General features: G+C 41.2%; 1 protein-coding gene, 1 long non-coding RNA gene and 1 other non-coding gene across 3 annotated transcripts; 2 read left to right on the top strand and 1 right to left on the bottom strand.

Moving 5' to 3' along the window:
- Positions 1-25,244: 25,244 nt before the first annotated feature.
- On the bottom strand, positions 25,245-27,418 carry LOC143888686 (uncharacterized). The gene is made up of 2 exons (XM_077393116.1): positions 27,181-27,418; positions 25,245-26,350 (listed from the first exon to the last, which is right to left on the bottom strand). Exons 1-2 carry the CDS (start codon positions 27,416-27,418, stop codon positions 25,245-25,247), a joined length of 1,344 nt encoding a protein of 447 aa, XP_077249231.1.
- Positions 27,419-37,817: 10,399 nt separating this feature from the next.
- LOC143887774 (uncharacterized) lies at positions 37,818-67,886 on the top strand. Its single transcript, XR_013254368.1, has 2 exons — positions 37,818-39,099; positions 67,571-67,886. It is a non-coding gene; the product is annotated as an uncharacterized LOC143887774 (long non-coding RNA).
- LOC143889029 (small nucleolar RNA R71) lies at positions 54,457-54,563 on the top strand. Its single transcript, XR_013254654.1, has one exon. It is a non-coding gene; the product is annotated as a small nucleolar RNA R71 (small nucleolar RNA).
- Positions 67,887-72,089: the final 4,203 nt, after the last annotated feature.

Here is a 72,089-nt window from a genome sequence, read left to right as displayed (position 1 = left end):
GGACTGACTCCCTAGACTAAGGACAGATTCCTATGCTAGTGGACTATCAAACTAAGATAAAGCTCACAAATAATAAGGAAAAAGAGACCTTGTGCATATTTGGCAAAGGTAAAACACCCAGCCGGGCCGGACAGCTACCTAGCCCTAGGGTGCAACAAATGTGCAACCCAATACCCATAAGGGTCGGGGTATGATGCCAAGCCGAGTAGGATGTTCTTCCAAAACCAAATGATGCACAAAGAGGAGGATGCTAATAGAATGAGACTGGGTAAGTCTCTTAGACACATAGGTAGGATAGAGAAAAAATGTGAACAAAGAAAAAGAGACCTTGTGCATATTTGGCAAAGGTAAAACACCCAGCCGGGCCGGACAACTACCTAGCCCTAGGGTGCAACAAATGTGCAACCCAATACCCATAAGGGTCGGGGTATGATGCCAAGCCGAGTAAGGTGTTCTCCCAAAACCAAAAGACGCACAAAGAGGAGGATGCTAATGAGACAAAGCATGTCTCCTAAAAGAAAGGGAGGACAATTATGACAAATGAGACAAAGCCTGTCTCCAAAGGGGTTGAATTTTATCATATGAGACATAGCCCGTCTCCCTGAGGATAAGCTTTTCTACGAGACAAAGCATGTCTCTCTAAAAGAATGCGACTTTGCTCACCTGAGACATAGCTTGTCTCCCTAAATTGAGGCTCTAAATGACAATGTTTAAGGGTATCCCAAAAGACCGGGCAAGTCTTAAAAACAAACGAGGGGAAAGCTACTCGGACTAAGAGAGTCCCCTAAAGATGGGCTTGGGCTAGCGCCTTCATCGCCCTTACTATTAGCATGGTTACCAAGCACCCTAAAGCTTACATATATCACAAGGAAATATAGACAAGCATATGGAATATGAACTTTTGGTTTAATTCATACCAACCCAACCTAGATTTCTAATGCAATTTTCTATTTATGATTCCACAATAATACTTAAATATTTATCACATATATAACTGATTCAGAAAGAATATCTTGATTTGAATTAAAAGAAATTATTCAAAGGATATGATATGGAACCTACTGTTCTTATCATGATGCTTAGGTGTATCCAATATAAAGACCCAAATCTGCTATGAAAACATTCTTAAAAATAAAATAATTAATTGAATAACCATCCATTATAATTGTGTGTCAAAACTAATGAACAACCATCCATTATAATTACACAATAATATCAAAACTAATGGCCTTTATTATTCCCTATCATAAAACATAACAGGTGGTTGAGATTGAATTTATGTGTTTGCCTCAAATCACTCACATTACCACTGAACTTTAACAACACATGATTTAGGATAAAAATGAATTTTCCAACTAATAGACTACCATCACCTGTAACCACATCCATTCATCCTATCATCTTTATCATGGCCTGATCCAACAAAAGCCCACTCTCAAAGAGGCGACACCAAACTATCATTGCATTTTAAACTATCCTAAGGAGTAAGCCTGATGAACAAAATAAACCTATTCATGCGATATAGGCCGATAGCAATAATATCCCCCTGTTCAGATATAAACACTTATCATGGTAATTCTTGAAAAGATAATAACTCTACAGAACATAGCAATTTTTGCAAATTGATACAATTCTACGGAACTTGAAAATGATGCATCATGGCAATTCTACCGATCAAAACAATTCTATGAACCATGTAAATTGTGGATGATGGTTGAGATAATGTCAGTATACTAATTTCAAGAATAGTCATTTCTTTGGCAATTTAAAGATTTATTCTAAATTTAAATTCCAACGGAAGATAAGCTACTATTATGAAAGATCCAAATCAGCAGCTTGACACAAAAGTATATCACAGCTTAAACATAAGCTGCATTTGTATAAGAAATTTCTACCACAAAATTCGATCCAAGCCTAAATTAGAGAATTCCTGGCTAAAAAGATGAAAGATCTAAATCGAGTACTTTAATCAAAATTATAAATCACAAAACTAATTAACCTGTGTATACCAGAAATCTGGTTCAAAGACTTCGATTAAGAGGCAAAACAAGTCACAATTTGTGATACAGCCAAATCGAGATCTTTACACGATTTTAACCCCTTTTATAGTGCGATTTGAACTTAAATTAAGTCCCTGAACTCCCAGTCAACGACTAACAATGAAATGAAGCTTGATTTTTTTTTTATCAAAACTCACAGATCTGGCGATTTCTTCAAAAATTGATGGACAATCAAAATACACATCAAAACATTCAATCAAGCTCTTGTAATAATGCAATTTCCATTCAGGTTATAATCTATAGAGGTGATGAGAAAATTACCTGAAATGAAACAACGATTGCAACCTCACTTTCTTCTTTATTAAATTGGACACAGAAAATGTGATTTCTCGATGGCGATTTGAGATCGATCAATTAAATGCCGGTGCCTGTTAAATACTTGGGATCAAATTGTAGAACTCCAGCAAGATGGCCCGAGAAAATGGAAGATCCGGCGGGAATCTTCTTCCTTCTCTCGTGAATTCTCTCTCTCTCTATCTCTGCTCACAACTTCTTAGATCAAATTAGATCGGATCTAATAAGTGAGGCTGAAGGGAAAAATGAAAGATTGTGATGAAATGATGTTGGATCTATGATTTCAACCGGATGTGATGAAGATCCGCCGGATTCCATGGAGCTTTGCCGGAGGAAAAAAAAAAAGTTTGGTCAAAAGCAATGGGTTAGGGTTTGAGTTCACAAGGCTAAGAACATGGTAGAGATGAAGGGATTTGAGATGATAAAAGATGATTGAGGCAAAGAAAGACAATCCGGCCGGAGCTCCGGTAAGCTTGCCGGAGAAGATGATGCTAGATCGGAAAGGGGAAAAAAAAAATTAAGGCTTGAAGGAGATTTTTCTTCTTTCCTCTCTCTCAGCTCCCTCTAAAAGATTTCATGAAAAAAAAGAGAAGCCCCCCTTTTCAAATCCTTGCTCGGTTGAGCATTTTATAGGTGAGGAGTGTGCTGATTTCAGCACACCCTGATTTTGGTAATGGCACCCCCCTCATTGCATCCCCCTTCTCTCTCTACTCTCGCTTTCACTCACGCCCCCCTCTGTTTTCTGAAAAAAAAAATGAGATCCCCTTACCAACAGAGTTTAATTTGATGGTATATAGATGAGGGGTGTGTTGATTTTGACACCCCCTTGCCTTAGTAAATGTACACCCCCCACTTGGCTTCTTCTCTTTAGACATCTTGCATACACAAATTGGTCTTTGTACCCCAGGTTCTGCTAAACTACCCCCCTTTATATAGAAAATGATATACTTAGACCCTCTTTTTTTTCGTCCCCTGAACATGCCCTCCACGGTGTATTTTTTAACTACTCTTTTGCGCTACAAGGGGTAGCTCGGGTAAAGCTAATTCTAAAGAAAAAAGATATATTTTCCCTCTTTATCTTTCCCCGGTCAGCCCCTTCTAAGTATTCATGAATTTTCTTACAACCAAAGAGGGTGGCCTGGGTAGGAAATGGAAATGCTATAGCTAAACTTCTCTTTGCCTTTGGACAACCCTTTTATGTATGACTCACCTCTCTTCTATAAAGGGAAAATGACATTAGCACACCTATGTGTTTGATAAGCACACTCCCTTAACTTGTCTTTTCTCTCTTATTGGATTTTTGTGAGAAACAATGATATTTGCACACCCTCTCCCTTCCTTGGACAGCACCTCTTATAGAGTACTTTGACTACTCTTTTCACCCAACATGGGTAGAATTTCATTGCAAAATATGGGCAGCTTGAGGGCTGAAATATGCTCAGGTTGTTCATGTAGCTTTTATACATTGGCATGCAACCGAGAATATACATTTTACTACAACGGCAACTTGAATTTACTAAGCTCCATTAGTTGGCTATCTACTGACACTCATTGGAGATTCTTTGTCACCGAGAATTTATACAAACTCAGAGTTGCATAAGCTAATAAGAGATTGAAAACCCACATTCCAAATGAAATTGGAGCTGGAGCTCAGACAATTGTTCTAGGTCTAAATTTGCCCTCATTCTTTACTACCATTTGGAGGCAAATTCAAGGGATATCAAGCTCCAAAACCATCCAATTCATTTCCTAAGTAAATTCAAACCCAAAATGGAAATTCCTTATATCAAATTCTGTTGAAACTTGGGCCCTTCATCAGCCTTTTGCCAGAGATCAGAGCCCTACAGGACATCCACTAGTGAGACAATCTTGTCTACAATTACACCTATGGAGTCACCATTTGCTCCCCACATATATGGCTAGGAGTGCCATTGTCAAAACTCAAGGGTAATCTGTGATTTTTGCAAATTTCGAGAAAATAGGGGAAAGAACTTAGGCCACTTGATGAGGGTCCAATAAGGGTTCAGGGATCATTTGCGGTCCACAAAGGCTTCAACAATGGTCTGCAAATTAGCACTTTCGCGTTCTTTTGCATTTTTGAGCTCAATTCTTCAGAAATTTTGGGCTTCCGTTTCAAAACTTTATTCGATTTTGGGGAATTTGGTTCAATTTTGGGGAATTAGGGTCCGGTCAAAATGGGGTGTCTACACCATCTTATCTAGTGATCACAAAAGAATAGATAAGACGACAAGGATAGGACAATTAACGAAATAATAGTAAACATATTGAGACGGCCGTGAGCATTGTTGATCTATCTGTGTTGAGCTGACGGAACACTCCCACATCCAAGTATTCCAACCCCCCATTCCTGCATTGGCCCACAAATCTCACTATTATCTAAGCTTTAGTCGCCATATTTATCACCTGCATGCATCATTAGAAGTTTATTTAGCTCTAAGCCCTCTTCTTGTATCCTACATGCATATAGGGATTCTTATCTATATGGTCTTTTCCACGCAAACACCCCTCGTATAGCCATTTCTTATGCATACGGCCCCATTAATCAATACCATTTATTTTAGTATTTTTAAGTGTTTTTTTTAATTTTTTGGTGACAACTTTCTTGGGAATATAATATTAAACACTTCACTTTCACATTTGCATTTCTTTCTTTTAGGTAAGTGATTTTGGAACCACCATATTTTGATAATTGCACAAACAAAGTCAGTCCATTAAAAATTAAAACTTAACAGACAACTAGACAAGATGAGTTAGGGGAAGATATCAAAACATGGGAGTGCCAACATCATCTTAGGGCTTTTTAACTTCACCTTTTAAGTTTTATACCTAACAAATAACAAGGGATTGGGTTTTTACATTTTAGCTCTTGAGACAAAAAAGAGAGAGACCAAGTTAGGGTTGGAAACGACAGCCTCCTATCGTGAAGAAGAAGGGGATTTCTCGGTTTGAAGTTGAAGAAAACGGCAGCCTCATCTCTCACCTTCACCTAATCACCTCTCTATCTCATTTTTGGGTGGTATGCTCTCTCTCTCTCTCTCAATCTATCTCCCTCTCTTTCCATCTCTCTATCTCATTCTCTTCATCTCTATTTTAGGATTTCATGAACTTTGTTCTTCCTTTTCTCTCAATCAAGGGTTACATCTTTGAATGGAAAAACATCCTTAGTCTCTTATATCAAAAAGGCTTTAAAGCCCCTTTCTTTGTACAATACTGTGGACCCCGATCTGAGAACGAAGGGCCGAGGGACGAGTCCCCCTGCAATCCTCAAAGATCTCCACATGTGAAGGAGAGCTCTACCAAGGAACTCTCAAAATAAGTGCCACTCTCACATCATAGCATGAGTGGCGATACATAACGAATGAGATACATCTTGATCCGGAGCCAAGGCTCGAAACCAAGATATACCTAAAAATAACTCAGAGTTGCCATCCATGGATAGGCCATGGAACCCCAAAAATGAATCCTTTGTGTAATGGATAACTAGAAATATATATGGGCTCGTGCCTGATTACGAATGGGGAAGGTCCGAAGAGCACCCCTAGTGGATGTCTACCTACACATGCATGATCTGGGGATAAAATAATAAGAATGCACAGAATAAAAGGAAGAAGTGTCGCCTAATCACCACTAGGTTATGAGTGACATACCTAATTGGTGTCTAAGTTCTGGTGGATAAACACATGCATGCTACAACTATAGGTATTAGGTCTGCACAAGATATATCAAACACAATAAAACAAGATAAATGAGATATAACTAAATATATGATCAAAGTAAACAAACAGGTAAATATTACAGCTAAACATGTAAGTAATCAAAGAAATGAACGCACACTATCAAGATCCTATGCAAAAATCATCATCAAAATACAAACACAATCCCTAAAGTGCTAACAACAGGCCCTAAGACTCTAATGCTTAAGCCCGAGTCTTTAGATGATCTGACGTTCATCCAAAGAAGCCTACGTATCCCCGCCTCCACGAGAATCAAGGCAACGTGGTTCTTCGCACCAATTCTAAGCTATGATACCTAAGACATCTAGACCTCTATCCTAGACTCGACCTAAAAGACCGGACTAGCTATTAAAGCTTCTTGTGCGATTATTTTAAATTTCAGTGGATTGTGAATTTTAGGACACCCTATATGCCCTAACTAAATGCATGTTAGCCCTAATCTAATGCAGGTGGTTCCTAAAACCTGTGTGTAACTAGGCTGTGTGTCCTAAGAAAAATAATGGGATCGCTAATGCATCCTAGACCTAGTCATCACTCGGTGATGTGAATCGCCAACTGACCGGACAGAGGCGTACAAACTCCTAACTCTAACACAAACATACAACAACCACAACAATCAAACAACATACCAAAGAGAAACTCCTAACTCCAAAACTCTCTATCTAGGACAAACTCCTAACTCTAGAGGAAGATCCTTTCGAAAACAACATTTTAAAGATTTGTTTATTCAAAAAGGTTTAAAATGCTATTTACAAAAGTTTGGCTGGACTTGGGATAATGATCCCAAGATGCACTACGTACCTCGTGGAAGAGGATCAAGCCAACGTAGTTCGAAATCAAACTCTCCTAACTACGCTCCTAAAAATCTTTAAAGCATTTCAAATGACTTAAGGATTTTGATATTTTTCAACTGTTTTTGAATTTTAAGATATTTCAATATTTATGGGTTTCAAATTTCTAATATTTTTTTGGATTTTTAAATGTTTTAAGTATTTTTTGGATTTTTGAAAAGATTTCGAAGCTTTTTTATTTTTAAATGTTTTAAGTATGTTTTGGATTTTTTAAAAAAGATTTCAAAGCTTTTTGATTTTTAAATGCTTTCACCCTTTTGGTCAAAGACCTAAGGGAACACAAAGCAACACCCTAGGGCCAAACCCTAGGGCTAATAGGGGAAACCCCTAAACCAAGTAAGCTAGCGTCAAAGACGAGGAAATGATCTAAGATCAGAAACAAGCAAAGCACTACTAAGACTGTACCAGTCTCTAATAAAGAAGAAAAATGATGACAACACTAAGGAGAAACTCCTAACTAAAAATACTAAAGAAAGGGGGAAAAATGAGTCAAAGACTCTAATATCGTCATCAAAGGATGAATGAGTCAAAGACTCCCTAATAACCATTAAAATATGAATGAGTCAAAGACTCTCTAATAGTACCGCTAAAGAAGACAAATGAGTCAAAGACACTCTAATAATGCCACCTGAAGGACGAGTGAGTCAAAGATTCGCTCTAGAAAAAGGGGGGACTCTAACATGAGGCTGTGTAAGTGTCCTAAAAGAGGAACTCACTAACGAGACAAAACCTGTCTCCTTAAGAAGGGCTCTATAAATGAGGCAAGGCATGCCTACTATACACAAAGGTGGGCTATCACAAAAAGATGCGAGCATCAAGATAATAACACCAAGGAACATGAGAAGAAACATGTTAACCAAATAAACCACCATGGGCGAGAAAATAATATCAACATCACCACACTCTATGATATACACGACCCTACTTTAGCTTTTATTGCTAAACTAACTGCCAAGGGAGTCAATATAGTTTTCACAAAGAAACTCTAAACAACCAATTAGAAGGACAAAGCAAACTAGAGCCATATGACTGAACTAATACCATTCTCTGATCAAATAAATGAGCTAGAGAAACTTCCCCTTAGAGCCAAGTAAAAATGTACTCCATTCTTCAAGTAAATATTATTTGAGACCAAAATATTCAATACACACAAAATACATCGTAGTTATCAAAAGAAAGAAAACCGATTCATTACTTCTGCCAAATGAATGAACCAATAAGAGAGATAGTACAAATTGGAGAATATAGCACACTTGCATGGAGAATATAACGTGCCTATTTGCTATTGCAATCATACAGTTTCATCTGAAAATTTGCAAATAACAAATTGATAATTATGTTCAGGGATTCATCTGAAAATTTAAAAATAGCACACTTGCATTTATTCAACCTTAATGACCATGACAGGCTATAGAAGTTGCACTGAATACAACTTGGGTTTAAGAGATTCCATTAAAGTCATTTAAAAGACCTTCGAACTTTTCACTTATGATAACAAAATAAAGCATCTGAAAAGAAACGACTTCACATTCACATATTCCTGCGGACGGGGTAAGGGATAAAGTCATCTAGGGCCCTATGAAATGGCTCACAATGTTCTAGAGTGAATATTAAAATGGCAATTCCAACATCAATATCCAAGCATACAAATTATACCAATGATCATGCACCCTCGAACGAACAATAATGAGGAACAACTATCTTATGAATGAATTTCTGTGAGTTCAACATGTATCACTGAGTGCTCATTGAGAGAGAATTACTACTAGTTATGAAGAATCACTACAGACTTCAAACAAAACTGTAATCTCATATTCCATCAAGGTAATGCCTAAGAAAATCACCATAAATCATAAAAGAATTTCCACAAATTCCAAGCTAATTCATAATCCTACTCTCTGAATGAACAACAATGAAAGGGTTATCAGCTTTTAAATGAATTATCTCAACTCCTTAAATGAAATCACATTCATTATATCACCAAATAAATATTAAAAACAACAGCATGAATGCAAATAATAAAATTATGGCCATATTTCCACAAATTATGAAGGGAGAATAGCATATTCCAGGTAATACATGACCGTAGATCACTGAATGAAACTCAAAGAACAACAATTCCAGACCATGGAATAACAACCCTAGATCTAGCAGAAATAGTAACTACATATCATTGAGCAGATCCAAAACTCAATCAGACTCGCACAACATGAATAGAAGAGAATATCCACAAATTAAAAGAAAAAAAAACAATAAAATTCAGTAGGGTTTCAATGAATATTACCTTCTTCTATCTTTACCTTCTTTAAAATTTAGCTCCAGCCGAGCTCTAAATTGGCGATAAGATTGAGCAACTCTTCTTTCCCTCTCTCAGATTCTCTCTTTCAATCTCTCTTCACAGCTTTTTTAGATGAAAATAGATCAGATTTAATGATGAAAAGGGTAATAAGTGAGGCTAAAGGGATAAATGAGAGATTATGGAGAAAATAATGAGGGATCTATGATTTTAGCCGGATTTGATGAAGATCCGCCGGAATCCATGGAGTTTTGCCGGAGAAAAAGGGTTTGTAAAGAAGAGGGCGATTGAGATGGTAGTAATAGGGGTAGTGGCTGTAAATAGGGGGTTAAGAAGAGGGTTTCGAATTCTTTTGGGGGGAGGGATTGGTCGGATTGCAGAAATGGGTGGAGATGGTCGGATAAAATGGGTTTCGGCTGTGGGTTACAGAGGTAGATGATGGTGGTGTTGGTGGTGTTGGTGGCGGCTTGAAGGGATGGTGATGGTTGAGGTGGAGGTAGTGGTTGGGTCTATCGGAGGGAATATCTTGGCCGGAGCATGGTGGTGGTGGTGTTGATCGGAGATTAGGTGATGAAAAACAGAGAAATGGGGGATGCGGCTGGAGGTATAAGATGAAGAAGAAGAAGAAGAAGGTGGTGGTCGGAGGTGGGTGGGTTGTTGGATCTTAGTTTAGAAAATAGGTTTAGGGTGGAGATGAGAGGTGGCTGAGAGAGGGGGTTTGATGAAGGTGGCCTGTGGTGGGTTTGGGGAGAGAGAGATGGTGATGGTGGCTCCGATGGCTTCGTCGGATTCCGGCAAAGATTGGTCGGAGAAGATGGGTAGGTGGAGGAGGAAGAAGAAGAAGAAGAAGAAGATTAAGAAGAAGAAGAAGAAGAAGAGGATTAAGAAGAAGAAGAAGAAGAAGAAGAAGAAGAAGAAGAGTGGTGGTGGCCCCCTTTCCCTTCTCTGCAATTTCTCCTCTCCCTCTCTCTGTGATTTCTCTTGAAAAAAATTGGAAAAACCCCTTTTCTCTCCACCCTGTAGAAAAGAATTCGATTGGTATTTAAACAGGGAAATAATAAATTCGCACCCTCCCTTTATTTACCTGGACAGCCCTCTTAATGCATTTAAAATTCTCTTTTTACTCATAACAGGGGTGACTCGGGTAAAACAAAGGCATAGAAAATTGTGAGAAATATCTTCCTTTCCTTTTGATCCTAACCCTTCACATCACCTTTTTGTTCAAGGGTTGGGATTAAAGGAAGCTTAACTACCTAGGAAGCTTCCAAGGAAGCTTCCTAAGATGCCTCCTAACTAATCCTAGTCCTAAGTCTCTCACTAACCTAGCTTAAGGCCTAATGGTGACTTTGAAGGGAAGAAAAGTATCTTCGCTATTTAGAAAATTGCCTTGGCCTTGGATAATGCACCCCGCAATTATGTAACACACTAATCTGCATGCCTGCACATCTTCCTAGACAGCCCACCGCAGTAAATTTGAACTGGTTTTTTAGGTTCAAGGTCACTCCATTTTCTAGCTAAATCGTCACCCTTATTCCTACACTTCACTACACTACAAACTTCGCTCGTTTGCTAGGCAAACCGCGACGGATTCAGATAAAATTTTATGGGGACCTAAATGAGACCCTAATGTACTCTAGGAACAAATTGGGGACGCTAAAATACTACTTTGATATGGTTTCTATCCTAACGGCGCTATTAGGGTTCGATCAAAATGGGGTGTCTACAAATGCCCCTCTTTGCTGAGCATGTGCAACTCGCGAATGCCAAAGCTGAACAGACAACACATTTTGGCTGACCTGAAAGCAAAATGGAGATAACCTCTCACTGACCCTTAACTCAGTAATCATGACATCTCAATGAGATAGTCTCTCTCTAATACTCATGACTTAACTATCTAGACCCATACGCAAGGACTCTATTAAAGTAAGCAGACCCAAAACACAAACATACTCTTTTATTTTTGGGATAATTACATTTACACCCCCTCTAGTTTCTGACATATCCACTTCCACCCCTATAGTTTAAAATGTGACAAATACACCCCTGTAGTTTCAATTTGTTTAAGGTTTGCCCCCTCAGTTGAAGGTTCGTCCATAGATTGAAGGGTTAGGATGATCCGATGGAGCTGATTTTTTGGGCACACCCTATCTATGTCAGGACCCATCAAATGAACGCTTTGGATCATCCAAATAATGTGGGCCCATACCCGAATCCAAACACTACAAAAAAATCATCCAAATAATGTGGGCCCACATTGTTTCGATGATCCAAAGCATTCATTTGATGGGCCCTGACATAGATAGGGTGTGCCCAAAAAATCAGCTCCATCGGATCATCCTAACCCTTCAATCTATGGACGAACCTTTAGCTGAGGGGGCCTACCTTAAACAAATTGAAACTACAGGGGTGTATTTGTCACATTTTAAACTATAGGGGTGGAAGTGGATGTGTCAGAAACTAGAGGGGGTGTAAATGTAATTTTCCCTTTATTTTTAAAACAAAGTTTTATGAAAATGAACACAATGAAATTACTTAGAGAATGTAAACCATTATTCACGCAAATATAAATCAATCACGCAAACCAATGTCAAATCAATCACTCAAAGAATTTGCAACACTCAGAGAGTCCAAAACAAAACAATCACTCAAAAAGTCTATAACACTCAGAGAGTCTCAAAACAATCACTCAAAGAGTCTGTAACACTCAGGGAGTCTCAAAATAATCACTCAAAGAGTCTGTAACACTCAGAGAGTCTCAAAACAAATACTCGAAGAGTCTATAACACTCAGAGAGTCCAAAACAATCGCTCAAAGAGTCTGTAACACTCAAAGAGTCTAAAACAATCACTCAAAGAGTCTGTAACACTCTGAGAGTCCCAAACAATCACTCAAAGAGTCTGTAACACTCTGAGAGTCCCAAACAAATCACTCAAAGAGTCTGTAACACTCTAAGAGTCCAAAATAATCACTCAAAGAGTCTGTAACACTCTGAGAGTCCAAAACAATCACTCAAAGAGTCTGTAACACTCAGAGAGTCAAAATAATCACTCAGAGAGTTTGTAACACTCAATGAGTCTCTAGCACTCCATGAGTCTGCAACACTCAAAGAGTTTCCTCTCTTCTTTTCTTTTAGAAAATTGAAGCTTTACTAAAGCAACACTAACCAAATACTCAAAGAGTAAGAATCAAACAAGTACACTAATCAGTTTCACCGATGGAAATACCATTTCTCAAAGAGAAAAATGAGAATGCATGATCTTTACCAAAGACCAGACTCAAGCAACTTTAACAGAATTTTCCAGGTTGTAACCCATTTTCAAAAGATGTAAAGCACTCTATAGAATTTTGAAGATGGCAGAAGTGAGTTTTGGACTCCGCCGGGGATAAGATTTTTGAAAACCTTACTCCAACTGAAAACAATTTGACGGGGGAGCTTGAACTAAAAAAGTGTGTTCAAACTTCTCGAGTCTCTATTTGAGGAGAATGTCCATTTCAAATATCATTGTGTATTTGACATCTTTTATGACGCAAGTCATAAAAGATGCCCCTAGTATGATTACTTCCAAAACAAAATTCATTGGAGAGTAACACAAGAAAAACAGGCCAAAGGCTTTCATTAATGCACACTTGGGGTTACAAAGTTTTCTGATGAACACTTAGGCTTATAAAGCTTTTTAAAAGTACAAGGATATGGTTCTGCTCAAAATCTTTTGCTTCATCACTGCCATCTGCTAATGTTGGAACCGGGCTAGAAGCCTGTCACATTCTGAATTTTGCTAGGTTTCACATAATTCACAGGAGCCACAAATTTTCTACTTCTGAGAGTTTTTTTTTTCTCGTTATCACCCCAGCTTTTGGAGAGATATTAACTAAACAGGACTCTGAAAGCGGACCTCGACTCGACAAAGGAAAGACTTTGACGAACAATAAACGAGGACATTGATGGCCATCTGACTCAAATTTCAAGATGGACTGAAATCTGCTTCTTAGTCTGATAAATGTTTTTAAAATGGTAAAAGTTAGCCACCCATAGAGTCTTTTGGATACTGTGATTAAAGGTGATTCATTCCCCTTTTTGGTTTTCTGTCATGGTTATTATCCCTTTGGATTGTTTAGTTTTAACCTTCCTAACTCAAAGAGTATCGAAGAAAGCTTTACTGGCACTTACTCAGACTTCAAGAAGGTGCCAAATAAACTGAAAGTTTATCTGGCTCTCTAAAGCTCTGTCCTCTCTTCATGAAGTCACTACCATGACCAAATCGCCTCTTCAGGTTTTCGATTCGATGGACCGCATGCCTTAATTTTTGCCTGGACAGTCTGCCCTTGCAGATTTTCTATCCAGCAGGCTCAACACCCTGATTTTTGCCTAAGCCGCCCTTTCGGATTTTTAGCTTAGCAGGTGAATGACCCTAACTTTTGCCTAGATCGCTCTTTCGGGTTTTTAGTCTGGCGGGTCTAAGACTCCATCATTTTTTCCTTTCTTTTTGTTTCTCTACAAACCGGGGCCCAAAATACACCAGAAGAACTTTCAGGTAGGCTTGGGTTCAAACAGGTTAGAATTTGGTATGTTTGCATGCATTTGGACCGAATCTGGACCCGCCAGATTGCTTATGTATCCCCAAAGAAATTGGGAATCAGGTCAAGCGTAGTTCGCCCTCTTGGGTTTAAAAAATTACTGGTTTCAAAATGCTGCAAAAGATGTGACCGAACTTGAATTGATCAAGCTACCTACGTACCTTGTAGAAAGGGATCAGGTCATAACGTAGTTCAAAAATAAAGAATAAAGAATAAAAATGCCCCTAGTTTGTGGGTATCAAAGAAAACAAGGTTCTCTTCTCTCTTTTTTTAGGCCCAAAGGGTTTGCAACTGATTCAAAAATATTTAGGTTGTTGGCTTGAAATCTCAAATCGTCCAAGGATGGCCTTCTGGTGTACTTAAGTATAATATTTCTTTAACTGATCCAGGTTTGTAGGTTCATTTAATTTTTCTCCATTTTCATTGAGGAGTCTTACGACTTTTCCAGTCAGGACCTCATCGACAATGAAAGGACCAGACCAGTTTGGCCTGAACTTTCCTCTTAGGTCAAATACCGGTGCCCTGTAGGACTTCAAAACAAGATCTCCAGGCTTCAAATCTCGGACACGAACTTTCTTGTTGAAAGCTCTTTCAATCCGTCTCTGATATCCCTAGATATGGTACAAGGCTCTCAGCCTCTTCTCATCTATCATCTGTAGCTCATCATGTCTGGCCTTTGCCCATTTTGACTCTGGCAGGTTAGCCTCCATCATCACTCTTAAAGAGGGAATTCTTAACTCAACAGGGAGGACGGCTTCCATTCCGTACACCAAAGAATACGGAGTCACACCTGTTGAAGACCTGATCGATGTCCTATAAGCCCACAAGGCATATTGACGTTTGTTCGACCAGTCCTTATAAGTCTCAGTCATCTTACTGATAATGACTTTAATATTCTTATTCGCAGCTAGGACTGTCAATCATGCCAAGCTTGGGCGGGCCTGAGGTGCTCAAGCTCAGCCCATGCTTATACAACGGGCTTCGGGCCGAGTTCGGGCCTGACTAAATTAAAAATTTGCTTGCCCAAACTCAGCCCAAACTCCACAACGGGCTTCGGGTCGAGTTCGGGCTTGCCCATCACCTCTTATTTTCTGCACGAGAAAAGACTAAGCCAAGCACAGAAAAGCCAATTTCATAGAAAGCCATTAAACTTGTTGGCTTTGGCATGTGAGAAAAGTCACACCGATTGATTTTTTGCCAGATTTTGTCTTATTCATTTAATAAATCTGAGGACGAACTATAGCCTATAGGATATGATGATCCAAACCGTTCATATGGAGTCGGCTGAAGAGGGGCAAAATAAAGAAAGAAAAAAAACCTATTTAATGTCGAACTGTAGCCTATAGGATATTAATGTTTAAGTAACCTATTTAATTAATATCTACTGATTTTTAAGGGCATAAAAAATCTTGAAAAATTATATAGTAAATATATTATTGGGCCCGGGCCTATAACGGGCTGGACAACCCTTGATCAAGCTCAGCCCAAATTAGAGTTCGGGCTTCAACTTTTGACCAAGCTTGGTTTGGCTTGTTCTCATTTTAATTATGGGCGGGCTTTTAGCGGGCCGAACGGGCGGGCTTCGAGCTTGCCCATCCCGATTGACAGTCCTATTCGTAGCATCTACAGCCCCGTTTGTTTGAGGTCTGTAAGGAGATGACTTATGGTGCTTGATTTTAAATTCTTCACACAGGTGTAACACCTCTTTCTTGAAAGGTGATCCATTATCTGAAATCAACTAGTGAGGTACTCCGTATCTGCAAATTATATTGGTACGGATGAACTTCGCAACTGTGTTCGAAGTGATGGAAGTATAAGATGCAGCCTCTATCCACTTCGTAAAGTAGTCAATGGCAACCAAAATATACTCATGTCCGCTGGATGACTTTGGAAATACTTTCCCAATGATATCTATTCCCCATACTGAAAACGGCCATGGCGAAGTCAAGGAGTGCAATTCTGAAAGAGGAACATGAATAAGATTAGCATAAACTTGGCACTTTTTCACGAAAGCAAAGCAATCGGCTTCCATAGTAGGCCAATAGAACCCAAGTCTTAAAATCTTTCTGGATAACATTTTACCATTCATATGAGGCCCACAAACTCCTTCGTGGGTCTGTTCAATGAGTTCTGCGACTTTATCTTCATCAACACAAAGGAGTTGTATGCCATCAAATGACCTTCTGTACAGCTCTTCACCGCAAATGATGAAGTTAGCAGCTAACTTCTGAAGAGTCTTCCTTTCTTTGCTCGAAGCTTCTGGAGGATGTCCCTTGCTTGAAATGAGGTTTCTGATATCTGTGTACCAAGGCTTCCCATCTGGACACCTAGCTGAAATCTCTACAGCATTCACGTGCGCAGGAGCCCATTGCAGTCTGATGGCCAGCGGTTGAACTTCCATTGTAGCAGAAATATCTAACATCGAGGCCAGAGTAGCCAAAGCATTAGCAAAATAATTTCTGGTCCTTGACAAGTGAGTAAATGTGACGCTTCTAAATTTCTGGACCAGAGATTCCAAATGATCAGAGTTTTCCATTGTCCATTAATTTGACAAATGATCAGAATGGAATCTCCAAACACATCAATGTCTTGAATCTGTGAAGCCAAGGTTGCTTCGAGTCCGGCAATACAAGCTTCATACTCTGCCATGTTGTTGGTGCACTCAAACTGCAACTTGATAGAGATATGAATATACTACTTTCGAGGGGATACAAGCACAACTCCTACTCCTTGTCCTCGATTATTGACAGCTCCATCAAAGTACATAAGCCACCTAGTACTCAGAGTTTCTTCTTCGATATCCATTATCTCTTCGTCAGGAAAATCTGCCTTCAAGAATGCATTTTCTTCTACAAGAGCATCAACCAACTGCTCAGCAATAACCCGTCCCTTTACCGATTTATGAGTGACATAGATGATATCAAACTAAGATAATAACATTAACCACCTTGCAGTCCTTCCTGTAAGGGCAGGTTTCTCTAACAAGTACTTTACAGGATCCATTCGCGAAAGCAGAAGAACCTTGTTTGACAGCAAATAATGTCTAAGCCTTTGGGTGGCCCAAACTAATGCCAGACAAGTCTTCTCCAAAACAGTGTACTTTAATTTATACTCTAGCATTTTCTTGCCGATGTAGTAAATAGGCTTCTCCTTTTTAGTTTCTGGATCCTGTTGAGCAAGCATGCAACCCATCGCTGTATCCGTGATAGACAAATACAACAACAACGGATGGCCTGGAATGACAGGTGATAGAACAGGGGGTAAGGATAGGCACTGCTTAACTTTTTCAAAGGCCTCATGACATTCTGCATTCCACTTCTTCGAGGAATTTTTCTTCAGAAGCTTGAAAATGGGCTCACAGGTCATTGTCAGATGTGCTATGAACCGTCTCAGATACTGGAATTTTCCAAGGAAACCTCAGATCTGCTTTTCTGTCTTAGGCGACTGCATTTCTTGGATCGCCCTGATCTTTTGTGGGTCCACCTCTATTCCTCTTTTGCTGACCATAAACCCCAAGAGTTTTTCGGATGTAACGCCAAATACACATTTACTCGGGTTCAGGCGAAGCTGATACTTCCTGATTCGCTCAAAAAACTTTCTTAGGGCAACAGTGTGTCCAGACTGAGCTTTCCCCTTTACGATCATGTCATCTACGTAAACCTCAACCTCTTTGTGAATCATATCATGAAGAAGAGTCGTAGCGGCTCTCTGATATGTAGCACCAGCATTTTTCAAACCAAACGGCATCATCCTGTAGCAATAAGTACCCCACTGAGTAATGAACACTGTCTTCATCATGTCTTCAGGTGCCATCTTAATCTAATTGTAACCTGAGAACCCATCCATAAAGGATAAAAGAGCATGCTCGGCAGTGTTATCCACCAAGAGATCAATGTTTGGAAGAGGAAAGTCATCTTTAGGACTTGCCTTATTCAGGTCTCGAAAGTTGACACACATTCAAACGTTTTCGTCCTTTTTGGGCACCGGTACAATATTTGCAAGCCACTCGGGATATTCGACCACTTGAATAAATTTTACTTCTAACAGCTTCTTTACTTCATACACTTTCAATTCCCACTCCGTTTTGAGTTTTCGGAGTTTTTGTTTCTTTGGTTTAACACCAGGGATTAAGGGTAAGCGATGCTAAACAATTTCCTCGCTTAATCCTGGCATGTCATCATATGACCAAGCAAAAACTTCCTTGAACTCTTTAAGCAGGGTGATCAATTCATCGCGCTCCTCAGGAGATAAAGTTTTGTCGATCCGAATCTCCCGAGCCGATGATTCATCACCGATATTTACGATCTCAATTTCCTCTTCAAGCGGTTTTGCCCGGCGACTCTCCTCCTGTTGAATCATATGTCTGATTTCAGGGGGAGTTTTGTCAGCATCCTCGTCAGAGGGGGAGTCTTGATTGTTATCCTTAAGATTATCAGATTTTAAAGCAGATTCAGTAGATGAAATAGAAATAGAGACATGAATGTACACAGAAGAAGAATCCTTTATTTCAATGAAATTTGAATCAAATACATCAAAAGATGAATTACCCTCATCGGGGTTTACAATGAACTTTGGACTCGTTTTTACAGACTCGATGGATATGTTGACACCAGTGTCAACTGACTCAGAACTATGTGAGAAAACAACATCAGATGCTTTATTATGAACAGTCCCCAGCTCAATATTGCCAAAAAAAGAAGAACCGCCACCGACCTCAGGAGAATAGTCCTCTATGGTACATGCATTAAAAGACTCATTAGAAGAAATAGACTCTGAATCAAACTCAGAGATTGACACATACTTACGGACAACTGACTCCTTTGAAGGGTTGTGATTGTACTGGAAAATAACCTGAGGGAGAACTTGAGAAGTCCAGTTGGTCAGAGGTTCCTCAGCCGGGGTGATAAGGCGGGTTGGGTCTAGTACCAGCGAGCTCCTACCAATCATGGCCACAGTCTGTGACCCTTCTTGAAAAAGTGAATTCAGATGGCTTGGCTCCATGTGGTCAGCCCAGTCAACCTCAGACTCTATCTCTGTAATCTGCGCACCCATCGGCTCATCTTCTAGCTCAAGATCAAAGAAAATCTCAAACCCCGGAAGCACTTGCCCTGTACTCTCATCCAACCAAAACTTAGTAAAGCCACAGAAAGGAAAGGCTGTGCCTTCTTTCCGGAATCAGCCATTCATTTTCAAATCAATAGGTGCTGTTAGGCCCGAAATCGGTTAACAGATATGACAGTGACGTAAGAGCCGAGCTGGAGGGCCCGAGGAGCCGAAGTGACGGAAATAGAGTCCGAATGAACTGTGCTCTGCACAGAAGCAAACGAGGTCAGAATGACCGACCCGGAGTGTACTCCGAACAGGCCCTTCGACACTCAAGTCAGTATGAGCCGGAGTGAAGAGGGAGTTTTAAGAGTGGTGGGTGAGAATTCAATACCCTGATTTGTGAGCTCTGGAAGCCCTTTTATAGGGGGAATTTGGGGTAGATGGGGAGTTAATGCTCCAAGGCAGGTGTCCACCAGCTATAGGTTCAGGCTCACCTACTCTGTGGTAATTATCGAACTACCCCTGCTGACGCGGGGTCTGTAGTGGGCCTCCCCCCTCGAGACATGTGTCGGCAGCTGATAGGTTGGTCTGTGGTGGGCCCCCCTCTAGCCACGTGTCGGAAGCTGATAGGCTACTGCGCTTTTACACCCCATCAGTTGCCCCCCCAGTTCTCCAAGTTATTATGGTGACTTGGGGAAATGTGGTAGAGTACATCTCTGATTGATGGTGGTCGAGGGGCCTGCGAGGCAGTCCGGATCTTGGAGCAGTCCGGAGACAGGAGCAGTCCGGATTTTGGAGCAGTCCGGAGTTTACTAGTCCGGATTTTGGAGCAATCCGGAGAGTGGAGCAGTCCGGATCTTGGAGCCGTCCGGAGATAGGAGCAGTCCGGATTTTAGAGCAGTCCGGAATTTACCAGTCCGGATTTTGGAGCAGTCCGGAGACAGGAGTAGTCTGGAGTTTACCAGTCCGGATTTTGGAGCAATCCGGAGAATGGAGCAGTTCGGATCTTGGAGCAGTCCGGAGACAGGAGCAGTCCGGATTTTGGAGCAGTTCGGAATTTACCAGTCCGGATTTTGGAGCAGTCCGGAGACAGGATCAGTCCGGAGTTTACCAGTCCGGATTTTGGAGCAATCCGGAGAGTGGAGCAGTCCGGAGACTGGAGCGGTCCGGATCTTGGAGCAGTCCGGAGACAGGAGCAGTCCGGAGTTTACCAGTTCGGATTTTGGAGCAATCTGGACAGTGGAGCAGTCCAGATCTTGGAGCAGTCCGGAGACAGGAGCAGTCCAGATTTTGGAGAAGTCCGAAATTTACCAGTCCGAATTTTGGAGCAGTCCGGAATTTACCAGTCCGGCTCGACGTTTAACGAGACGCGTCATACCCAGTCCGGCTTGGGCCGGATTGTTTTTTGTCATTCAGCTATCCAGTCCGGCTTGGGCCGGACTGCTTTTTGTCGTTTGCGAGACGCGTCATATCCAGTCCGGCTTGGGCCGGACTGTTTTTTGTCGTCTAGCTATTTAGTCTGGCTTGGGCCGGACTGCTTTTTGTCGTTTTGCGAGACGCGTCATATCCAGCCCGGCTTGGGCCGGACTGTTTTTTGTCGTCTAGCTATTTAGTCCGGCTTGGGCCGGACTGCTTTTTGTCGTTTTGCGAGACGCGTCATAGCCGGACTGTTTTTTGTCGTCTAGCTATTTAGTCCGGCTTGGGCCGGACTGTTTACGAGTACGGCCCGGACCGGACTGATGCACGAGCACTTGACGGATGCCCTTAATTCCTTGGGGATACGCGCGTCTTCATTCGCACCTTTGCCTCGATGCATGTGTCCATCATAAATTATAGGACACGTGGTACCAGTAAAAAGCCCTCGAAATGCGTGCCCCTCATTAAATGCACACCGCCTCAGGTAAAACTTATAAAAGGAGGTTTTTACCTTCTCATTTTTTACTTTTTACTTCTCCTCCTCTTCCTTTCTCTGCCAGTTCGGCGAAGGCCAGTTCGGCTTGTGTATTTCTGTGGTTGTGAACGGCGGTGGATCTGGGAGCTTCCAGCTCGATACCCGGAGGTTTCAGTTCGGACCGGTAATTTTCTTGAGCGCGTCTCATTCGTTTCTTTTCCTGCTTTCATGTCTAGTAGCTCTAGTTCTGAGTCCGGTTCGGGGGAATCGTCTTCTAGTAGTTCGGGGTCTAGATCGTCGATTAGGACCGAGGATAGGCCTACCTGGTCACCGGCCCCGAAAATGGCAAGTCCCAACATAAGTGTGAATATTATAGGTAGTGATGAGGAGGTGGAGGACGAAGTAATATTGGACTTGAACATCATTCCGCTTCTGACAGATAGTTACGTCCCACTAGAGGGGAGTGTTGGTAGTGACGCCGGCGAGGCGTCCACAACGTTAGTCCCTGGCCGGGCCGTTGAGTTCGTGACGAGGGCCCGGATGGATGTCAATCCCAAATATAACATACAGGCTCTCAACGAGGAGAATCACCTGGATGAGTCCGCGTTGGCGGTGATTAGGGATAGATACTGTATCCCGTCCAGGTTCGGGCTGAGGGAGGCGACGGAGGGAGATAGGGCTTGTAACGAAAGCTCTGACGTTTGCATATACGACGAGTCGTTGAGGGCCGGACTCAGATTTCCTATGCACCCATTCTTCGCCTCTGTGCTTCAATACTACGGGCTGGCCCCGGCTCAAGTAGCGGCGAACTCATGGAGGTTACTGACAGGGTTCGTATACCTCGTTCAGGGCCGGCTCCAGAGGAACTTGTCATTGCCGTTGTTCCATGTGTGTGCGCAATTGAAAAGGCACAAGGGCGGGGGTTGGATTTACATTAGCCAGCGCCCAGAGGTGAAAATGATCACTGGCATTCCCTCCTCGATACACTTGTGGAGGAACAGGTTCTTTTATGTGGAGGACAGGGAGTCCAGCGAGCCCTGGCCGGTTCCTTTGAAATGGGGCACCCCGGATACAGCCGCGATGAGTCGCAAGCCGCTTCTCGAGGGTGAAGATGTGAGGACGCTTGCTTTGCTTCGAGAGGTGCTGGACCGCGAGGGACCTACTGATTGTTCGGACTTCCAAGGGGAAGAGGTTCAGGTCGGGTTGGGCCTTAGTACTGCGACCCGGGCATGTACGTGGCTAGTCTCGTTTAAAACTTATCTTTCCTCTTTTTCCTTGCTTCTGACTGGTTTTGTTTGTGTGTCGATTTTCAGAGATGCAGCAACAGTCTTTGGTAGACAAAATGAGGAAGGGAGCGTTTGGGAAGGCCCAACAGGGCCAGAAAAGGAAGACCGTAGAAATGGTGAGTTCGGCGCCATCCCAGGCCACGGCACTGCCCACTAAGGCACCGCCTGCGAAGGCCAAGACAGTGGTCAAGTTGGTGGGCGCTCATAGCCGTGGCCTGGAATCTTCCAAGTCCGGAGGAGCATCAGAGGGAGCCCGTCCTCCCGCGGCGAGGACTGGGGACAATGTTTTTCGGCCGAACTAGGCCGTCCAGAAGAACGACACCGGCCTGGGTGAGACCCGGGTGGCTAAGGAGCTTCTTAGCAAAGTCCTCCTTAGTAGTGACAAGCAGCAGGTTCTCCACGAACCTCCTGCCGCGGCTGAAGAGGCCATTTTTTCGTCAACTTACCAGGTGAAGTGGCTTTCAAGTGTTTATTTATTTTTGCTCAATCCTTCACTCTTCTGTGCTTAACATTGGTCGATCTGCTTGCAGATTTTGTTGTACTTTAATGATCTCAATCAGAAGAGTCAGAAGTTCGCTGAGGCGATAACGAAATCCGAGGAGGAGAACGGCAAGCTGATCCAAGAGGCGAAAGAGCTTCAGAAGACCATTGAAAACTCGACTGAGGAAAACAAGCGGCTCAAAGAAGACTTCGCCGCTCAGCTCACTACGCAGAAGGAGAAAGCAGTGGAAGCCCTCAACGTCCAGAGGGAGAGAGCCCGAGAGAGGCAAGAAGCGGCCGTTCAAAGAAAGGAGGATGAACTCGTCGCCCTATCTAGCGAGGGGTACAAAATTGGGTTCTATGACTGCCTCGAGCAGGTCAAGGAATCCGACTCGGGTGTTGATTTGTCCAGGGTGGTTATGCCTGACCCACCGACGATTACCGGCGATGAGCCCGCCACAACGGACACACTGCTGCCCCCGGGATCAGATCCAGCACAGGATGATGGCAACGAGGCATCTTGAGCTCTCCTTCTACCCTTTTGGTGACTTTTTGACTTCTTTTTGTAATGGCCCTTTAGAGGCCCAACTTTTTGTAACAGCCCGTTGAGGCATTTTTTTTGTAATGGACCTCTGAGGCCCTCACATATGATGGAAAGCAAATTTTTACTATCTACTTCTTCTCCGCTTGTCCGTCTCTAGTTTATACTGCTTGGCCGTATACTGTGTAGCGATTGCTCTAGGCGGTTATCATGGGCTTAGGTTGACCCTAATGTGCTTGGTTTCTCAGGATACTGGGTCTTCGCCTCCGGGCTGGTTCCGGACCAGGAGTGGGCTCCCAGTCTTTGCGGAGACGAGCCGTGGCGAACCAAGCGTCGAGTACCCTAGTTTTAGTGATCTGGGTTTCCAAGGAGCTTTGGTTTTTGCATCCGGGCTGGTTCCGAACCAGGAGTGGGATCCCAGTCTTTGCGGAGACGAGCCGTGACGAACCAAGCGTCGAGTACCCTACTTTTAGTGAACTGGGTTTCCAAGGAGCTTTGGTTTTTGCATCCGGGCTGGTTCAGGACCAGGAGTGGGCTCCCGGTCTTTGCGGAGACAAGCCGTGGCGAACCAAGCGTCGAGTACCCTAGTTTTAGTGAACTGGGTTTCCAAGGAGCTTTGGTTTTTGCATCCGGGCTGGTTCCGGACCAGGAGTGGGCTCCCAGTCTTTGCGGAGACGAGCCGTGGCGAACCAAGTGTCGAGTACCCTAGTTTTAGTGAACTGGGTTTCCAAGGAGCTTTGGTTTTTGCATCCGGGCTGGTTCCGGACCAGGAGTGGGCTCCCAGTCTTTGCGGAGACAAGCTGTGGCGAACCAAGCGTTGAGTACCCTAGTTTTAGTGAACTGGGTTTCCGAATGGAAGAACACGAAGAGATTTGTAAAAGAGCTTCTTTCATTCATATTCAGAATATATATACAAAGTCATTTTTGCACCGGTTAGCTCGCTACTAATGGTATTTGCGAAGGTTCTTTGATTCCAGGCGTGGGGTAGCGGCTGTTCCTCGAGTGTTTCCAGCCTATAACTTCCCAGACGAACCACCTCTTTTACTTGGTATGGCCCCTCCCAGGTTGGGGAAAGTTTTTGACCTTCTTGGGTTGGGAGATGGCAGCTTTCCTTAAGACCAGATCTCCAACTCGAAACTCTCTGGGACGAATCTTGGAGTCATGATAGCGAGATACTTTCTGCTTGTAGGCGGCGACTCTTATTCGGGATTCTTCTCTGGCCTCCTCCAATAAGTTGAGATTCGCGCGGAGCCCGTCACCGTTGAGCTGTTTGTTGAAGCTGGTGATCCTGGCGGACGGGGTGCCTACATCGATAGGTATTACCGCCTCTGTTCCAAAGGACAGGTTGAATGGTGACTCACCCGTTGGTGTGCGTGGGGTGGTGCGATACGCCCATAGGACATGATAGAGCTCGTCTGCCCATCGGCCAGCTTTTTCGTCCAGTCTTTTCTTTATACCCTGCAGTAGGATTCGGTTTGTGACTTCTGTCTGCCCGTTGGTCTGTGGGTGCGCTACTGAGGTGAACCTCTGCTCAATTTTCAGGTCGGAGCTGAACTTCCGAAAGTTTCGGCAATCGAACTGTTTGCCATTATCTGTTATCAAGGCGCGGGGGATCCCGAATCTGCAGACCACTGATTTCCAAAAGAAGTTCTGCACATTCTGCTCGGTGATCTGGGCTAGAGGTTCAGCCTCCTCCCATTTGGTAAAATAATCAATGGCCACCACTACGAAGGTGCGCCTTCCGGAGGCCGGTGGAAAGGGGCCCAAGATATCCATCCCCCAAATCGCGAAGGGTAGCGGGCTGATGATTGGAGCCATAGATACATCGGGCTGATGAATGGTGGGGGAGAACTTTTGGCATTTCTCACACCTCTTGACCAGGGTCAGTGCGTCTTGTCTCAATGTCGGCCAGTACAGACCTCTCAGCAGAACTTTGATCGCCAGGGCCTTGCCCTCTTGATGCTCTCCGCAGATACCTTCGTGTGTCTCTTGCAGGGCATACGCGGCGTCGCTGGGCCGGAGACACTTTAAGTAGGGGAGGGTGTAGGATCTTTTGAACAAGTTCTCGCCATCGAGTGAAAAACGGGCTGCTCTTTGGATCACCTTGCGCGCTTCTCTCTTGGCCTCGGGTAGTCTCCCACTACGCATGTAGTCGGCGATCTCGTCCATCTAGCAGGACTCGTGTTCCACCTGCATTATCTCAGCAGCCTTTCTTTCGATGCTGGATGTCTGTAAGAACTCCATGCATATATTCCCGAGAGTCGTGTATCCGGATGCGGCCAGCTTAGACAGTACATCTGCCTTTGTGTTTTCCGTTCTAGGGATTTTGACGACCTCAAAACTTTTGAACTTGGAGGATAGCTGTCGGACCTGGGAGAGGTATTTAATCATACGCTCGTCGTGGGCTTCGTATATCCTTCGGATCTGGTTGGCGACCAACTGGGAGTCATAGTAGGCTCTCAATCTCTGAGCGCCAGTCTGGACTACAAGATTCATTCCGGTGAGGAGTGCTTCATACTCAGCCTCATTGTTAGATGCGCGGAATCCGAACCTCAAGGCGTAGTCTAGGGCGAAACTGTCCGGCCCGGTTAAAACCAGACCGGCTCCGCAACCAGCCTTGTTTGAAGATCCGTCCACGTGCACTTCCCAGAGTGGTTCGGCGGTTGAAGGACCCTGTTCAGCTGGTGGTACGGGGATGATTCCTGTTCCGGCTCCATCTTCTGCTGGCTCCCCAGCTGCGATTGCACTTTTCGCTGCTGGGGCTTGGGCGACTTCTGGTTCGGTGATCTGCTGGGGGATGGAGCATTCAGCTACAAAATCTGCCAATACTTGAGCCTTGATCGCGGGCCTGGGCATGTACCGGATGTCAAATTCACTCAGTTCCACGGCCCATTTAACGAGTTGTCCCGAGGTGTCCGGCTTATGGAGAACTTGCCTGAGCGGCTGGTCAGTTAGGACCTTTATCGTGTGAGCTTGAAAATACGGTCTCAACTTCCTGGCTGCCATCACCAGCACGTAAGCCAATTTCTCGACCCGTTGGTACCTTATTTCAGCTTCGTACAGGACTTTACTAACGTAGTAGACCGGCTTTTGTTGGCTGTGCTCTTCACGAACTAGGACTGCTGCCAGAGCCAGGGGGCTTATAGATAGATACAAGAGTAGCTCCTCACCAGGCTCCGGTTTGGTCAATAGCGGTGGAGAGGACAAATATTGTTTTAACTCCTCGAAGGCGGCCTGGCATTCCTCTGTCCAAGGCGCGGTCTTGAGTCCTTTGACTGCGTTGAAGAAAGGGAGACACCTCTCTGCAGATTTTGAGACGAAGCGCCCCAGCGCGGCTATCATCCCTGCCAGTCGCTGCACTTCTCTGATGGTTTTCGGCGGATTGAGCTCCACCACGGCCTTGATTTTTTCCGGATTGGCCTTTATGCCTCTTTGGCTAACCATAAACCCTAAGAATTTCCCGAGCTGACGCCGAAGGTGCACTTGGTGGGATTGAGCTTCATCTTATTTTCTCTCAGGACTTGAAATGTCTCTTCCAGATCGGAGACATGATCTTGCGCGCTTCGGCTTTTGACCAGCATGTCGTCAACATAGACTTCCATGTTACGGCCGATCTGATTCCAGAAGAGCTTATTTACGAGCCTTTGATAAGTGGCCCCGGCGTTTTTCAGGCCGAAGGGCATGACGCGGTAGCAGTAGGTCCCCTGGTCCGTTACAAAGGAGGTCTTCGGGATATCTGACTCATACATTCTGATCTGATTATATCCGAAGAAGGTGTCCATGAAGCTCAATAATTCGTGACCTGCAGTGGCGTCGATGAGTTGATCGATCTTTGGGAGTGGATAGCTGTCCTTGGGACAGGCTTTATTCAGATCGGTGAAGTTGACGCAGGTTCTCCATTTCCCACTTGCCTTTTTCACCAGGACTACGTTTGCCAACCAGTCCGGGTGTTGGATTTCTCGAATGAAGTCAGCTCTTAGGAGCCTCTCCACTTCTTCTCTGATCGCCTGCCGCCTTTCAAGGGCGAAGTGTCTTCTTTTCTGCTTTACCGGCCTGCATGTCGGGTCAACACCTAGTCTGTGCGTGCTGACCTCCGGGTTAATACCGAGCATGTCCGCGGGGGCCCATGCGAAGACATCTGCGTTGTCCTGAAGAAATTGGGTAAGGCTGCGGCGGGTGCCGTTGTCTAGAGAGGAGCCGATCTGAATGACCTTCTCATCATCATTCTCGCACAGGGGGATGGAGATAAGGTCTTCGGCGGGCTGAGTTCCCTGAGCTTCATCCCTCAGGTCGAGTAGCTCAATTGGCAATGACTCCGTCGCGTTTTTGCCCTTGAGCGCCATTGCATAACACTCCCTAGATTGCGGCTGGTCTCCCCTCACTTCCCCAACGCCGTTTGGCGTAATAAACTTCATCTTCTGGTGATAAGCGGACTCAACGGCGTGGATTAGGTTCTGGCCAGGTCGTCCTAAAATAGCATTATAGACCGAAGTGGCCCTCACTACTAGGAAGTTGACCATGGCGAAGGCTTGGCAGGGTGACTCTCCGACGAGGACAAGAAGCTCGATTTGTCCCTCAACCTTGACTACCTCTCCTGAGAAGCCGAAGAGATCTGAGTTTGCCGGCCTTAAGCGTTCGTCACCTATCATCATTCTTTCGAAGGCGTGATAGTACAGAATGTCGGCTGAACTCCCATTGTCTACCAGGATTTTCTTTAACTCCTAGTTTGCGACGAGCATAGTTAGGACTAGGGCGTCGTCATGTGGTAATATCAGGCCGTCGAGGTCCGCATCTGAGAAGGAGATCTCATTCTCGGTCTTCATCTTCTTGCTGCACGCATGCACGACATTGACTCGGCGTGCGTATACTTTCCGAACAGCGGATGAGGTGCCTCCAGCTGCAGGACCACCCATGATTGTGCCAATGACTTCCCTTGGTTGGGAGCGGTGTGCCTCTGGCTGCGGACTAGGCGGCGGAGGAGATTGTCTTCGAGCTGGGGGCGGTTGAGACCGCCGAGGGCTTCGGCCCCGGGGACCTTTCTCCTTGGGGTCACTTCTGTGGGTGTCACTTTGGACATATTTTTTCAAGTAGCCCCTGCTGATCAACTGCTCGATCTCCTCCTTCAGCTGCCAGCAGTCGTCCGTATCGTGGCCATGGTCCCTGTGGAACCGGCAATACTTCGACTTGTCTCTCCTGTTTCCCTTGGAGATCATTGGGGTTGGCCACTTTATGAACTATTCTCCGCTGATGGCAGCCAGTATATGTCTTCGGGAGGTGTTGAGAGGGGTGAAGTTCTCCTCCCTCCTCTGGGGGGATTTTTCTCTTCTGACGGCTTTGTCATCCCTACGATGTTTAGCAGGGTTCTTATCTTCAGAGGTTCTCCTCCGATTCGCGTCCAGGGCAGCCAGAGTCTCCTCTACTGATATATACTCCTCCGCCCCGGCCATTAGATCCGCTAGGGAGTGAGGATTCCGGCGGGCCACTGCTCGGCGGAAATCATTTGATCTAGCACCTGCGAGAAGTGCGTTCGTAGCGGCCGAGGGGTCTAGATTTGGCACTTGGAGTGCCTCCCTGTTGAAGCGGCTGACGAAGGCTTTGAGAGGTTCATTATCCTCCTGCTGCAAGGCCATCAGGGATGCTGTGGTTTTCCTTGGCCTGCGGCTGCTCATGAAGTGGCGGACTAGATCTTCCCCGAAGTCGTCGAAGTTGCTGATGGAGTTCGGCCTGATCCTTAAGTACCAGTCCCGGTCAGGGTCGTCGGGAATGCTCTGCAAAGGAAACCGTCTGACACACCGTGGAGGAGCATCATTGTTCGGAACGTCTCCAGGTGGTCTACGAGGTTAGTGGTCTAAAATTCCAAGGGTGGTCCCTAGTACGGCAACTATGAGGAGTGAGAATTAATTAGGTTTCTAACAAGTTTTAATCTTTTGAAAACTCAAACCTAAATTGGAAATTAAGAGATCAAAATGAAATTCAAGCACACAAGTTAAATCTAGAGGTTCAATGCAAAGTAAAGACCTAGAGTTCAAGAGAGAGTGCACCCGAGATTTAAAGTGGTTCGGTCCTCAAAACGCGAGGCCTACTCCACTCCACCAACAAAGACCCGTTGATGGCTTCACTAAGAGATCTTCTTAACTTCGGCGAAGATCGGTGCCGATTACAAATTCCGATAACCTTTAACCTTGGTGGCAATCCTCACCAGGAGAGTGGGTTACGCTTCTCCGAACACTCGCCCGAATACAATTTCTTGAATAAGAAAGAAAGAACAAAAATCCCTCACAAGGGTTTACAACTTTGCAGAAGATGTGCAAATATAGCCTATAGATTCGAATCCTAATCTTAGATGATGAGAGGCATAAACAAGTTTGATTCACTCTAAGGATGTTCAAGTAGGTTTTTAGAGTGTTAGGATTGATCATTGTAATGTTTGGAATGCCCATATATATAGGAAAACCAAAATATGACCGTTCAATGGCATTGTGGTAATTCCAGCAAAATTCCCAACGGCCATTTTTCCGACCGTTGTAGTGTTCTCGGAGTTCCGAGAAAAAAGCTCGGAGTTCGGGGAATTCAAACAGAAGATGAAAAAATGTCACTGGACCATTTCTCGGAGTTCCGAGAATAATTCTCGGAGTTCCGAGAAAAACTCTCGGAGTTCCGAGAAGCCTATGTCTGAGCAGATTTTCATTTCTGTTTTTGGGCTTCCAACTTAACACCAAGATGGGATTGCTATGAGGGTTCCAAGGTGTTGGAACTCCAGAAATACAATCACTTATATTTTTAGGGTGTGTGTTTATTTACTTAATTATGCCTTTCAAATCTAAAACTAAGATTGGATCTTAATACAATCTAATATAACTTGATCTTCAATGGATTCTTCAAGTCTTCATTTGTCTTGGATTTTGATGTCTTTGGCCTTCATGAAGTGGTCCAATGAGTGCTTCTTGGCCTCAATCCAAGCAATGTTGTCTTAGCACCAATGTGATCTACAACTTAGACAATCAAACACATTAGTGATCATAAATCACTTGTGTATTGGAATCATCAAAATAAGATGGGAATGCCAAGGTGGAAACCATTGGGCTTACAATCTCCCCCTTTTTGATGATGACAAGCACAAGAGATTTTCCAATAAAAAGCACATATATTTTCCTTACACAAGAATTCTCTCCCCCTTTGGCATCAATCAAAAAGATTGGGGTAAAAGAGAAACAAAGGGATGAAATATTCAATTTAAAGCTCCCCCTTTTTAAAAGAAAAAGACAAACCTAGAACTCCCCCTATTTAGAATTTTTATTCAACATAAGAGGGGATGTTTAGTTAACTTTGAAAAAGATATTCAATTTTAAAGCATTAGCCCCTAATCTAAGCACATATGAAGATGATCATATGGGGGCTTTGGGAACCCAAGATTTCTTGGTTCCAACACTATCCCAAATCTTAGATGCACATTGGAATTGGTAATGACCATTTATTCCACAATAATGGCATCTAACATGAGGGTTAGATACGCTAGTCCTATCATATGCATGTTTAGGTCTTTGACTAGTCTTCCTTAAGATTATGTCAATAATTTTATCACCATTTAGGAAACCATGGAGACATAATCTTAATCTTTCATTTTCATTATGAAGATGTGTTATTTGATTTAAAAAATCATTAAATTCATCTTCATAAGATTTGGAAGAGCTTGCCATATTTTGAACTTGTGCTAATTGGCAAGATTTCTTATCCAAAAGACCCTTAAGGGTTTCAATCTCAAGTTTGAAATTTTCAAATTTTGCTTGAGATTTGGAAGAAGATTCATTTTTCAAAAAATTAAGTTCATTTCTAATTTTAAAATAGATTTCTTTTGAACTTTATTTTTAGAAATTTGACAATGCAAGGTGTTGCACAATTCATCATAAGATATTTTTTCATTATCACTACTAGATGAATAACATGAGGGGTTAGAGTTTACCTCATCTTCATGGGTGAGTGCCATGAAACAAAGATCATCTTTCTTTTCTTCCCCTTCACTTGAACTCTTTCCGGAGGTGCTAGTAGCATCCCATCCGGCGGCAAGAGCCTTATGTTTCTTCCATTCCTTCTTTCCCTTGTATTTAGAGGAAGATGACTTGAGAAGTGGACAATCCGTCTTTTGTGTCCGGCCTTCTTGCAATTATAGCACCTTATTCCTCCTTCTACTTCACTTTCTTCTTTCTTCTTCGTTTTATCCTTTTTATGTTTCTTTCTCCATAAGCTTTTAAATTTCCTTAAAGCTTCTTCTTCATCGCTATTCGTCTCGCTAGAGGATGATGAGTTTGCTTTGAAGGCTTTTAGAGCTAGAGATCGACTATCTTTCTCTTTCTCTTTCGGCTTCTTCTCCTCTTGTCGGCTAGTGGGAGCATCTCATGGGTGATGAGAGATCCTACAAGCTCCTCCATGGTTAGCGTCTTGAGATTCTTTGATTCTTGTATGGCGGTTACCTTTGGTTTCCAATATGGAGGAAGAGACCTAAGCAACTTATTCACAAGCTCATCAGTAGGATAAGATTTGCCAAGATTTGCTAATTCATTAGAAATTTTAGAAAAACGGGTATACATTTCGGAAATGCTTTCGTTTTGATCCATTCTAAACATTTCATATTTGCTCTTTAACAAGTTTATTTTGGAATCCTTGACTTGTGATGTTCCCTCATGGGTAACGGCAAGTGTATCCCAAATAATCTTGGCGGAATCAAAAAGAGCAACTCGATTAAACTCCTCCGTAGATAAGGCGCAAAACAAAGAATTTATAGCTTTGTAATTTAAATTTGCATGCATTTTTTCTACTGTATTCCATTCTTCAAATGGTGTGGAAGGCAAAATGTATCCATTTTCAACAATATGCCAAAGTTCCACATCTATCGAAAGAAGATAGATACGCATCCTTGTCTTCCAATGTCCATAGTTGGACCCATTAAAGAAGGGAGGTCTAGTTGTGGAATGGCCTTCCGGAAGTCCGGTTCCATTTCTATCTGCCATTTCACAATTAGAAAGTTGCCAAAGATCTTATGATCTTTCCCTTGTTGAAATTTTTAAAGAAAAAAATTTACCAAAGATTTATAGAAAAGAAAATCTTTTAAGAGCCTTTGCTCTGATATCAAGTGAAATTCCAAGGGTGGTCCCTAGTACGGCAACTATGAGGAGTGAGAATTAATTAGGTTTTTAACAAGTTTTAATCTTTTGAAAACTCAAACCTAAATTGGAAATTAAGAGATCAAAATGAAATTCAAGCACACAAGTTAAATCTAGAGGTGCAATGCAAAGTAAAGAGCTAGAGTTCAAGAGAGAGTGCACCCGAGATTTAAAGTGGTTCGGTCCTCAAAACGCGAGGCCTACTCTACTCCATCAACAAAGACCCGTTGATGGCTTCACTAAGAGATCTTCTTAACTTCGGCGAAGATCGGTGCCGATTACAAATTCCGATCACCTTTAACCTTGGTGGCAATCCTCACCACGGAGAGTGGGCTACGCTTCTCCGAACACTCGCCCGAATACAATTTCTTGAATAAGAAAGAAAGAACAAAAATCCCTCACAAGGGTTTACAACTTTGCAGAAGATGTGCAAATATAGCCTATAGATCCGAATCCTAATCTTAGATGATGAGAGGCATAAACAAGTTTGATTCACTCTAAGGATGTTCAAGTAGGTTTTTAGAGTGTTAGGATTGATCATTGTAATGTTTGGAATGCCCATATATATAGGAAAACCAAAATATGACCGTTCAATGGCATTGTGGTAATTCCAGCAAAATTCCCAACGGCCATTTTTCCGACCGTTGTAGTGTTCTCGGAGTTCCGAGAAAAAATCTCGGAGTTCCAGGAATTCAAACAGAAGATGAAAAAATGTCACTGGACCATTTCTCGGAGTTCCGAGAATTCTCAGAGTTCCGAGAAAAACTCTCGGAGTTCCGAGAAGCCTATGTCTGAGCAGATTTTCATTTCTGTTTTTGGGCTTCCAACTTAACACCAAGATGGGATTGCTATGAGGGTTCCAAGGTGTTGGAACTCCAGAAATACAATCACTTATATTTTTAGGGTGTGTGTTTATTTACTTAATTATGCCTTTCAAATCTAAAACTAAGATTGGATCTTAATACAATCTAATATAACTTGATCTTCAATGGATTCTTCAAGTCTTCATTTGTCTTGGATTTTGATGTCTTTGGCCTTCATGAAGTGGTCCAATGAGTGCTTCTTGGCCTCAATCCAAGCAATGTTGTCTTAGCACCAATGTGATCTACAACTTAGACAATCAAACATATTAGTGATCATAAATCACTTGTGTATTGGAATCATCAAAATAAGATGGGAATGCCAAGGTGGAAACCATTGGGCTTACATGGTCCCATCATACTGCGGGATAGTTGGCATTTTAAATCCCCTGGGTGCTGGGGCACCCATCACATCGTCCGTGAACGGCGTTCTGGTGGGGAATGCCCTAGAAACAGGTCGGCTTTGATCCTTAGCCAGCTCTTCGATTCTGTGGTCCATCTCTTCTATTCTCTGTAGCATCGGGTCAGCTCTACGGTCTGATGACCTGTTTCTTTCCACAGATTGGCTCGCTACGGAGCCGGAGTGGCTTTCCGGACTCCTACGACGGGACCGGGATTTTGCCTGTGGTGCGCGCTCTTCGTGAGCTCGGCGCCTCTGCGCAGAGTGAGACAGCGACCTCCGACGGCGGTGCGGCTCTGTCTGTGCATGCTTGGCTGTGGGGTGACGGACTTGTCTGGTGGACTGGTGAGTTCGGCCCTCACCATGGCACGATGACTCTCCCCTGTGGACATCTGGCCTCTCTTGGACAGGTCGTGGAGCTTCCGGAGGAGGTTGGGGAGGCGCCTGGAGTAGCTGCTGGTACTGACCAACGAGAGTTGTCATTTGCTGAAAGAGAGCTTGGACTTGCTCTGGAGTGGGCATGGGGTTCAGGTGCTCCGAACGAGGTTGGCTCTGTTTGGCCGTAGCAGAAGCTGCCACCACCAGCGAGGCGATTCGCTCACTCCGGGTCCTACGGGGCAGGACGGCTCGGGTAGCCCGTGCGGTTGGCACCCGCGCACTCCTGCGCCCTATCATTTTTGTGAGATATCTGGGAACAGCTTTTAGTTCTGCGTCCAACGGATGGGGCCAATCTGTTTGGCCCGAAATCGGTTAACAGATATGACAGTGACGTAAGAGTCGAGTTGGAGGGCCCGAGGAGCCGAAGTGACGGAAATAGAGTCCGAATGAACTGTGCTCTGCACAGAAGCAAACGGGGTCAGAATGACCGACCCGGAGTGTACTCCGGACAGGCCCTTCGACACTCAAGTCAGTATGAGCCGGAGTGAAGAGGGAGTTTTAAGAGTGGTGGGTGAGAATTCAATACGCTGATTTATGAGCTCTGGAAGCCCTTTTATAGGGGGAATTTGGGGTAGGTGGGGAGTTAATGCTCCAAGGCAGGTGTCCACCAGCTATAGGTTCAGGCTCACCTACTCTGTGGTAATTACCGAACTACCCCTGCTGACGCGGGGTCTGTAGTGGGCCTCCCCCCTCGAGACACGTGTCGGCAGCTGATAGGCTGGTCTGCGGTGGGCCCCCCTCTAGCCACGTGTTGGAAGCTGATAGGCTGCTGTGCTTTTACACCCCATCAGGTGCCATTGGTAATCCCAACCCACGGTGACGGTTTTCTGCCCATTTCATCATTAACTGCTTCATCTCTCTGATTTCTTTCTCTGTAGGTTTGTATCCCAGCCCGAACAAACCATTGAATGCTTTAAACACCGGAAACTCAGTCAAACCCTGATGATATATGCCTAATCCAGCACCTGGTATATACCCCTTCCGGCGAATCATCCTGATGACATTCGAATTCGTGCTTGTTAGGAAATAAATTTCCTCATTCATAGCCTCTTCGAAAGTGATCGCAGTCACCTCTAACAAAAACCTAGTCAAACTGACATCTTCGGATTTTCCCGCAGTTAAGTTTGGAGTGATCTGCCCTATCTTGAGATCCAGATCCCCTTTTACAGTTACCACTCTGTTCCTGCGAATAAACTTCAGCTTTTGGTGAAGAGTAGATGGAACAACCCCGACCTTGTGCATCCACAGGCGGCCAAGTAACAGTAGAAATGAAGCCTTAATATCCAAGACATGGAATTCTATCTCAAAGTCCTCTCCTCCGATCTGTATCTCAGTGACCAAAGTCCCGATTACATCTCTGCGAGTGCCATCATATGCCAGAATACCCTGGTCGGATGGAATAAAGTTCTCATGAACGAACCCAAGGGTTGTTGCGGTGCTTGAAGGGCAAACATTCAGCGCAGAGCCACTGTCCACCAACACCTCTGACAGTTTCTTCTTATTGCAAATGACTGTGATTTTAAGAGGTTTGGTATGGTCTCGGCCCTCAGGAGGTAAATCGTCATCAGTAAATGACAAAGTTTTCGCTGCTCTGGCCATGGCTACGAGACTGACAAGCTCATCGGGTGTGGTGTTAACAGAGACTTGTGCTGCATTGAGCTCTCGAAGCACTAGCTTTCTGTGCTTTGATGAGGCCATGAGTAAACCCCACACAGAGATATTAGCCTGAGTCTTTTTCAGCTGTTTTAACAAGCTCTCATATTCTTCGTCTGTGCTCGTCTTATTCTGCCTCTGATTTTCTGTGTTTCGCGCAACCTCTGTCGAATTTTCTACACTCTATTCCAGAGGTTTGAATACTCATCCACCTCTGGTCATGTGACGCATCTCGTCACACAGATCGTCTAGCAACAACAGTTCATCTTCCTCCATTCTGCAAACATATGGTGCATTACTGACATTTTCCTCTTCAAAGTCTTCCATCCTTAGAACATAGGTGGCTTTCTTTGTTTTTTCCATACCATCATTCTGAAGTGCATAAGACTGGGATGAAGATGACTCAGCAAGTTCAGCGTCGTCAAACGACAGCACATGAGGCTCTTTTTCTTTGAACTCTTTGAACTCCTCATCGTCAAACTTCAAAACATATTTATCTGACGTGATAGCGCAAATGAGAGTAGAGGGATCAAGGATGGACTCATCTACAAAGATGGCATTAGCAGTAGGAGGAGCAACAACACGATGGTTGGGAAGAGGATTCTGAATAGTATTCGGCCTGCAAGTTCATCTTTATCGATCATGTTTTGAATCGCGTGCTTCAAAGCCAAACAGTTCTCAGTCAAATGCCAGGGCCTCTGTGATATTCACAATACTGATCCCTTCTCCAGCTTCTAGGTAGGGGATTAGGTGCAGGTCTGATATCTGGAAGTCTGATCTTCTTATCTCTGATCAATTTCTTAAGTATCATGGGCAATGGATACAGTAATGGGTCAAACTGTCTGAACTGCTTCTTTACCACTGGTCTGACAACTTCTGCAAAAGGTTTGGCTACGGGTCTGGTATAATTGACCGCATGGACTTCCTTTGGTTGGATCATAGGCCTCTTTCCTTCTCGGGCATCAGACAAAGTCTTGGCTCTAAGGCCCTTGGCAATAGCATCCTCGGTCTGGGTGCCAGTCTTGATTAAATGATCGAAATTCTGGTAGTGCTGCGGTGCCAAGAAGTGGAAGTACTGTGGAGACAAGCTCTTGAGGACTAACTTTATCTGGTCCTCTTCTGACATTCTCTGGCTCAGTTGGGCAGACTTGCGCCTCTAGCGCCTCATGAATGATGTGAAAGTCTCCTAAGGATTCTGCTTCAACTGCTTCAGATCTCTTTTAGTAACCTCTATCCCTTCTTCCATAGAAAATTGTTCGACAAACCGGTTAGAGATCTCTTCCAATGTCCTATTCTCTTCGGGTTTCAACATCAAAAACCATCTTTTGGCCACCCCTGTAAGAGACATGGGAAACAACTGGGCCATCTGCTCTCGATTTAGGCCATGCTGCTGAGAGAGAGTGATGAACCACATGACGTGGTTTCTTGGACACCCAGTTCCATCATACTTATCGTAGTCTGGTGCCTTGAACTTAGGTGGGAATATAGCACCGAGGGATATCAGGAATTCAGAAATATCAAACCCCTTGGAACCTTGAACCTTCATGCTCTCAATGTCACGAGCCATCTTCTCATACATATCAAACAACTCTTTTTCCTTATTGTAGACACCCCATTTTGACCGGACCGTTTTCCCCAAAATCGAATAAATCTCTGAAATCGAATAAATTCTCGAATGAAATTCCAAAGCCGAATCCCGGAATTCCTGAGGGAGGTGGGCCCTAAGTGCAGAGAAAACTCAAAATGGTACCTACCCACTGCATTGCAAAATCCCTAAGAGGCTGCTAATATCCCTAGGAGTGCATTTATCGAAGCGTGCGTGTGTTAAATCACTTTCCCATGTTAAGCAGGAGGGGAGTGAATTAGCTAGCTTGGGGTTGCTTGGAGAAGAGAGAGGGAATAATATACCATTCCCTTTAAGAGAAGAAAAGCCAAGTAGGGTATAGTGGCAAGAGGGTAAAATTGCCTTCTCCTTAGGGTATTTAGTAAAATGGACATTGCTTCCTATGCAAGCCACAAGCACAGGCCATTAGATTAAAGAGAGGAGGTGTAGGGCTTGGATCAACTAGACACTCTAGGTTTAGGGTTTCTAGGATAGAATTAGGGTAAGAGGGATAAGGAATCAAGGGCCATAGGATCAAGAAAGGAAGGAAATGGATGGCTGAGATTAGAGGAGGGTGGCAACCCTAGCTATAAAAATAGCAAGTCTCGTGGGAAAGAAGGGTGAGAGTTTTCTAAAAAAAAAAGAGAAAAGGGGTAGCAGAGGAGATTTGGAGGGCAGCCGCAAGAAACAAGCAGAGAGAGGAAGGAGAAGGAGACTGGCCGAACCACCGTCATCCACCACCACCATCCTCCACCATTTTCCTACCCCAAATCCCATCAAACCCTTCTTCCAACCTCGGCCATCGGAATCCAGCAACCGGATTCCGGTACCAACCCTCAACAGAGCTCGTTTTTTTTTTTTTTGTTTACCTCCTAACCCAAATCAAAACCCACCTCTGCAAATCTCTACCTCCGACCAGATCCGCCGGCCAATCTTCACCACCATCCTCAAATCCACCACCTCCATCGAACACCACCTCCGTCCATCTCCACCGCGCCACCACCAGCCACCACCAGCCACCATAGCCTCATCTTCTTCCTTTGTTCAACCTTCATTTCCACCATTTACGTTTGCCATTTTGTCCTCTGTTTTGGATCCGAAACCCACACCCCCATATCCGATCACCACCACCATCTTCAACCTTCAAACATCGCCACCACCACCTCCTTTTGCAACCTCCCTCACTAGCTCCTTTGTTTTCAAACCCAAATCAGTAGTAATAACCCTTCTCTGCGAAACCAGAGATTACCCAAACCCACATCAGAGCCACCATTTTTGCCGGCCACTTCGTCTTCTCCGACCATTCCCTCCGGCAAATCTCCATTAACTCCGACCATCCCCATCTCTTTTCCCTCTTGAAACCCACTTCGATTTCCCCTCTCCATCCTCAAATCAGCCACCACTACCACCGAATCTCTCCACCATGATCATTTTCATCACCCCAACAACAGCTTCGAAGCTCATTCTATTATCCAAACCCATTTCCCCAAAGATCCAAACTAAACCCATTTTCAGATTCACCACCATACCCACTTCTTCAAACCCATCTCCACCTCTCTTCCCCCATCTCAGACCCAACCATCCTTTTCATCAACCTCTTTCTCCTTCATTTGAAATGCTCTAAACCCATCTCACCTTCATTTGAGACAAGGCCTTCATCATCATCAATTCCAGCCACTCGACAAGTGCATCGATTCCCATTTCCTTGACCCAAAAAACCCAAAATCCATCGCCCATTTCATCTCTTTCTCACCCTCGATGCTCTCTTGTTTGGGGCTGCAAAAGAAAATAGAGTTCAAGAAATGAGTTTAGAACGTTTGTATTATTAAGATTGCCAAAGAGGAAAATGAAGATTTCAGCAAAAGACTAGAAGAAGAAGAGAAATCTAGCCGTAACTTCAAATCAAGTCCAGGTAATCCTCTTCCTCGTTGTTTAATTTGTCTTTGGGATGCAAATCAAAGTGATTAGGTAAGTTTATAATATGTAATTTTCTTGGTTGATTACCTGTTTGTATCCCTTTATTTTATCAGATTTATTTGGTCAATTAGCTTGTCATCTTGGATTTTTCCTAATCCGTTCTTGTTAGAAATCGTGATGATTTTTCGTGGTTGTGTCAAGTGAAGGAGGTAAGGGAATTTGGTGCAAAAAAAATTGAAGCGTAACAACATATAGGGGCAGTTTTGTTTGGTTTCAGGTTCAAGCAAAGGGGTTGGGTCGTATTACTGTATTTTTAGTCCCTAAGTTTCTACCCAAAAGTAATTCAAGAGCCCCATCTTTGGTTATTTTTTATTCTTTTAAGAGACAAAATGGGTATAGCCATGTTTGAAAACATGCCAAGATCAAGATTGCTTTGCATATAAAATGACATCAGCTCAATCATGTTCAATGGTTACATAATCTATGCTTGTCTTCACAACTCCAATTGGCATTTTAGATTTTTTTTGTTGTGATACAGTAACAAGCTATAATGTCTGTGTCTGTAGCGAAACTTGAAGTCTTGTACATCTCTTGAAGTAAGATAGTCCTCACATCAGTAGCTCAGTTTAAACTCTTGACAACAACACTGCCAAGTGTTAATAGTTGCAGCAAATCGGCGTGTCTTTGCTATCTTGGTTGACTTCCCAGCCTTTGTTCCTGTCAGGATAATAGCAGTTTTGGCTGCCTTAATAAAGGACATAGGGTGCTAGTGTAATCATGGGAAAATGTTTGAGCTAATACCATTTCCACAGCACCATTATAAGGAGCTGATACCTCGCTGCTATACTCCAATAATGGCACAATGCTATAGCTTCATACTTGGTGTGGACATTGATTCCTCGCGTTGGATATTAGCACAATCGCGTTTAATGATTTCACCAGTTTTCTGGTCTTTTAGAAAAAAATTTGGTCAACAGATTCTAATATTCCATAGAAGTCTCTTGAGCTTGAAGATGAGGTGCAAAGTTTCAGCATGGGTCTAGTTTAACATCAGGTTGTGGCGATTATAATCAAGAAGATGAGACAAGTTTGTTAAATGTTAAATCCTAGCTATCCTCTTCCGTGTTTTGAGTTTAGGGGCAGTTTTGTTAGCGGGCTGTAATTCATAGGTGTTGGGTAAAAAGACATCTTGTCGCGATCTCTATGTAAAACCGTTGATAAGTGCATGCTTGTCACCTGCCTTACCCTTCTTGTCCCGTTTCTTGCCGTAGGATTTTTTAGGGGGTTTAGAGATTCCATCTTCTTTAGAACCATTGCTGCCTATGGGGTTTAGGGGTTCTATCTTTTTCGGGTTTTTCTTTTCACGCGTTCCTCGGGATTCTCTTTGCATTTCGAGGTCCCATCGATTTTAGGAGCACTTTGTCGGGTTTAGGCGATGACGGACGGCAACCTCTTGAGCCAAAACCCCCTTTCAATCAAAAGGGATAACAATACATAAAAATAAAAAAACAAAAATCCTAAAACAACAAAAAACATCTAAAAGCACTCAAAGCGTTTTTCGAAAAGCTGTTTCGAACTACGTTGGCTTGATCCCTTTCTACAGGGTACGTAGGCAGCTTGGGACCGTCATCCCAAGTTCAGTCAAACTTTTAAATAAAATCATTTAAACCCTTCAAAAAAAATCATTCAAGCATTTTCTAAAAAAAAAAATCTTTCAAACATTTCACACCCAAAATCAAAATGGGCAAGGATGAATGATTACCAGGTCACTCGGAGCATTCCTTTCATTTCCGACTTCGATCGTGGTTTTCCAGTTTTATCGATTTTCCGACGTTTTATCGGGGTTTGGGACGGGCGACGACGTAGCGTGGCCCCTTCACAGGGATTGTTCTCGCTGAGCCCAACGATAGGCTGTGACGATCGTGAGACTCATCCGATCTTTAGCGGATCAGGATCGCTGAGCTTGATTCATTAGAATCGTTCCCTGAGCCTATCGTATGTTCCCTTTTCTTTTTCCCTGGTATTCTTGGTCTTCATGTACCGTTGATTTTCTGATTCATTTCTTTCCCTGGATCTTTTAGCTCATTGTGTGTTTATCTTTGACTTCTTATGTGCTACTGTTAGCTTGCTTACTTTCCTAGCATGAGATTGATTATTATTTTCTTAGCATTATCTCTTACATAGGTTCGCATGCTAGTGTGTTTATTCTATTGCTTTGGTAGTTTACTACTGTGCTTATTTGTCCTCTCACCTGCTTAGTTGTAGCATTTATTCATCTTATCTTGATTATCTGCTTAGCTGTAGCTGTGCGTGCGGATGTTACTGCTTTCCTATATGTGATGGGTTAGGATTAGATGCGGTGAGTTAGGATTTGGATGTTTATTTTCTTTTGCCCATCCCCGGGTCATGCATGCTTAGATAGACATTTTCTCGGGGATGCTTGTTCCCATTTCACATGATTTTAGCCCAAAACTCTTCAAAATTAATTAAAAATGGCATAAGAGACCATGTGCTTGCACTTGGGCGAATTGGGGGCGCTTAACACCTTCCCCATTCGTCATCAGGTACGGACTTTTGTATCTCTGGTTATCCGTTGCAACAGAGTATTTCATGGGATCCAGGGCCTGCTTCTTTGGATGGCGACTCTTCTTTGTTATAGGTACATCTTGGTTCCGGGCTAGTCCTTGAATCGAGTGGTATCTCATTTATATCGCCACCCATGCTTTGAGTGGCACCATTTCGAGAGTTCCTTGGTAGAGCTCTCCTTCACATTGTGGAGATCTTAGAGGACAGGCGTGGGGATCTCGTGTCCCTCGCCCATTCGTCCTCGGGATTGGGGTCCACACTTATTCACCTGAGGGACATAATATTCCTCGGCATATTGCTCCTCCTCCAGATCGATCTCTATGGGAGGGATGACTGGTCTGGTGAGGTTAGGAGAAATGGCCGGAGGAGGTTGAATGGCAGGATCTCTAGAAGTAGAGACTTTTTCAGTATTCTGATTTTTCAGATGAATTACTTCATCTTTCAGCCTTGCTATATCTCGACACATATTTCTCAACATCTCTTGAATAGCTATCATGGGGTCCACTGGATTAGCCATTGTGTTAGGGTTAGGTTGAATAGGAGAAAGTGCTTCCCGAAAATTTGACAAAGGTAATCAGCGTTTACCGTGGGCACGATAACTGGTACACCAGAGGTGCGTCCTTCCCGGTCCTCTCGTACTAGGGAAAGGTCCTCTCAATGCTCTAACGCCCACACCGGATATGGACCGAACTGTCTCACGACGTTCTGAACCCAGCTCACGTACCGCTTTAATGGGCGAACAGCCCAACCCTTGGAACATACTACAGCCCCAGGTGGCGAAGAGCCGACATCGAGGTGCCAAACCCTTTTGTACATTGATCCGTAATTCTTCGATTCCTCGCGTTCGACCCTCTATTAACAAATTTGGGAATCCAATATAGATTATGACCTGAATTAGGTCGATTTTTTTTTAATCTCTATATGTGCAATTCCTTCTGAACCAGATCTCATATTTTTTTGTACATAATTCTTGATACAATCCCGTATTTTTTCATCTTCCTGGAGACCCCTGGAATAACTTTTGGGTTGTGCGAACCAAAGGGAACGATGACTTTGGTTTGCACCAAGTCGGAAACCAAGTGGATTTATTTTTTTTCCCATATCATATTTATCCCGATCTCTTTCTCTCTCTATATATATCTATTTATCTCTATTCCAATTCGGAAACCGAAGGAGGCAGAAGTTTATCTCTCTCTCTCTTTCTCTAGGTATCTCTCTATTATAGTATCCTTAAATACACCTTTATTCTCTAAAAGAAAATCTTGTTCAGTTTTCGTTTTAGATTGATCTTTCAAAACGATATTTATATGACAGGTGGGTCTTTTTATCGGATAACTACGTCCTCGAGCCCGAGGTTTTAACTTTTTAATGATAGTACCCCCATTGACTTCGGCTTGACTAATGACTAAATCAGCTTCGTTGAAACCCTTATTGTGACTAGCATTTGCTGCTGCAGAATAAACCAATTTTAAAATGGGATAAGATGCTCGATAAGGCATAAGTTCTAGTAGCATAAGTGTTTCCTCATAGGAACGCCCACGAATCTGATCAATGACTCTTTGTGCTTTGTGAGCAGACATACATATATGTTGAGCTAAAGCTTGTACTTCTGTACTAGAGCTCTTCTTCTTCCTATGCTTTTTCATGCTCCTCTTCCACCTTCTCCACTTTGACATAAGGGTTACCTCCCACCAATGAATGACGAGCACCTATTTCACTTTATTAACGACAAGATCCATTATTGTTTCTCGCGTGTCCCTGGAAAGTCAGAGTCGGTGCGAATTCTCCCAATTTGTGACCCGCCATACGATCTATTATATAAATGGGTAAATGTTCTTTTCCATTATGAATAGCAATTGTATGGCCTATCTTTGTGGGTATAATGGTAGATGCTCGGGACCAAGTTACTATTATCTCTTTCTCCTCCCTCATGTTGAGCTTCTCAATTTTTCCCAATAAATGATTAGCTACAAAAGGATTTTTTTTTAGTGAACGCGTCACAGCTGATTACTCCTTTTTTTTTTATTTACTTATGAAATAAAACTATGAAATAAAGTTGATTTACTTCAACTTAAGAAAATATTATTGTTGGTTAGTTCATGATCGAATATCATACTTTCGTTCTGTATCAATCTGAAATTAATGTACGTTCCTAAAAATAAAAATGACTTTATTGGTATTGTATGTCCATGTATCTCAGTATGAAAGAAAGTAAGAAAGACTCAATAAGAAACACTCAATACAATAATAATTAATTGTATGGTAGAAATTGTATCCTTTAAAGGAGATTGACTCCTTTAGCTTTAGAGAGAGAGGAGGGGCGGATGTAGCCAAGTGGATCAAGGCAGTGGATTGTGAATCCACCATGCGCGGGTTCAATTCCCGTCGTTCGCCCACCGATTACTTATCCTATTCGATTTTCAATATTCCTATTTACTTTACTATTTACGGCGACGAAGAATATAAATATCACTATATTTATTCCTTTTTATACTTCTTCTTCCAAGCGCAGGATAGCCCCAAGGGGTTGTGGGTTTTTTTCTACCAATTGGGGCCCTCCCTTCACCACCCCCATGGGGATGGTCTACAGGGTTCATAGCTACTCCTCTTACTACAGGACGCTTACCTAGCCAACACTTAGATCCGGCTCTACCCAAATTTTTCTGGTTCACCCCAACATTACCCACTTGTCCGACTGTTGCTAAGCAGTTTTTGTATATCAAACGGACCTCCCCAGATGGTAATCTTAATGTGGCCGATTTACCCTCTTTTGCAATCAGTTTCGCTACAGCACCTGCTGCTCTAGCTAATTGTCCACCCTTTCCAAGTGTGATTTCTATGTTATGTATGGCCGTGCCTAAGGGCATATCGGTTGAAGTAGATTCTTCTTTTTGATCAATAAAAACCCCTTCCCAAAGATTGTCTACTCAGCCTGGAATCAGAAGACTGACGGGACCAGGCTGGTTTTGAGATGATGGTTTTCTTAGGAGCTATGACTTCTCGCCTTTAGAATCCTGAGATGGAAGTATAAACACTAGATTAAAACACTGATAATTGGAAAAAATATTCTGATCAAATAGAGATAAGCTGAAACTCAAACACATTTCATTGATTCAAATTAAACTGTGGGTATGACTGCCAAAATTTTAACTTCTGATTCCAATTGTATGAAAGTAACTCTTTGCAATGAAATTTGAAGAAATTAAAATGACAATTTCATGAAAAAGAACCCTCAAGGCTCTCTAATCCGAGCCTTCATGCCCGCGAACTTTTCCGGTAATTCCCCACATCGAACCTTAGATAGTAAGGCAAATCTCTTTTCCACGACTTTATTTCTCTAAGCAGCTACAATGATCTTGATGAGATCATGAGACAGTTCTTCACAAGGAGGAGGTGTTACAGCTCCAGGAGGACATGAATATCCCGTGATCTGATGAAGCAAACGAGTTGGTGCATAAAAGGTTGACTTTTCTAAACCCATGAGATACACAAATGGATATGGATAAGTGCTAGTGATAACTTGTAAGCACGGATGACTCACACAACGAAATTGATTTTCCTCCACGTGCTGCAACCAATTACACCACTCATCAATGGATTGCGGTTGGTTGGCCATTGGTTGCCAGGACGGAAAATGCTTCAGGGTGTACTTATCGTGGCTTTGTGGCGAGAGGAAAGTGAGTTTTTCACAAAGCCATACGTATAACAGTTTGACACACCCATAGAAACTATTTTGGACTTTTTGATGATCAATATGGTCCAGTCCAGAAAAGGTTTCTGCCAGCATAGTAGGAACATGATTCCTTCCTTTGTTAATTTGGTCTACTATACCAAGCAAAGCCAACGGGGCAACACGGGAGTCTCCACGAATGACATGACGTGCAAGAACTCCAAAGATTAAGGCGCTACGCTGACAATTCTGAAAACGGGAGTTAGTACGGTCGATGATTGAGAAATTAAATTACCGCAAGTGCACGGATCGTGTAAATACGGGTCGAACCCAGGGAAGAGAAATCTAGTTGTCAATCCTATTCTTGTACCGATTAGAATACTAGCTATGATATAATGTTGCCTGGCAAAATCTCAGGATTTTCTTGGACTTGACCTCGGAGCCAACACTATATATAAGCGTGCATTCTATTCAATCTAAGAATCGAATTCAACTAAGATCTTTTTGATTTAAAATCCTAATTTAGGCAAAGTGTACCAAAATTCTAATGATCTTTATTAACTACTTATCTAATCTAATTAGAAATCCAAATTCTAAGGGCTTAAGTAAATTGAAAAATTGTAAAAGTAATTTGGAATAGTGTAAAAAATTTAATTTAATATAAGAGAATACTTAGGGTTAAAATCCACCATGGGTTTGGATAAAATTGATTAATTAAAACAATTATTTGAATTAGGTTGAAAATCCAACTAAACAGTCAATAAATAATAAGATCTAAAAGATGTCATTATTTATGAGTATTTAATCGAATTAACCCTCTAATTTATATTAATTATATAGAATTTAATCTTTGTCAATCAACAATCATCCATACGAAAGGGGAAAGCCAATGGCATGGATGATTGAGATTTGTACAAAAATAAAACCCTACATAATTTGTTATATAATCTACTTGTTTTAATTACTTCTCTTTCTCCTTCCCCATGGCTTCATCTAAACCCTAGGTATAGTGGGTCTAGCTACTCATGGAGAAGAGGAAAGAAACACGGAAAATAGAGAGGGGAATTGGAATTGCCATTAAATAAACAAAGAAAGCTCTACTTTAATTGAATTTGAAACAAAAATACATTGAACTAATTCTTTGAAGAAAGAACAAAAATAAAAGAACACTTAGTCTTTTTGCAATGATTGAATCCTTGGCCGAGAGATATGACGGTGCTGAAACATAAACTTGAAGAAGAATAGTGTTGAACCAAATTTCCAAGTGGGAGAGATCTTTGTTGATGAAAATTCCAAGTATTACAAACTAGAGAACCAAAAAAATATGAAAAAGTGAGAGAGCTTGAGAGTGGTGGAGAAGTAGAGAGAGGAGAAAATAAGTAAAAGGATAGAGAGAGCTTGGCTGACCACCCCTATTTCCCTCTTTATAATAATTTTTCTTCCCCTTGTTTCAAAATTCAATCCTCCCTCTTCCTTAGAAAGTTGCACCAATTTCTTACAACATTGACTCCAAGAGAGGAAATAGACTAATATTACTCCTTTATATTTATTCAAAAGTGATATGTCCACTCCTTATAGCTTCCTTTCTCTTTTTTTTTATATTATTTCACTCACCTTTTTCACATATCCCATAAAGTAGTATCCCATGAATTTCTAAAGAGAGATATCCAAAAGTGAAATACTAAAAAAAAATTCAAACTTGGTTTCCATAGTCAAACAAACATGCCAAAAAATAAAGAAAACTTTCTAACTTTTGCATGTACCATGCATGTAATGATGACTACCCTTCTTAGACTCATGCCATTAGGTGAATTGCTTTCCCCAAATTGGACGTGAATTCCAAAAAAAATATGGCAAGTCACCATAAAATCCACTTTCTAAATTATAACAAATGCTTGCCTTTTCTTTCTATTTTAGTAATATTCCATTCTCTTTCTCTTTCTTACTATGCATGCACATGTAGGTGGCTTTCCATTTCTCATCTGATCCATGCAAAGAAAAAGAAAGCAACAGATCTTAAATTATTTGTACTCATGCCATTCACGCCAAAATGGGTGGCCGTATATGGGTGGGACCCACTCATATGTTGGACAAAAATTTCACTCCATATGATTTGAACCACACGTTGGATGATCTTAACCCTCCATTTACTGAGCTACAATTGTAAATGGGCTATTCTCAAGTGGTGATCCTAGCCATTCAATTGTTGGGCATAATGTCAATGTGCTACTCCCATTAGTGGTTGATCCCAACTGTCCATTTAATTGATCTAAACCGTTCGCTTGATTAGCCCTCAATATACATGGTAGTCCCTTCCAATCCACTCTCACAAACCGTCCAATTAATTGGCTGCACATAAATGGGCCATGCCCCGTTCAATTTCTAGATAAAATAATGGGCCCCATATAACGTTGGTCAAAGCTCACTTTCTATCGTATGAGAGAGATATTTGGGCACCATGGAACTATCCCAACGGTCCATCTATGGGCTGCTAGATAAATAGGATTGTGCCTTTCAAATCACTCCAAAGAACAATCGAGACCGTACAAACGATGGTCCACAATAAGAATACTAGAAAATTAGTGGGTGGGGTCCTTCTATCAAGCTTGGCCGAACATTAAACAAGTGGGTTGTATCCCACCAATCAAATGCATGATCTAATCTGAGCCATCCATTTTATAGCTCGCCATTTAAATTGGTTTCACCCCTAAAATGATTTTCCAAGGCTTATTCGAAACGACCAATTGGTGGGCCATAAGATGATCTGAATTCTTCAAATGATGGGTATTGTTATAAATGAGTTGTGCTCCCATTTTCTTAGCTCTATTTTCCATGAAAATTCATAAATAACCCTGAAACATCAGAAACACACAAAATACCTTAGTAGCACCGCATTAAATGAGAAAAATGCGTGTTTCCTACCACTACCATTCAGACATAAATGTGTTCATCAAATTCCCTCATACTTAAGCTTTGCTTGTCCTCAAGCATACAAAAAGAAAATAAACAAAAATAAAAACTAAACAAAAATAAAATCCTAACTGACTTTCGTAGGAATCACGATTGCACTTAGCATGTGCAACAAGCCTTTAAACCCCTAGGTTACCCTAGTGGACAAGTTGTGTCTCGTGAGTGTTTGCAGTGAATATACACACAAAATTCTAAAAATAAACTTTTCTTTTCAAATCCCACTATAGAGTAAAGCCAAAAATTTCTAATCCTGTTGCTTTAATAAATTACTCAAAATAGAAGAACAAGAGTACCTCCATACTTAAACTTTGCATCATATCCCAAGTTGAAAAAATTAGAAAAATATTTCAATCAAGGAATCTTCTTTTGAATTTTTCCTACTCTTCTCCCTTTAATTTGCTTCTAATGTAACCGTACCATAAAAGAAATTTGATTCGGAAACTTCGTAGAAAATTTACAAATTTATATGGCCCACCATACTTTCCACTTTTTCCATACTTTCTAAGAATAGAACTCACTTTTGTAATCCTCTACTGCTTTTGGCGTGAATGACATGCAGGGCATGCACCAGACACCCACGCTACTAAGCAGTGTCCGACTAATCTTTGATTTGCATATGTCATAGACATTGATGCAGATGAGTGCAATATTTACCTTTGATTATGTACAATGCTTTGATTTATTAAGCTTTCTAATTGACCCATGTATGAAGTTTTCAGTCAGTTGCTCTCAAGCCAGCTGGCTTTAAGGAACTAGGCATAAAAACTCTTCAGACTTAATAGCTAAAGTCAAAAAGGCTACAAATCAAAACTATAATCAAGAAGCCAACTTTCTAAAAATCATTATTTCTTTCTTTTGTTTCAACCTTTCTTTCCTTTTTATCCATACCATATAAAAAGCAAGTTTCTATTTCTATTTCTTATTCAAATCCTTTTAAAAGAAAGATTCCAAAAGAAAATAAAACTAAGAAAGGAAAGTATTCTTTCTAATTTTTCAAATTTCAAAATTAAAATATCCACTAACTTTCTTTCTTAAAATAGGAAAACAACTTTCCTTTTAAGAATACCAAGTTTTTCTAATTTGAGAAAAATACCAAAAAACAAAAGGAAAAGAAAATTTCTAACTTTAACTATAGAAAAGACTAGAAAAGAAAGTTTCTAAAAGCTACCCCTCATACTTGAATTATGCATTGTCCTCAATGCGTTAAAAATAGAAAAAAATATAAGGACTAAAAATAAAAAGGAGGGTATGTACCGTATTTGTTTAGGCATGATTCGAATAGGAAGGTTCATGGAGATCCATGACCTCTTTCATATCCGGCTTTGACAACTTAATAAATGGATTTAATCTTTGACCATTAACTTTAAAAATCTCACCATTGCTTGGATTTAGAACCTCGACCGCACCATGGGAGAAAACTTTATTAACCACATATGGTCCATCCCAACGGGATCTTAACTTACCTGGAAAGATATGCAATCTTGAATTGTAGAGAAGCACTTTTTCACCCTCTTGAAACGATTTTCTCAAAATATGTTTGTCATGAAAAGCTTTTGTCTTCTCTTTATAGATCTTTGCATTCTCGTATGCTTCATTGCGCAACTCCTCCAATTCAGAAAGTTGTAATCGCCTTTGAACACCTGCAGAAGACAAATCAGAGTTTAGTTTCTTAATAGCCCAAAAAGCTTTATGTTCCAATTCAACCGGGAGGTGACAAGCTTTGCCATACACAAGGCGGTAAGGAAACTGACCAAGATCAGTCTTGAATGCCGTCCTATGAGTCCACAAGGCATCCACTAATTTAATGGACCAATCTTTGTGGTTTGGATTCACTGTCTTCTTCAAAATTTGCTTAATTTGCTTAATTTGCCTATTTGAAACCTCTACTTGACTACTCGTTTGAGGATGATAAGGGGTGGCCAAATTATGAGTAATACCATATTTCTTCATAAGAGCTTCAAACGGTCTATTACAAAAGTGCTTACCCCTATCACTAATGATGGCACGAGGTGTACCGAAGCGCGAAAAAATATTTTCTTTAAGAAACTTGACCACCACCTTGTGGTCATTGGATTTGCAAGCAATGGCTTCAATCCATTTAGACACGTAATCTACACCTAACAAAATATACAAGTTTCCAAAAGAGTTAGGAAACGGACCCATAAAATCAATACCCCACACATCGAAGATTTCTACCACTAAGATCGGGTTGAGAGGCATCATATTTCACTTTGTAACTCTTCCTAACGATTGACAAGATCTACATGCCTTACAAAAAGCAAAAGCATCCCTAAAAAGACTTGGCCAATATAAACCACATTGTAAAACTTTGTGCGCGGTTTTTTTTGCACTAAAGTGGCCACCACAGGCTTGATCATGGCAAAAAGATAGAATCGATGGGTGGGCACACATCGTCGGACAATCTGATCCGATCAAATTTTGAACAAATAGGGATCATCCCAAAAGAAATACTTTACCTGTGAGTGAAACCGGTATTTGTCTTGGTTGGACCAATGATCCGGTGTAGCACCTTAACCAAGTAATTCACAATATCTGCATACCATGGCTCACTAAAAATAGCAAACAATTGCTCATCAGGGAAGTTTTCATTAATTGGACCTTCGTCATTCTTTGCATTAGGAAGTCTAGACAAGTGATCAGCAACCAAGTTTTCCGTACCCTTTTTATCTCTAATCTCCAAATCAAACTCTTGAAGAAGTAAAACCCACCTAATGAGTCGAGCTTTAGCATCCTTCTTTCCAACAAGATACTTGATTGCCGAATGGTCGGTATAAATTATCACATGCGATCCAATCAAGTAGGACCAAAACTTCTCTAATGCAAACACAACCGCTAAAAATTCTTTCTCGATAGTGGTGTAGTTGAGTTGTGCATCATTGAGAGTTCTACTTGCATAATAGATTACATGTGGTAATTTATTGAATCTTTGACCCAACACGGCTCCTATTGCAAAGTTGTAAGCATCACATATAATTTCAAACGGTTCGGTCCAATTAGGTGCTTGAATGATGGGAGCCGTAGTTAACTCATTTTTTAAACACTCAAAAGAATCGAAGCATTCTTTGGAAAACTCAAATTTTTTATCTTTTGCTAACAAGTTGGTTAGAGGCCTAGCATATTTAGAAAAATCTTTTATAAAACGCCGGTAAAATCCCGCATGGCCCAAAAATGATCGAATATCCTTCACACTTTTGGGAGGTGGAAGATGGACAATGAGATCCACCTTGGCTTTATCAACCTTAATTCCCTCTTTAGAAATCACATGTCCTAGAATGATGCCCTCTTTTACCATAAAATGACACTTTTCCCAATTGAGGACAAGGTTATTTTCTCTACTCCTTTCTAGGACCAATTTTAAGTAATGTAAACATTCGGCATAGGTGGAGCCATGAATAGAAAAGTCATCCATAAAAACCTCTAAGAAGGTCTCCACCATGTCAGAAAAGATACTCATCATGCATCTTTGGAAAGTTGCCGGTGCATTGCATAACCCAAAAGGCATGCGTCTATAAGCAAACGTTCCAAAGGGGCATGTGAATGTCGTTTTCTCTTGATCTTCAGGAGCTATGGGAATTTGGTTGTAACCGGAATATCCACCAAGAAAGCAATAATACTCATGACCCGTTAACCTTTCTAATATTTGATCAATAAAAGGCAAAGGAAAGTGATCCTTCCAAGTAGCGGCATTAAGCTTTCGGTAGTCAATACAAACCCGCCACCCTGTTTGAATACGAGTAGGAATAAGTTCATTGGTGGTGGATTGTATAACGGTAACTCCCGACTTCTTAGTCACTACTTGGACGGGACTCACCCATTGGCTATCCGAGATGGGATAAATGATCCCATTATCTAACCATTTTAAAATCTCTTTTTTGATGGCTTCCTTCATCACAGGATTAGCCCTTCTTTGATGTTCCCTTGAAGGTTTGGCACCCTCAACGAGATGGATGTGATGTTGCACAATCGAAGGGCTAATTCCTTTGATGTCGGCCATTGTCCAACCTATGGCTTCCTTGTTATCTTTTAGTAATTTAATGAGTTCCTCCTCTTGAGGGGAGGTTAGGTCCGCAGCAATTATTACAGGCAAAGTACAATTATCACCAAAAAATGCATAACGTAAATGAGAAGGCAAGGGCTTCAACTCCAACTGTGGCGCTTCTTCGATTGATGTCTTTGGAAGAGATGTTGCGAGTGGTCTAACAGGCTCCACGTTTTGGATGGCAAAAGCTTTGGAAAAGAAATCATCTCCATCATTTCCTAGTTCGTTCAAGCATTCTTGGAATCCTGCATCAAAATTAATTTCAAAATTAGAAACAATATCGTCAGGAACGGAATGCAACATCTTGATTTCTTCATGAAAATTTGGTTGCTTACCCAATCTAAAGACATTAAAATCAACCGATGTGTTTTCAAAAGACAATTTCATTAATCCATTTCTACAATTAATTAGAGCGTTGCTAGTGGCAAGGAACGGCCTACCAAGGATGATAGGAATTTGATCCTTGATATTAGCAATAGGCTCGGTATCTAACACAACAAAATCTACGGGAAATAAAAAATCACCTACTTTAACTAACACATCCTCAACCATTCCTTTGGGTGTTTTAATTGATCTATCCGCCAATTGAAGAGTGATGGTGGTTGTTTGAGGTCTCCTAATCCTAGGTGCTTAAATACAGAAAAAGGCAAGAGGTTTACACTTGCACCCAAATCTAAAAGAGCATGTTCAATATTTGTGTTACCAATAGTGCAAGAAATAGTAGGACATCCTGGATCCTTATACTTAGCCACCATTTGTTGAGACAAGATGGAACTTATATTTGCGGCCAAGAAAGCTTTCTTGGGCACATTAGTTGTGCGCTTTTGTGTGCACAAATCTTCAACACTTTGGCATAAGTAGGAACCTGAGAAATCGCATCTAATAAAGGAATGTTAATTTCCACTTATTTAAAAACATTTAAAATTTTATCCATGGCATCCACCTTCTTATTATTAGCAAGTCTCCTTGGAAAAGGAGCTTTAGGCACATACTCATTTTCAGGTGGAGAAACAGCTTGCTCTTCACTTACCTGTTTGGGTTCCGCAATCAAGCCTGTTGGAGGGGAGTCTTTTCTTACCTCTTTGGATGTATCTTGTATATCTATAGAAGGTTTAGATCTGACCTCCTCCTTGTGGTAATCTCTACCACTCCTTAAAGCATATACGGCATTACATTCGTTGGAGGGCTCTTGCGGCGGCAAAATTGGTTGAATGACATTCAACTGATTTGGCGGTACCTGTTGATTTACATTCATATTCACGTTCCTTGGATTATGAACGGGTTGACTTGGCATCTTCCCCTTTTCCCTCTCATGCAACGCCATGGCAAGTTGGGAGATTTGCTTCTCCATGTTGTGTTGGCTTGTCATGAAATTGCTAGTGAGAAGTTCTATGCTTTTTTCTAAGGAAGCTATGCGTACCGACTCTCCTTGTTTTTGAAAACCCGGCGGTTGCTGATTTGAAACATTATTAATCATGGGGTTTTGAAAAGTAGGAGGGGAAGGGGATGGCCGAACAAAAGTGGGAGGGAAGGTGGGCCTAGGTTGGCCGAATTGGCCTTGGCCTTGGAAATTAGATGGCCCACTTTGACTCCATGAAAAGTTGGGATGATTTCTTCATCCCGGATTATAAGTACTAGAATAAGGATTATTAGAGTACAAAGCACTTACATTCTCATTAGAATTACCAAATTTAGCAAGAGTTGGGCACTCTTCCATGACATGGTCCGTGGCTTGACACCAACTACACATAGGAACACTATGTACAATTTGATTGACTTGTGAAGGTCCTTTGACAACTATCGCTTCTAGTCTTTTGATAAGGCTATCAAGATGGGCATATTTTGCCACGGCACCCTCTATTAGAAATCCCTTACTTGAAGTGGCTCTCTCACCATCTTGAGTGGATTCCCACTCTCTCGTTTTTTTCGCCAAATCAAGTAAGAAGTTCCATGCCGCGGCCTCATCCGTGAAAGATGTAAAACCTTTAGGACACATGGATTCAAGAAGTTGCTTTGTTTGGTAATCTATGCCCTCATAAACAATTTGGCATAAGTGCCACAAATCAATTCCATGGTGAGGACACTCTTGGAGTAGGTCTTTGAACCTCTCCATAAACTTAGAAAATGACTCTAATGGCTTTTGTTTGAATTGTAAAATATCGTTCCTAAGCTTATTAGTTTTATGTAATGGAAAAAGTTTTTTTAGGAAAGCGACGACGAACTCCTCTAAAGTGGTGATGGAGTTTGTTGGTAAGCCATAGAGCCACTTTTTGGCTCCATCCTTGAGTGAAAACGTAATAAACCGCAACTTTACCGTATCATCGGTAAGTTGTTGCAACTTAATCAAAGCACATACATCTTCAAACTCACGCAAAAATAAATAAGCATCCTCTGAAGGGAGGCCATGAAAATGAGGAAGCAAAGAGATAAATTGCGATTTTAGCTCAAAATTATTGCCCTGTGCAATCGGCAATCTAATGCAATAAGGTTGCGCGGTTCGGGCCTGATAGAAGCGATCGCGTAAACTCTTTGGCGGCTCTGTTCTTCCGCCATGACTACTTGATTTGAATTTGGTTCGATGTCTTCCGCCGTCTCTAACCGGTTTGCTCTTTCTAGACGATTGGCCGAGTTCCGCACTCAACCTACGGTCATAAACACAAGAAAACCAAGTAAGAGAGATGGATAGGCAAGAAACTAAAAATATAACTAAACTAAAAATAACTACTAATCTAACACTTCGAATAATTAAGATTATAATGCAACTCTCTTCCCCGGCAGCGGCGCCAAAAACTTGATTGAGAAATTAAATAACCGCAAGTGCACGGATCGTGTAAATACGGGTCGAACTCAGGGAAGAGAAATCTAGTTGTCAATCCTATTCTTGTACCGATTAGAATACTAGCTATGATATAATGTTGCCTGGCAAAATCTCAGGATTTTCGCGGACTTGACCTCGGAGCCAACACTATATATAAGCGTGCATTCTATTCAATCTAAGAATCGAATTGAACTAAGATCTTTTTTATTTAAAATCCTAATTTAGGCAAAGTGTACCAAAATTCTAATGATCTTTATTAACTACTTATCTAATCTAATTAGAAAACCAAATTCTAAGGGTTTAAGTAAATTGAAAAATTACAAAAGTAATTTGGAATAGTGTAAAAACTTTAATTTAATATAAGAGAATACTTAGGGTTAAAATCCACCATGGGTTTGGATAAAATTGATTAATTAAAACAATCATTTGAATTAGGTTGAAAATCCAACTAAACAGTCAATAAATAATAAGATCTAAAAGATGTCATTATTTATGAGTATTTAATCGAATTAACCCTCTAATTTATATGAATTATATAGAATTTAATCTTCGTCAATCAACAATCATCCATACGAAAGGGGAAAGCCAATGGCATGGATGATTGGGATTTGTACAAAAACAAAACCCTACATAATTTGTTATATAATCTACTTGTTTTAATTACTTCTCTTTCTCCTTCCCCATGGCTTCATCTAAACCCTAAGTATAGTGGGTTTAGCTACTCATGGAGAAGAGGAAAGAAACACGGAAAATAGAGAGGGGAATTGGAATTGCCATTAAATAAACAAAGAAAGCTCTACTTTAATTGAATTTTAAACAAAAAGACATCAAACTAATTCTTGGAAGAAAGAACAAAAATAAAAGAACACTTAGTCATTTCGCAATGATTGAATCCTTGGCCGAGATATATGACGGTGCTGAAACATAAACTTGAAGAAGAATAGTGTTGAACCAAATTTCTAAGTGGGAGAGATCTTTGTTGATGAAAATTCCAAGTATTACAAACTAGAGAACCAAAAAAATATGAAAAAGTGAGAGAGCTTGAGAGTGGTGGAGAAGTAGAGAGAAAGAGAGTGTAGAGAGAGGAGAGAATAAGTAAAAGGATAGAGAGAGCTTGGCCGACCACCCCTATTTCCCTCTTTATAATAATTTTTCTTCCCCTTGTTTCAAAATTTAATCCTCTCTCTTCCTTAGAAAGTTGCACCAATTTCTAACAACATTGACTCCAAGAGAGGAAATAGGCTAATATTACTCCTTTATATTTATTCAAAAGTGATATGTCCACTCCTTATGGCTTCCTTTCTCTCTTTTTTTTATATTATTTCACTCACCTTTTTCACATATCCCATAAAGTAGTATCCCATGAATTTCTAAAGAGAGATATCCAAAAGTGAAATACTAAAAAAAAATTCAAACTTGGTTTCCATAGTCAAACAAACATGCCAAAAAAATTGAAAACTTTCTAACTTTTGCATGTACCATGCATGTAATGATGACTACCCTTCTTAGACTCATGCCAATACGTGAATTGCTTTCCCCAAATTGGGCGTGAATTTCAAAAAAAATATGGCAAGTCACCATAAAATCCACTTTCTAAATTATAACAAATGCTTGCCTTTTCTTTCTATTTTAGTAATATTCCATTCTCTTTCTCTTTCTTACTATGCATGCACATGTAGGTGACTTTCCATTTCTCATCCGATCCATGCAAAGAAAAAGAAAGCAACAGATCTAAATTATTTGTACTCATGCCATTCACGCCAAAATGGGTGGCCGTATATGGGTGGGACCCACTCAAATGTTGGACGAAAATTTCACTCCATATGATTTGAACCACACGTTGGATGATCTTAACCCTCCATTTACTGAGCTACAATTGTAAATGGGCTATTCTCAAGTGGTGATCCTAGCCATTCAATTGTTGGGCATAATGTCAATGTGCTACTCCCATTAGTGGTTGATCCCAACTGTCCATTTAATTGATCTAAACCGTTCACTTGATTAGCCCTCAATATACATGGTAGTCCCTTCCAATCCATTCTCACAAACCGTCCAATTAATTGGCTGCACATAAATGGGCCATGCCCCGTTCAATTTCTAGATAAAATAATGGGCCCCATTTAACGTTGGTCAAAGCTCACTTTCTATTGTATGAGAGAGATATTTGGGCACCATGGAACTATCCCAACGGTCCATCTATCGGCTGCTAGATAAATAGGATTGTGCCTTTCAAATCACTCCAAAGAACAATCTAGACCGTACAAACGATGGTCCACAATAAGAATTCTAGAATTAGTGGGTGGGGTCCTTCTATCAAGCTTGGCCGAACATTAAACAAGTGGGTTGTATCCCACCAATCAAATGCATGATCTAATCTGAGCCATCCATTTTATAACTCGCCATTTAAATTGGTTTCACCCCTAAAATGATTTTCCAAGGCTTATTCGAAACGACCAATTGGTGGGCCATAAGATGATCTGAATTCTTCAAATGATGGGTATTGTGATAAATGAGTTGTGCTCCCATTTTCTTAGCTCTATTTTCCGTGAAAATCCATAAATAACCCTGAAACATCAGAAACACACAAAATACCTTAGTAGCACCGCGTTAAATGAGAAAATGCGTGTTTCCTACCACTACCATTCACACATAAATGTGTTCATCAGTCGATGTTTTTGGAAAAGAGTTCAATGAGGTCATAAACTTCCACGTATATGCCCTTGAAACAAAGTAGAGTATCAACAGTATCATTTTTGAATAGCTCGCAGAAGAGGGAATTAGGGAAATCCATGCTCGAAGGTCGAATCCAAAGTCCTTCAGGTTGGATCTCTAACAAGGCGCACCTATCTTCGAAGATTGGACAAAGTTCAAAGGGACCGAATCGAAAAACGTGAAGGGTGGGATCCCAGAGTTTTGCAGCTGCTTGGAGAAATTTCCAATTCACACCGGATATGCTCAAATGATTGAACGTGCATATAAATCGATCAACCATGCTCCTCTCATGCTCACGCGGGAGAGCTTTGGTAGCCTCACTTATCCAATCCTTCAATACATTGTTTGACATGATTAAACACCTGACATAGAGATAGGATAAGATTATGAGAAAATGGAGATAACTTGGTATAAATAAATGACAGGGATAAATTTAATGACCAGTCATGCGGGAGGGATACAATTGACGACATAGAATTTTTCATCAATGATCAAAGATGGTCGGTAGATCAGAAAGACAGACCATGGCCACAAAATGACAGAAGTAGGTCATAGACCAGGTCTAAATCTGACGATGGATACTGACAACTGCACACTCAAAGAGATTGGTATTTACAGAGCATGGCCATACAGACAACGGGTGAGCCATCGATCAGATCTGAGACAAAGCAGACAAACAAACCAAAGTCTAAACTAAAGGGTAATATACACAATGTGGATATATGACACGACAATAGGATGGGTACACAATCGAAGAGTAATATATACATAACTCGAACCTATGACACAACAAGAGGATGTGTAATGTACACATGATATGGACCTATAACAAAATAATGAGCACACAATTGAAGGGCAATATATATTGTGGCCATGAGAGCGACAAGTACAGACCATCAATTGGGTGAATCTGAAAGAATGTAAATACGACTGATTGAACCAGAAATCCCCCACTGGAAATGGGCTCTAGTCTAATCAACCGACATAAAGGGATGTATATACAAAAGATCTGTATAACTTGAGAATAAAAGACGGTTTATGGTCACAACAATGGCAAAAGAAATGTCATCCACCATATCGATAGGATCCATTAGAACAGTTCACCCACTGAAAATTGGTCATAATCTAAACGATTGACTCAACAAATAGGATATGCACAAGAAGATGGCAAAACTCTATATCGACTCAGCAAATAAGACATGAACAAAGGAATGACACAACTGTACACTCAAGAAACAGATCATAAATCATGGCTAAGATAACAACTAAGGAAAATTACTGACCAGATTAGAGGACTGGAGGGTGAAAGAAAATAGCTAATAGTTAGACCCGAAAATTGTACTGATGGAGTAGTCCTGGTCTAACAGCTATCACAAGGAGTGATTAGGTTCACAAATTTTGATTAAAATGCTTAACGAGGAATCAAGAAATGGACCATGGTCATAAAAGGTGGTGAACAAGAACCATCGACCAGATCCAAGACTGAACTAGTGAACAAACTCTAATCGGTGATAATAGACAAGAAAACCTCAGTAGAGAGTAAGCCCCGATCTGACAGCCGACAAAACGAATATAAATAAGAGATACTGAATCATATGATAAAGATGACAGGGTGAACCATGATCTGGATGATGACCAAGCAAGAGCAAGGGTCATCGACTAGGTCTAAAAAAATGGTAAGTCTGAAATAGATATAGAAACCTAGTCGAGAAGATAGGCCATAATCTAAGAATAATACATTATACAAACATACATATATATATATATATATATATATATATATATATATATATATATACACCCTAACCAGGGGCACCAGCCCTAATCTAATCTAGCGGAGTCAAGAAAGCTTCGACTCAAGACAGACTAGTGAGCATACTAAGACCGTGTTGTAGCCACGCAAGGTGAGCTACCCTAGTCTACAAATAGGACAAGGCTCCTAACTCTAGGCTTCACATGTATAAGCAACACATGTTCGTACCTATGTGAATGCAATATCGATGTATATAAACACAGGTACTTTCTAGTTAAATTTAACTAAGTCGGTAAGTATATACATAATATATAAAACAAAGTAGGGTTCCGGACTCAATCTACTGGGCACTATGCATATGATCCATACTTTAGATGTATAACACAAGTGCAACGAGTGTTATACATAGTATGCCTCATTGGTCATCGACTGCTGTAAACACAAGTACACCGAGTGTTTACGAGTGTAGTACTAGCACATAGCTTGGAAATAGATATCACAACACCATTAGGGTAATGACATCCCACCTGGCATGCATTGTATCTATCCCATGGAACCAATGATAATGAAAAAGAATAAAAGAAATAAAGAATAAAACAATCTATGCTGTGTAGTGTGTGATTCTGGTTTAAATATTTCAAGGATCAAATGAAAAGCATATGTACTTTCCACAGTACACACAAAGACATTTATCTTGACCTACACTAAACAAAATCCCGATGAAGATTACCTGAATGAGGAATTTTAATGGCCAGAAATCTTCCTGATAGTGATTTTGATCAAAACTTCAATGATTATATATATATATATATATATATATATATATATATATATATATAGACTGAATATCTTCATAGAAACATTAACAATTTCAATTATTCATACAATCACAAATCAACATGCTGATATGGCTTTACTCTACATGTCTAGCATGGAGAATATAACGTGCCTATTTGCTATTGCAATCATACAGTTTCATCTGAAAATTTCCAAATAACAAATTGAAAATTATGTTCAGGGATTCATCTCAAAATTTACAAATAGCATACTTAAATTTATTCAACCTTAATGACCATGACAGGCTATAGAAGTTGCACTGAATACAACTTAGGTTTAAGAGATTCCATTAAAGTCATTTAAAAGACCTTCGAACTTTTCACTTATGATAACAAAATAAAGCATCTGAAAAGACACGACTTCACATTCTCATATTCCTGCGGACAGGGTAAGGGATAAAGTCATCTAGGGCCCTATGAAATGGCTCACAATGTTCTAGACTGAATATTAAAATGGCAATTCCAACATCAATATCCAAGCATACAGATTATACCAATGATCATGCACCCTCGAACGAACAATAATGAGGAACAACAATCTTATGAATGAATTTCTGTGAGTTCAAGATGTATCACTGAGTGCTCATTGAGAGAGAATTACTACTAGTTATGAAGAATCACTACAGACTTCAAACAAAACTGTAATCTCATATTCCATCAAGGTAATGCCTAAGAAAATCACCATAAATCATAAAAGAATTTCCACAAATTCCAAGCTAATTCATAATCCTATTCTCTGAATGAACAACAATGAAAGGGTTATCAGCTTTTAAATGACTTATCTCAACTCCTTAAATGAAATCACATTCATTATATCACCAAATAAATATTAAAAACAACAGCATGAATGCAAATCATAAAATTATGGCTATATTTCCACAAATTATGAAGGGAGCATAGCATATTCCAGGTAATACATGACCGTAGATCACCGAATGAAACTCAAAGAACAACAATTCCAGACCATGGAATAACAACCCTAGATCTAGCAGAAATAGTAACTATATATCATTGAGCAGACACTAGAGAAAAATAGCCCCAGATATTAGAAAGATCACCGCAAATCCAAACCTCAATCAGACTCGAACAACATGAATAGAAGAGAATATCCACAAATTAAAAGAAAAAAAAACAATAAAATTCAGTAGCGTTTTAATGAATATTACCTTCTTCTATCTTTACCTTCTTTAAAATTTAGCTCCGGCCGAGCTCTAAATTGGCGATAAGATTGGGCAACTCTTCTTTTCCTCTCTCAGATTCTCTCTTTCAATCTCTCTTCACGGCTTTTTTAGATGAAAATAGATCAGATCTAATGATGAAAAGGGTAATAAGTGAGGCTAAAGGGATAAATGAGAGATTATGGAGAAAATAATGAGGGATCTATGATTTTGGCCGGATTTGATGAAGATCCGCCGAAATCCATGGAGTTTTGCCGGAGAAAAAAGGGTTTGTAAAGAAGAGGGCGATTGAGATGGTAGTAATAGGGGTAGTGGCTGTAAATAGGGGGTTAAGAAGAGGGTTTCGAATTCTTTTGGGGGGAGGGATTGGTCGGATTGCAGAAATGGGTGGAGATGGTCGGATAAAATGGATTTCGGCTGTGGGTTACAGAGGTAGATGATGGTGGTGTTGGTGGCGGCTTGAAGGGATGGTGATGGTTGAGGTGGAGGTAGTAGTTGGGTCTATCGGAGGGAATATCTTGGCCGGAGCATGGTGGTGGTGTTGACCGGAGATTAGGTGATGAAAAACAGAGAAATGGGGGATGCGGCTGGAGGTATAAGATGAAGAAGAAGAAGAAGAAGAAGGTGGTGGTCGGAGGTGGGTGGGTTGTTGGATCTTAGTTTAGAAAATAGGTTTAGGGTGGAGATGAGAGTGGGTTTGATGGAGGTGGCCGATGGTGAGTTTGGGGAGAGAGAGATGGTGATGGTGGATTTGGGTTTTGGGAGGTGGAGGTGATGGTGACTCCAATGGCTTCGTTGGATTCCGGCAAAGATTGGTCGGAGAAGATGGGTAGGTGGAGGAGGAAGAAGAAGAAGAAGAAGATGAGGATTAAGAAGAAGAAGAAGAAGAGTGGTGGTGGCTCCCTTTCCCTTCTCTGCAATTTCTCCTCTCCCTCTGTCTGTGATTTCTCTTGAAAAAAATTGGAAAACCCCTTTTCTCTCCACCCTGTAGAAAAGAATTCGATTGGTATTTAAACAGGGAAATAATAAATTCGCACCCTCCCTTTATTTACCTGGACAACCCTCTTAATGCATTTAAAATTCTCTTTTTACTCATAACAGGGGTGACTCGGGTAAAACAAAGGGGGAGAAAATTGTGAGAAATATCTTCCTTTTCTTTTGATCCTAACCCTTCACATCACCTTTTTGTTCAAGGGTTGGGATAAAAGGAAGCTTAACCACCTAGGAAGCTTCTAAGGAAGTTTCCTAAGATGCCTCCTAACTAATCCTAGTCCTAAGCCTCTCACTAATCTAGCGTAGGGCCCAATGGTGACTTGGAAGGGAAGAAAAGCATCTTCGCTATTTATAACATGGCCCTGGCCTCAGATAATGCACCCCTCAATTATATAACACACTAATCTGCATGCCTGCGCATCTTACTAGATAACCCACCACAGTAAATTTGAACTGGTTTTCCAGGTTCAATGTTACTCCCTTTTCTAGCTAAATCGCCACCCTTATTCTTACACTTCACTACACTACAAACTTCGCTCGTTTGCTAGGCAAACCGCGACGGATTCTGATGAAATTTTATGGGGACCTAAATGAGACCCTAATGTACTTTAGGAACAAATTGGAGACGCTAAAATACTAGTTTGATAGGGTTTCTATCCTAATGACGCTATTAGGGTTCAGTCAAAATGGGGTGTCTACAAATACTACAAGGGAAATGATATCCCCACCTCTTAACGGTTTCTGTGAGAATGGTTAATTGCATGAGGATAAATTCACCCCCTTTAACATTTTTGTTTGCCTTTATAACTTAACAAATAAGGTTAAAGGCGGGGGGATATCAGTCCCCAATTATAATTTCATCTCTAGTTTTTTGTTAAAAATAAAAAATAAAAAATTCTTCCATCATGTGATTAGGGCTCATGGATTTATTTTTTTAATAAATTTGGTGATTTATCTTTCAAAATTGGTGTATGGACTATGGATATTAGGCCCTGTTCATGCTCTCCACCCTGACATTAGGCCCCATTCGTTTTAGATTTTGACACCTAATTGTGAGTCCAAAACTAATTATTGGACTCAAAATGACGTTTAATTTTCTGTCTAATAAACGGTTTTGGACTAACAATAGGTTGTCAAAATCTAAAATGAAAGGCGATCTTGATGAGGTGGATAAAGACCCCTCTAATGTCATTTCGTGGGGCAAAGGGCAATAGTGATGGCCTGTGAAGATGAGATTAGATAATTGTGTAAGGGTGGTAATATTTCTTTTGTTCATATTCCTAAGAGAGCCAATGATTTTGTTGATTCTCAGTATAATGATTGATCCTTGCCCATCAATGTGCATTTGCAGTCCTTTTCCTTATATTATGTATTAGCCGGGGTTGATTTTTAATGGCTACTGATATCCACACTACCATGCTTTGATAATTGCTGTATTGCACTAGCGCACCTTGTCTTTTCTTTTTAAATTGGCTTCTCACACATTTTTTGGGAATTGTAATAACTTTGCCCATCAATGTGCTTCTTTAATTATTTGTTTCTTGATTTTAAGTCATAATTTTAAATGCTTGTGGTCATTCTGACATTCTCATAGGTTGGAAAATGTCAACTCATGAGGGTAATACCTTTACATTCGAAAAGAAAAGGGTCAGAAGTTGGTAGCAATCAACAAATCTCTCAAGCTCTACCAAATCTCTCAATCCACAAATTTCTTGAACTAGTAGATATTGATACCCCTTGTTCAAATCCTCCCATTATTAAACCTAGATCAGATGATATACCCCATGATGTGCCTCCACCTCCTAATGAAGCTCATAGAAGGCCTGCATCAGTTGTATGGCAGCACTTCAAGAAAGTAAAAGTTGATAGGAAGGATAAATCGGAGTGCAACTACTGTGGTAGAAAGCTTGTTGGTGGTGCAAAGAATGGGACAAAGCATTTGCATGATCATTATAGAATTTGTCCAAGGCGAAAGTATCATGATGTAGGACAAATGCTACTTGCTGAAACCCAGAAGTATGAGGATAAGATAATGACATTAACTACTTACCATTTTGATCAAGAAAAGGGGAGGAAGGATCTTGCAACTATGATTATTTTGCATGAATATCCTCTTAGTATGGTTGATCATTATGGGTTTAGAAGATTTTACAACTCTCTTCAACCTTTGTTCAAGGTTGTTTGTCGGAACAATATTAAGAAGGATATTTTGAAGATTTATGACATTGAGAAGGATAAGACAATGAAATTATTGAACAAAAACTAGGAAAGAGTTGCCATCACTTGTGATATGTGGACTGCAATTAATCAAAACAAAGGATATATTATTATTACGGCACACTTCATTAATAACTTTTGGGTGTTGCAAAGTCGAATCATAAGGTATTATCTTATTCAAATTTTTTACTCTTTATAATTCTTGTTTTACTTATAATATAGCATTATTTTTAATGTTATATTTTACGTTTACATATGTGCCCTGTCCACATACTAAGGAAGTCCTTTCTACGGTGTTGGTGGATACCTTTTATAAGTGGAATATTGATAGGAAACTATCAACATTGACGGTTGATAATTGCACTGCTAATGATGCACTCATTGATGATCTCTTGATCAAGCTTCTAAGGAATAGGCTTATGTTAGATGGTACATTGTTCCATATGTGGTGTTGTGCACACATTTTGAATTTAATTGTTCAAGATGGTTTATCAGTTATAGGGGGAGCAATCGAAAAAATCCGTAAAAGCGTCGGTTATTGGAGTGCATCACCCAAAAGAGTGCAAAGATTTGAAGAAGTGGCGCGCCAATTGCGCATTTTGAGTTCTAAGAAGTTGGCTCTTGATTGTAAGACCAATCAGAACTCAACTTCATTGATGCTTGAAACTGCTTTGATTTATAGAGAAGTATTCTATCGTTTAAAGCATCGTGAGCTACAATATAAATGTTTTCCAAGCGAGGATGAATGAGAGATGGCACAAGAAATTTGTTAAAAGTTATAATTTTTTTATACTTCAACTCTTTCAGTCTCCGGAACACAATATCCCACCGCAAATATTTATTTTCCAATAATTTGTAAGTTCAAATTGAGTTATCTAGGTGGATCATTTGTGGAAATGAAGTGATTGAGAAGATGTCAAAAAAAATGTCTGATAAATTTGATAAATATTGGAGTGCGATTCATGGTATTATGAGAGTGACAATTATTTTAGATCCGAGATAAAAGACAGGGTTGTTAAATTTTTTTTCTTTCCTAAGATCTATGGAGATTGTGCTCAAGATGAAATTGGGAGAATTCAAAATTTTGCTATGATTTGCTATGTGAGTATCAATCTAATGAAGAACATTATCAAGCCCATCCCTCTTATGGTTTATCTTCTTCTCACACAATGTTCCCAACCCTTTGGATTATCTTGAGGAGTATGAGTTATTTATGGAACAAGAAATAAGTAATAATGAAGAAAAGTCAGAATTGGACTATTACTTAGAGAAAAAAGTTTTGGCTAGAGCTCCTGATTTTGATGTGTTAGCTTGGTGGAAATCAAATGGGCCTAAATATCTCACCTTACAGATGATTGCTGGAGATATTCTTGCTATCCCTATTTCTACAGTTGCTTCCGAATATGCTTTTAGCACTGGTGGGAGCGTGGAGAGTCCACATCACAATAGCCTTCATCCTGAAACATTGAAGGCATTAATGTGTTCTCAAAATTGGTTGTAGGCTGAGATACAAGGTAATCTCATTAAATATTTATTATTATTTTTTAATGGTCAAATCAAATATTTATTTAATTATTTAATGATGTTGTATTAGTCTTTAATGTATATGTTTATGTTAGGTCAATGTTCTTGTTCGGCAAATGATCCGCAGTGTTGCACTATTTTTTAGGATAATGACGTTGATGATGAGGTACTATAGTATAGATAACTAATAGAGTTTTTTTATCACTTCTATGATATTGATAGCTTATTATTATATGAACTATTTTTGTTTTGTTTTGCTTATTAGGTAAATGGAGGCTATGGACAAGCGGGGGGAAGTATAGACTGACTCGTGGAAAGGAAAGCTATGGACAATGTGGTGTTATTTGTGGACAAAGTATGGTGTTCTTTTTGGACAATGTGGTGTTTTTTTTTTTTTTTTTTTGGATAATGTGGTATTGGTTTATATCTTTATGCTATTCTTATTACTTATTAGACAATGTGTTATTGTTACTATCATCGGACAATGTTTACGTTAATATTATATGTTTATGCTAGAAAGTCTTTTTAGAGACTTAGTTCGTTTACTTCCATCAATCACACTTTATTGGATGAGAAGTATTCCATGCTCCACAGCATCAAATGACATTCAAGAATACAGGTAAGCCTTTTTTGTTTTACTCTTGGAATTTGCTCCTTTTTGGTTTACTTTTGGAATTTGATCTTCATCAACAAAAAATAAGTGTTTGATTAGAACTTGCTATGCGGATGAATTTCAGGAGGCTAGTGGTGGGAAGGTTTATGATTTGAAGCTCTGTTATTAATTATTCTTGTTTTTACGCCTTATCTGTAGGGTGAACCGAGTTGCCATCTATTTAGGTTTATAATGTGTGTTGGTACGATTGATGCGAGAGCACTCAAGTTAGTACTTCAAGGGATTTTGCTATCTTCTGAAGAATAAGAAATATATCTCCTTTGTCTATAAGTATGTTAGTTTATAAAAAATTTATATATTGAAACTGCATCAAGTTGGTCCATTCAATGTACCTTTCTCATATCCTGAGCATGTTCTCTTGCGTTCAAAATCAGTTTCATTCGTTATTCATTGCTTTAGAGACTTGTGTTTCTAGGTTTATATTTGAATTGATTTTGGAACTGGAAAACTATATAAACAATTTTATTGTTTTTTAGGGAAAAGCTGAACTCCATGAATCTCCTTCTGTACATGGCTCCATTAGCCATTGTCGTACTTATTCCCGCAACACTTTTTAAGGAGGAAAACGTGGTTGGCATCACTTTGGCGCTTGCAAGAGAAGATATCACAATAATTTGGTACCCACTCTTCAGTTATGCCCTAGATTATTTGAAATTTCTTAGCCAGGTAGCTGAATGCTAGAACAATCAATACTTTGTGCTATAGAATGTTAGCTTGGTCACTTGCTTAATATGCGGCATTGCATTATGTTCTGAACTTTTTTGTTGTATTGGAAACTCTCCTTTTGTATCATTGATGTTCATGCATCTCATGGTTATGTTTTCATTTAAATTTCATTTATTGGATTAGAGAGAGAAACATCTATAAATTAGGGACACCCAGCAGCAGTGTCTAAGTGAAGTGATTTATCCGCCCCTTTTGATTAGGGACACCCAGCAGTAATGTATCAATGACTAAAGAGGGTGATGTTGGGGTGGGGATTTTGTCCCCGAAGGATGCGAGGCGGGGAGGGGATGGGATGGGGATTAGATATTCCCCGCGGGAGGGGGATTCCACGTGGGGAGGGGTTGGGGAGGGGAAAATTCCCCGCAGCAGGGAAGGGGTCGGGGACCCCAACATCCGGCCCGACGCCGCCCATTGCCAGCCCTAATAAATTTTGTTAGGTTGGAAAATTTGTATGCTATTTATTCCCTGTTAGTAGTTTACAGCAGGCTCCACCATAAATAATATCAATGGGCCACCTTCTATAAGAAATAATATCCGTGGGCCCACCTTAAATTTATAACGGTGTGCCCCCTAGTACACCAATCGAGAGGCTTTATAGAGGGCATTCAAGAATCAAGACCCTCCTCTCAACGGGAACGGATACCTGCACTAACAAAGTGACGGGTGTCCTTACGAAAATGATAGGGGTGCGGATATCATTTATTTGTGTTTATTGTTGGGGGTCTTCCTCGTGTTTCACGGGGCAATTTATGGACTTGGTTTCTATAGGTTCTCTTAAATCATGTCAACGATAGGCACAAGGTAAGAGAGGAATACTAACGATCAAGATTTCATCATCTACCGATATCACTCTGAAAGAGATGGAATCTGGTTATTTGATATGTCATTCCATCAAAAGACATGCCCACTATAGTGGGAACTCAAATGAGAATGCGTGGAAGGAGAATTTAAGTGGCTCTCCAAATTAAAGACTTTTCTATATCTATGTGGGACACAATTATTGAGATGATCGCTAGGGTAGCTTGCGAGTCCCCTTGAATTGGTGGGCATGCATGCTGATCATGCAGGACATCATGAGACGATTAACATGGGTGTGGTCCCATTCCAACTAATGGGCCCATGTCTTAGATAAAGATGAACAAAAATCAATTTCTTAGCTTCGCTTAGCAAAACCCTATACAGGCCTTGATCCAGCCTTGATGGATGGATTTGATCTTGCAAATAAGCAAAATTGAGGCTCAAACAATGTATATTAAGAAGGAACATAATGGGGGCTTCAATTTTAGCATTTTCTGTTTGAATATTAATAAGGGATTTGCCAGGGACGATCACATAAGGCATTTCGCAGACCAGCTGTTGCATGAGAGAGCAGCCACCTCAATTGATATAAATGAATATATGACAAAATCTGAGCCTATGTGACTGCTCTCTCATGCAGCAGCTCGTCTGCGAAATTCCTTCTGCGATGGTCCTGAGGCAAATCCCTATATAATAATAAAGGAGATGATTCAACCCCCCCCTCCTAATGTGCCCCACCTTTTTACGTGAATTGTGGTCATGGGTGTCAATGGATCCACTTCGGATCGGATCCACCTATCTTAGTCACGATCCATTCAAATCCCTTATCGATCGGATCGGATTCTGAGTCTTCTTTGGATCCTACTTCTTGTGTCCCGGTCACGATCCATTTCAAATCGGACCGTCTATCAGAGTGTCCTAGTAGGTCCTATTTACAAAACAACAAAAAATCTCAGCTTTCTTCATTTGAAATGAACTCCAAAACTTCCTCAATTCATAAAAGAATTAGTCGCTGTATCTAATAACAACCCATGATTTTGATGAAGAATAAGATTTTATTGTTGAAAAGAACTTCAATGTTCGAGGGTGTGTGGCGATAAAAAATTCTAGTGCAAGTTTATAGGAAAGAAAAACCGATTGAGGAAAGTAAGAGAAAAAGATGTCCGGAAAAGGGGGTAGTGGAAATCGTAAGCTAAGAAATATTTACTTCATTTTTATGAAAATACCCCTTCTTTAAGACTTAATATAAGAAGGGAATTGCTAGCGTCCATCTCAAAAGGCATTTCGCGGCTAGTCTGTCGCACATCAGACCAACCACGTCGCGAATGGAGACAAAAGATGTTGTCCTCATTCATGAGGTGGCTGGTCTGACATGCGACAGAGCAGCTGCGAAATGCCTCTTGTGGCTTTTGCGATGGACCCTAGAAATATTTTGAGCTTATTTCAGTAAAAGTACTTCGGATCGTGACTATCCATCGGATTTTTTTGCCATGTCTTGATCACAATCCAAAATTTTTCGGATCCTACGAAGAGGATCCAAAATATGCACATGGATCCTCCTAGTGTGCCAAAGTCCTATCTAATAAGGTTCGGATTCAGACTAGTCATCGGACCGTCTAGGTCCATTGACACCCCTAATTGTGGGCATACTTTAATGCTTTTTGATGTCAAATCACGTTAAAAGGGGGCACATTATATCACACGGGAGAAAAAATAACGCCCTATTAATAATAATAATAATAATTTTGTAAATTGTATTTTGTAACCTCTCTTTTTCAGTAGAGAAGAGCCCCATGGAATGAATTAAATGAATAACTTAAAGCCAAATATGATATGAAGTGGCTCATCTCTCTTGAAAAAGAGCGGCCATGAAATGTGATTTCTCGAAATCCCCTTAGACGCTCTCTACTACTACTGTTGTGGCCAAAATTGGTGATGAAGAACTGCCTGCAACCACGAACAAATCGGTCAGAAGACCACCAGGATCTTCAGGATGGCCCCCTGATGCTTAAGTCAACGACTAGAAATAGAAACATAAAGAGCAGAAAGTAATGGTTTTAGAACCCGTACCTTGAGTCTTAGGAGGGTTTACATAAATGAAGGGCTGGAAGGGAAAGTTGCCTCTTAGAGGGCTCTCTCTTGACTAGATGAAGAACTTTCCTAATTGAGAAGAATTCATAGGAATCCCGAGTTTCCCTCTTGGATAAGAAAGGATTCCTAGAATACAGGATTCTGGAGATATCCTTTAGCTGTTGGATATCCTTTAGCTGTTGGATATCTCGGAATAGCAGATTTCGCTTTTGGGATTGAATCAGTTCCCTAGAATTTGGGATTCCAGGAATATCCTGCACCTGCCAACTTTGCTAGAATAGAAGGTTCCAAAGATCGGTCGGGGTTGTTGACTATGGATCCGTGGGTTAGGGTTTCCAGGGCTACCACATATAAGGTGTGGATTACACCTCTACCCTTGGGCAAGTGTCAGCCTCCGGTTGGTTGATTAGTTTTACCCCCATCAGATGCCCCCCACTTCCTTGGGCTGGTTCGGGCCGAGGAAGTAGTGATGCCCCCAACCTCAGCGGCTGTCTTATTGGCATGGCCATCCTTTGGTTTGAATTCGACGACGAGAAGTCCTGACGATGTCGTCCAAATTCATTGAGTCAGACTGGTTATAATGATACTAACTCCAAATTCATTCTCTGTAACTCTTCCTTGAGAACCTAGGAAGAGGAAGAGGAACTACAGACCCAAATCAAGTCAGCCAAAGTGTTAAGGGGCCAGTTGCGAGAAAACCCCGGGTGGCCGGTTGTTAGAGTGTATGCCCTAAAAGCCACTACTTTTCATATTGAAACTGTTATTTACTGATTCATGACATCTATTGGTCACATATTGGAGTGTATAATTGTAGCGACCTGGATTTTTTTTCCCTAAAAATCTGGACCGCTTTCACAAAAGAAACAAGATAAAACACACAAGTATAGAATTACTAAATATCTTTCGTTTTGAAATCATAAACTACCAACCTCAAAGTTACTACAGTTTAGCAAACCATTTTAACATAACATCCTGAAATAAACATAGTTAACTGAAATACAATTAAAAACTATGACTGGACTTCCATCAAGGTCCTTGGAGCCGGCCTGACTCCGTTCCCATACGCATGCTTTTTCCGCTCATATGAACTTGTTAGTTTTGGATTCGAGTTCCTGTAGGTCCCGCGGTGGCTTGAGGGTGAGGTGCAGTTTGAGATTTTGGTCGGTGGTAGTGTGCTTCAGAGCTGCGACCGCTATTTGGACTTCGATGCTGGAAAGCTGAGCCAGCTCGGCGTTGAACTTCAGCATGAAGTCTCTCAAGGTCTCGTTCCTTCCTTGTTGGAGGGCCAAGAGGGCGTCCGCCGGATAGTAGCGGAGGCGATTGTTGGCAAACCTAGCGGTAAACTTCCTTCCGAATTCGTGGAAGGATGCAATGGAGTCC

Source organism: Tasmannia lanceolata, unplaced genomic scaffold (assembly GCF_043159265.1).
Source record: "Tasmannia lanceolata isolate RefF3 unplaced genomic scaffold, GAP_Taslan_0.1 ptg000012l, whole genome shotgun sequence".
Classification (NCBI taxonomy): domain Eukaryota; kingdom Viridiplantae; phylum Streptophyta; class Magnoliopsida; order Canellales; family Winteraceae; genus Tasmannia; species Tasmannia lanceolata.
This window is presented reverse-complemented; position numbering and strand designations above follow the sequence as displayed.

Coding starts and splice junctions, on each gene's coding strand:
- LOC143888686 (XM_077393116.1), bottom strand. CDS start 27,418: ATGGCGCTCAAGGGCAAAAACGCGACGGAGTCATTGCCAATTGAGCTA. Junction 26,351..27,180: donor GGCCCCCGCGGACATGCTCG/GTATTAACCCGG, acceptor TCTTCAACGCAG/TCAAAGGACTCAAGACCGCG.